This window comes from Bemisia tabaci, chromosome 2 (genome assembly GCF_918797505.1).
Source record: "Bemisia tabaci chromosome 2, PGI_BMITA_v3".
Classification (NCBI taxonomy): Eukaryota; Metazoa; Arthropoda; class Insecta; order Hemiptera; family Aleyrodidae; genus Bemisia; species Bemisia tabaci.
The window spans coordinates 3937366-4009454 of record NC_092794.1 but is presented as its reverse complement, the minus strand read 5'-3'; the positions used below and the strand labels follow the sequence as shown (position 1 = coordinate 4009454).

The 72089-nt window shown below is 41.1% G+C and overlaps 1 non-coding gene across 1 annotated transcript; it reads right to left on the bottom strand.

Annotated features, from left to right (window-relative positions):
- Positions 1–53218: 53218 nt before the first annotated feature.
- TRNAS-UGA (transfer RNA serine (anticodon UGA)) lies at positions 53219–53300 on the bottom strand. The gene has a single exon. It is a non-coding gene; the product is annotated as a tRNA-Ser (tRNA).
- Between the last annotated feature and the right edge of the window lie 18789 nt (positions 53301–72089).

The window sequence follows — 72089 nt, the reverse complement described above, 5'->3', positions numbered from 1 at the left end:
TGGAAACCGTTTTGCTGCCAGTGTTGTCGCCTGTGCGTGCGCGCGTGTGCGTGTAGAACCAGAAACACGGTTCTTACGTCACAGATCTCCAATAATATTTTACCACCTGAAAAAGAATAGACACCAGACAGTCTCAGGCTTACTCTAGCGTGCTATTCGATGGGTAGCGGTCGGTTATTTTGACTGTTAACCATTGCAATGCGAGGTCTATTCTGCCGTGCTAAGGAAAAACGCCGCATGAGCCTTTAGGCGTTGCCAAATTTCCTTTGATAAATCACAACTTTTCGGGAATATTTATAAGCATTTTTCTTTCGATTTTTCAGGGAATTTCGTTTGTAATTTGATCGAAATAGTCCAAAAATTTCAAGGAAAAACATTGATAATTTTTCTCAAAAATAAACATTTTATCGAAGGAAATTTGGCAACTCTCGAATGTTCATACGGCGTTTTGCCTTTGCACGGCAGTATCCATTTCATCCATTCTGTGACAAGAGATCAAAAATTCCCCTCAAAAAGTTAAATACACTCATGCTACCTTATGACGATCGCGCTGGAATCGGCATCTTTCCAAGTTTAAGATACTTAATTATTTTGGGCGACTCCCTTCAACATAGGCGGATTGAGACACTTCGAACGGGGGATGGGAGCGACGTCAGGGGGTCCGGCGGGCTTCCCGCAGAAAATTGTTAAAATTTTAAAAGCATTTTGCACCCTGAGTCAATTTTGGCATGAATAAATACCAAATCTAAGCGTCCTTCCTTCTTCTTTCCTTCGTTCTTTCCTTCTCTCTGCGTTCCCTTTTTCCTCCTACTTTTTCTCGAGCAATGCGCCTATGCCCTTCAATGTGATTTACCTCATTTATAGAGGTGGTAGTTACCCAGTTGCGTATTTCAGTTGATAATTTAAAAATCAAAACCTAACAAATACTAACTGATAACACTACATTGCATCTTCATTCAGGAAGTTCGAATTGATATTAAAATTGTTATGCTGCCTACATTTAAGAAGGCACGTGGAAATGCCTATTAGAGACCGTGCCGTCACAACACTATGATCAATTTTTATATCCCTGAAAAGTAAACGGATGAACGGCTGTTGGTTGTGCAATGGAGTGCGGGGGTATATAGTGACCATTGTATGAAAATGGTAAGATATGACAATGTGCTATCTTTTGCATGTTTGCTGTGTTGCGTTTTTCACGAGTAAGAAAAAAAAAACTCTAGGGTTGGTGGGGAAAACAAATGAATTAATATACACAAGACAGCAGGAAATACTTGCTCTCTTACAGCAAATGAGGATTTAATACCGTTCTTTCCGGGAATGCCGTCAATCTTCACGCAGTCACTGCTCTTTTGTCAACAAAGATGAATTTCGTCGTATTTTTCTAGATATTTTTTGTGTGGTAAACTTAAAAAAAAAATAAAAATAAAAAATATAAATAAATAAAGGGGGGAAAAATATGGACACCTTGTATCAGAAGAGTCGTCGTTTCGCGCACGAAGAAACGAGCGTCCACTCCAAGGTTGCGAAATTGGATCGAATAATTCTATTTTTTAAAAACTTGTACAGAGAAATGTTTGTCCAAAATTCTACAAGAGATCTGAGAACTAATCACGTAAAAATAACAACTTTTTTTTTGTTTTGTGTATATTGGTCGAATTGTTGCTGTTAACTTTTTGGACCTGCATGAAGTCTTGATGAGGTAACTTGTTGTAAAGGTCTAATTCATATCCTTATCCTATCTTCTAATCCATTTAATTGTTAATGTTCGTAGCCGCGGAGGAACAATTCTGCCGTGCTAAGAAAAAAACACCGTATGAACGTTCAAGCGTTGCCAAATTTCCTCCAAAATAACGCCCATTTTCTTGGGAAAGTTACAAATATTTTTCCTCGAAATTTTCAGGAAATTTAGGTGAAATAGCGAACAACGCTATCTAAAAATATGGAAGAAAAATATTCGTAAGTTGACGGAGAAATTCGTATTTTATGGAAGGAAATTTAGCAACGCCTAATGACTCATACGACGTTCTTACGTAGCACGACAAAATTTGGGTGTGGACATATTCATCGGGTGGCAACGTTGATGATGGTGGCGGCAACGCTGGCGTGGTACCGGTACCGCTGCGTGGATCCGTCCTCCTCGGAGAGCCTGTCATATATCACTCGAATAGTTGTAATTACTCAAATATTTTATTCTCACCGCCGCGGCCGCGTAAAAAACTATCGTCCTACAATGACATTTAAAAGAGAAAACGCACGGAATATGCGAAGAATTTTCCATAAATATTGAGCCACGAGAGGTTTTAATACCTAATTATGAACAGCGCTGCGTCGCGCAATGGGTTCGAAAGGAATATTAGAGGAGATCGACGATTTCGCCCTTGAAATGAAATTGAAGAAGTAAAATAAGTTTTGAATATTCGGCAGAGTATTTTTAATTTTTTCACAGAGAAGAATAGAACGTAGGAATTATATTTTTTTATACTCCCTTCGAGTTTACAGAGTTACAGAGATCTCATTTTTTATGTAAAATATATCTATATCATCTTCAGTGTTTACAATTTTGAAAAGTGTTCAGAATTGAAAATTTTTAAATTACAAGAATGCTTAATAGTGGTTATACACTTAAAAACAGTTTGATTAATCACTAAAAATTGAATTTATTAATTGATAACGAAGGAGCGTAACTTCATTAACTTTTTCAAAGTGCTAAAAACTATTCTGGACTTAATTTTCATCTTATGAAAATTTACTTAGTTCCCTTCCACTAAACACCACAGCGATGGTGAAACTGCAAAAATGGGAATTTTAGAAAGCACGACCTTTCAGGAAAATGAAAAAACTGTCCCTATTTTTGTGAAAATAATCCTCTATTGTCAATGAAAGGTAAATTATATGGCAGAATAAGATGCTTTTTCAGACTTCATCAGCTTTTTGAATAATTATCATTCGAACAGTAACAGAGATACCGAGATTCGCGTTGTCGGCATTAAGAGCTGATGTGACTATATCCCAAGATACGCGGATTTAGAACTAGGGCTCTGATTAGGTTTTTCGTCTAATTCGATCGAATCAAACTCGGAAGAACATGTTGCATAAATTTACATAGTAACTGTATCAATTACTCCTTGAAAATCGCTCCTGTCGATGTTAGGCTCTGATTTTCGTGAACTGATCAAGGGACATTCAAACAGCGCACATGTTTTATGTTACTTTTGGTTAATAAAGGAGGTGAAACACAAGCCAACCCAGATTTTGTGTTGATTTTTGTACAGTTTGCGGGAAATTTCGCGGAGAAAACAATAGAGAGACTGGGAAACCCCAGAGCCAACCGAAGGCTTGGGTTAGATTATGTTTTACTCATAAACATAAACACAAAACATGAACATAGAAAACTCAACACAAAAGTTTGGTTAGTATACCGCGGGATCCCGTATACTAACCAAACTTTTGTGTTGAGTTTTCTCTCTGAGTAGAGGTGACCACACTGTATGTTTAATCTCTCTTTATAATCGCAGATTTTCCATGCAGTCGATGGAATCACACAGAAAACGGCACGAGACACGCCTTTTGCGAATTGCGTTGCGCATTTTGAATCCGTTTTTGGGTAACTTCCCGATTTGTTTCGAGTAAAATATTTCTGTCGCACGCAATGACATCTCTTACAGCTGCTTTATACAGCTAACTCAAAACCGCCAAAAATTGAGGTACACAGATATTCTCCGCGTTTGATGTCACTCTGTGGTACTTTATGTTGTGTCAGGTCCACCAAATGGATTCGGTTGCTCAACACAGTTTTGTGTTAAATCGACCCTGAGGTCTCGACTTGCGGGTGGCTAGCGCATCAAACTTCCATACCGATGCGATCCTCGTTCGATCCTGGAGGTTGCAGACCCAGATTTTGTACGGGCGAGATTTTCAACAAAGATTTGGTCACCTCAACCTAAATGATTTGGTCGATTTGACACAGGGGAAACAACAAAAAACATCAATTACAGCTTGTGTTACTTCGAGCATTACTTCCTATATTAACACAAGAGTTTAGTTTCTTTACGTTACTATGTACACGCTCTCGTGGTTTTAATTACAGTATCGGCATAAATTTTTACATGCGGTGGCAATGAACCGTGGAACATTACCCGGATTCGCGGTCAATTATCTGTGGAGCTTTTCCAGCTTCAGAATGAGGTGGACAGGTTGCGTCGGATTAAACGTTTTCAGAAGATGTAGCCTCGTTAACTTGGATCAGGTTTCGAGGTTTGCAGTCGCTGAAATCGTCATTCGAGCAATGTTTTCTCAGGATCAAATGGATGTCATTCGTGCCACGCTGATAATCGCCAATATTACAAACCCAGACAACAAGACAGCCAGTATGCAATCAATCATTTTACCCCTTCCTAATCAAGAAGCCACAAATGTTTTTAGAGCCTCAGATCATGATCGCATCCGCTGCGCCGAGATATGAGGCCCTTATTATTGTAGATTTTATCGATTCACGGAATACCAGTTGTCGGGTAAAATTGGTATTCTCGTCGTAGATATCTGCCCTCACTCATGCCCTCGATGGCGGCTTCCCTCATACTCCTGTACGAGCAGCGACAAAATATCTTTAAGATCTAATCACATACACACTAATGAATCTCCACGGTGCAAAAGTAGCTCGGAAGGATCGATGCAATTCTTTCAAGACTAATTAGTGAAGTATTTAGAAATATTTTTGAAAAAGGAAGACTAAATATGAATACTTTTATAGAAAATGTTTGATATAATCTGATCGAACTCAAAATTGAGTTGCTTGGAGGACAAGGCGCATAAATGCAGATTTTGCTATTCCGAGAAATAAGAGTTTAGAGTAATCCAATTACATGGCTCCTCATGGCGGAAGAAAGCTCAAACTGACTTTTTGCAGATTAAAAGTTGGAATTTCGGAGCGATTTTTTCACAGATTTTGGATTGAGAAGAGTTTTACTGGAAATTAGTGATACTTCAATTTTTTCAAAAACTGCGCTTATGCGCCTTGTCCTCCAGACCCTCAATTTAGATTTACCACATCGCCAGCACAAAAGTCAAACTTCGGTAAAAATACTGTTGATTTACAATTCAGTCATCCTCAGATTTCTCGAATTTGATCCAAACCTTACTCTCCCATAACGTGTGGCATCAGGTTTTTAATATTCAGACAAAACTTACTCAGCTAAGTTTAATTATCTGAGCTCTGTTAGTTTTTGATGGATTTACTTCGAAAAAAGATTCTACGCATCAATGCAACATCAGTTCTCATCTGATGAGGATGAGCGCTGAATGCTACACCATGTGGGAAAATGTTTTCCTTTTTGCTGTATTTTTCTCCAAGTCCAATTTTTGCTGTGTTGATTCATTTGTGGTAGAGGGTTGATGTGAGAATACAGGTGTGTATTGTGTAAAATAAAGTGATTTTTGTTGTGAAATCAACAACTTTGTTTCCGTGTTCAGACGGGTCTAGAACGTAGATAAACATTTTTCCAAAAAGTATTTCACTGCATGAGAATCGATCTTAGACTTTGTCCTTTGGAAAGCAGGAATAATTTTGAAAATATACGGTTTAAATTAATTGGCCTTTTCGATTTCCGTTAACATTTTTGCAGTCATGAATGCGCTTAAGTGCGCTTCAGCTAGAATTGTATTTAGCAAATGGGTGGTTTTTATAGGAGGATTATAATTAAACAAGTGGTTAGAAATGGAAACAAAATAATATAAACTATGCAAAACGATTATTCCGATAACGGAACTTGGCTGTTTTGAAAACGCCTTCAAAGCTGCGTGATACCTCACTCATTCCGGAGAGTTCAAATAGTTGTATCATTGCGCCGTAAGAACGTGACGGAAGATTTAAATGGAAATAGCCTCCATGCTCGCTGGGCGTGTCGATTTCCTTTGACATTTTTGCAGTGGTGAATGCATAGCTGAAGTGCGCTCCAGCTAGAATTGTATTTAGCAAATGGGTGGTTTTTCTGCGAGGATTAAAAATAAACGAGTGGATACACAAAACAACTGAAGTACTGAATATAACAAAATAATATGAACTATGCAAAACGATTATTCCGATAACGGAAATTGGCTGCTTTGAAAACGCCTTCAAATGCGGCGTGATACCTCACGCATTCCGGAGAGTTCAAATAGTTGTATCATTGCGCCGTATGAATGTGACGGAAGATTTAAATGGAGACAGCCTCAATGCACGCTGGGCTTGTCGATTTCCTCTGAAATTTTTGCAGTGGTGAATGCATAGCTGAATTGCGCTTCAGCTAGAATTGTATTTACAAATGGGTGGTTTTTCTACGAGGATTAAAAATAAACAAGTGGCACAGAATATAAAAAAGAATATGAACTATGCAAAACGATAATCCGGGTATCGGAACTTGGCTGATTTGAAAACGCCTTCAAATGCGGCGTAATACCTCACGCATTCCGGAGAGTTCAAATAGTTGTAACATTGCGCCGTATGAATGTGACGGAAGATAGAAATGGAAAAAGCCTTCATGCAGGCTAGCCACATCCCATCTCGGGCCCTGGTACCAGTTTTAGGGTCCGGGCCCCAAGCACGGAGGGGGGGTGGGGTCCGAGGGGCATCCCCCGAGAAATTTTAGAATTTATACGACTAATCGGACGCATTGTGAAGCTTCCATAAACAATTTTTCCATCAATTTCTGCAGAATAATTATGGTTTTTTTTTTTTTTTTTTTTTTTTTTTTTTTTTTTTTTTATACTTTCAGCACAAAATACTTGCGAATTGTTGCATTCAAAACATTTGGAAAATTTTTATTTTTTTTTTTTTTGGGGGGGGGGGGCATATGATACTATTTTCAGTTCTATGAGGGCCAGGCCTCCCTGGACTTCCCCTTCGTTTGTCTATGGCAAGGGAGTTGAGCCATGAGCCATTGAATTCGAGGATGCCCAGGCTGGAGACTCTTAGCATTTGACGACGGAAGAAAATGAAACGCAGTTACTAAAAATATCCCTGTGTACTGAAAATCTTGAAAATAGATAGAAATTTTCTAAGAAGTATACTTCTTTGAAAATTAAAGAAGAATTCTACAATGCCCCAGCGTGTTTCTGAAAATCTATTCACCTTTTGCGAAATTTTTAGGGTAAATTTTTCACTTTTTCTTACGGAACAAGGGTTGCATGTGAATTCGTAGTGGTTTTTCACGGGTAACACGGGCCCCGGTACCAAGGACCCAGTATCCCCCCCCCCCCCCCCCCTTGTGGCGGGCCGGGCGGTGGTTCCTTTTTGCTAAATGTGATCAACATATTATTAAAGTAATTCCTCTCATCTCTCTATATAGTAATGTATATTATTACATAATATAATTACATTTTTTATAAAAGCCTAAATGTATTATTCTCTGAAGCTCTATTCAGTCGTAATCGAGTTAGTAAGTTCCCCGTAGGAAATAAATTATTGAGAATCAGTATAACTCTTTCAAACTGATTGTGAGTTAAGTCTTCCTAGCGGAGAAAATCTATTGTTACATGGCAGGAGCTACTTATGGTGATAATTTGATAGACACAACACATAGAGTTGACATAGTTACACACGAGCCGGCGAATGCCAGCTTTGACGGGGCAAATATGAGCTTATTAAGGTAACATCCAACATCCCTCAAATTAGCGGCTGCGGAACATTTCATTTTTGTTACCTGCGACACGTAGCCATTGTGTTTCCGCGAACCGTTTTTTTTGTCATCATACACATAATGCGCGGATGATGACATATTTGCGGCAGATATTATCGTCGGGGGAGGGGGTAGGCGGGGAGGCGCGACGGCTATAAACTTATAAAGGGCGGTTGACTGGAAGCAGAAAAAGGTAATTTCAGTATTTATTTGTTATTGGTTATTTCTTCTTCCTCTCCTCAACCCAAGTGCACGTATCTTTACCGAGAACCCATTAAATGATGGCGGATTTTGAGAAGGAATCCTGTGGGCTCGAGGAGACCTTATCAGGCAGCGTATCAGCAATTTGCAGGTTGCTAACTCGAAAGGCATTAGGGCTGCCCGAGCCGGACTGGACCTATCCAACTTGAGAGCTCTTCCTGCGACGTGACAGTTGATGGAAGATGTGATTTAGGCCTCCCCCTCGCCCCCTCCCCCCGCTCCGGGGGGCGGGACCGGGGGGAGAGGGCTCCCACTTGGCCATTACCACTCCCACCGCCCGCGATTTAAGGCTATTTAAGTCGTGTCAACTATTTTCTGATCCAAGCTTTTCCGATCACGTCCAAAGCGCAGCTTCAAGAATGCTACACATCTCTCTACGTGCTAAGCCGAGGAGAAGCCCCTACCGCTGTTGCCAAATTCTCTCACTGAAAAAAAATTCTCGACGTTTTTACCAAAGTCCATTGGTACGTTTACCATCTCCCTTTTTTTCACCAATTATTGGTAATTTTACCAAGACAGACTGGTAAGCTTACCTAAAAACCAGTATTTTTACTGTTTTTTCAGGTAAGAATACCACTTTTATTTGTGATCAATTCCCGGTAACTTTGCCACTTTATCTCAGTAATTCTACCACAGTCGATAAAAAATATTGGCGTCTTTACCAAGGTCCAGTAAAATTACCGAGAAAGTTCAATAATTTTACCGAGATTTCTCGGTAAAATTACCAATTCCATAAATAGTAATTTTACCAAGAAAAAACTGGGATCAAACAGAACCCTGAATTCTTGGTAATTTTACCCTTTTCTTAGTAAACACACCGAGATTTTTTTTCAGTGCTTCGCAAATTGCATATAGGGATTTTTTCGAATCCTCCAGATGGAAGATGGATAGGATGATTCCGAAAGCTTACGGAGGAAAAAATTGGGTTACACACAGAGGCTAGGCGTGAATGATCGATTATCGAAATTTTCCCATTTGAAGCCATGGTGAAGAATCGCTTATTAAGGTGTTCGTTGCGAACACACCGTCTATCGATCCTTTTCCATAGGTTTAAATGACAGATCAATCGATATATCGCAGAGCAATTCTAAAGTTTCCGGTTCCTGAGGGTCGTATTTATAGTCGCAATTTAAACGGCTACTTCCATACGAGGCCTCATTTGGTTTACCCTGTCTTTTAAGGGAGGTTTAGGGAGATTCCATAGCATATCATACAAATTATTTTTGCAAATCTTCAGTTCACTTCTGCAGTATACATTTGAAAATGGATCCTTGCAGAAATTAAAATAATTTGCTACTGCAAAAAGTATAGAATATGGCAGAAATAAACTGCGAATTTTGTGAAATTTAAGGTAGGTTTGCACCTACTTTTAAGTTCATCAAAATCATCGAATTTTTCCTATCGTGTTTTGTACTTTTTGCGCTTTTATTAGATCGAGTCTATGAAGTTCTCCCAGGACACTAACTAGCGATTCCTTTATTTGACGAACAGCTTGGTTCCTGTCTGCTATACTCGATCCAGTCAGCATGACACTAGAAAGAAATGGTTTCTGGAGCCGAGAGCACGGTTACGAGAAATGAATTCTACGGCCGATAATTATAGAACAACGTACTTTTAGTTACATTAACCAAATAGTACAGCTAATTTTCAACACGGCATAGGTGCAAAAATGCCTCTTTGGAATTCAAATTTCTTTGAGACAGAAAACTGAATGGAATCAATGTCTCCTATTTTTCTTCCCTGGCGTTTAAGTCTCGCAATTGGACCATTTCCGCCAAACGGAGCTAAGTGCATTCTAACGTGAGCCCTGTTGTGCATATATTCTTATGGATCTCGCGGCTCATGTCTTAATACACATACTTCCGTTTGGCAAAAATACGTCCATTTGAAACTCTCTAAACCTACCGAGTTATCTAAATGATTTTTCCGCGCGATCAGGCAATTGTGGATACGTGACGGAAGATGCTCTTTCATGATCCCTGCAAAGGTATTACAGGGGATCGGGGTCCTCCCCCGCGAGCCATCTCCCCTCCCCTGCAGGTCCCCTCTCGAGGCCGCATTTATGGCGAGGAAGAGTGGTGTCAGCGCTGCAGCAGTTGATCGAGTTATAAATAGTCCGCATGGGCTCGACTTGCGTCGCGAAGGTTAGTTGAGGTCAATCGGGAATATGTATACACCTGCGAATATCACTGTAAGCTTGATCCCTAGGATTTTGGTAACCCAAAAGGCTAATACAATGGCGAGAAATGTTTTTAAGATATTTTTTGTAGACGATAAAACGACAGTGAGGCAGGGCAACAATTTTTTCATCAAATCAGAGTTTGACCGAATTCAGCAGGGAAAAGTCAAGTATGACGATAGAATACATAATACAAAAAATTACTAATTTGTGGAGGGAAATTATTAACAGATAATGTCAATAGCCATTAAAATTAATTATTCTCTGCTGAGCCCGGCTTAGTCGTTGAATCAACTGCAGTCCCGACTTGATTTTATGAATTGTCAAAGATTCGCTTATGATTGCTGTGATTGGCAATTGAAATTACAAGGACAATTTTATTTTATTGATTTTTTGTCAAAAAGGAAAGTAGATGGGTAAAAAATGTCTTGGCTTTTTGATGCCATATTGATCGAAAATTATGTGGTACAACCATATTTTCATTGTATCCTTAAAAAATTGAGAACTCTGCACGAGAGAACTAAAAGTTATATTGAGAAATCCAACATCTTCTCTGTGATAGTGAAAATACCTTCTATTTAAGAGCAGGAGTTGACTAGAGTCCATTTATACTGAGAGTCAAGACAACACCCCCCATGGAGTCACAAACGGGAATAAAGATTACAGAAATTGAACGTTTTTCGTAATCTTTGATCGACCCATTCTCAAATTCCTTTCTCCGTTCCTTCTCTCATTCCGTTTGTTCCTTGCCGAACCCGTAATTCCCTGATCCATTCCAGATTATAATCTTTGCAATCGGTGAAAATGTAATCTTTATTCCCGTTTGGGACACTGTGAAGGCCTAAAATACGGGAACCAATCAGAAATGGATTCACATTGTCTTGACTCTCAGTATAAAGGGACTCTAGAGTTGACGAGTGTCATGTAGAGAAACTTTATTCGAAACTTCATTCTTTCCTCTTAGATTACTCTACTCTCCATTTAGTGAACGTTAATGTTTGTTTCCAAAAAGTATTATTTTTACAATAAATTTTCGTTACCAACACTATCTTAGGATTATTTGTCTCCTTTTTCTCTGATAAGGATGCATTCATATTTATCTTCCTCATATCATTTCCTAGTTTCCTAGTTATGAATATTTTTTCTTGAAATATTCAGGAACATTAGGTGAAATTGCGAAGATAATTATAGCTAAAAAAATTTTATAAAAAATATTGTAAGTTCACCAGAAAATTCGTGTTTTACCGAGTGAAATTTGGCAACGCCTGAAGGTTCATACGGCGTTCTTCCTTAGCCTTCGTACGGCAGCATGCGTGGGTGTCGACCGGACAGGGGCGAGGACGCGGGTGGCAATGACAGAGCCATTTTAGAGGGAGGGTGAGGGGGAAAGAGAGAGAGGGCTGAGGCGTCCTGGCCAGTGGTCAGTCTCACAATCAGTGGTCAGTGGCGCTGTACATTGGGTCGTGTCGCGCAGATTAAAATGAGGAAGCGCATCTTGAGTGGCCGCGGCCGGGGCAGAGTGTCCAACTGTCCACTGCAGTGGCGTGGCGTGAATTGCGATATATCGATTGTTATGCCATTGAAACCTATGAAAAATGATCGATTATCAGGGTGTTCGCAGCGAACACCTTAGTAATCGATTCTTTACCATAGTTTCAAATGGCGATATATCGATAATCGATCCTTCACGCCACGCCACTGGTGGCTCAGCCTCGGCCAGGCACCCGCACCCGCGCTGACAACCCGCCTTATCTTGATGACGTATCCTCCCGCTGATTTCCCTCCACCGCCCGTCGTTGTCGTCTGGTGCACACTCGCCTTTTCCAGCTCAGAATGTACTGAAAACAGAATAGGGCAGATTTTACCATACTCTGACACAGGGATACGAGTATGGTGATAAACACCAGACTCTATGGTAGCATTTACTACATTATGGTAAGAATTATCAGAGTTCTGGTGAATACTACAAAAATTCTGATTATTTTCACCAAATAGTATGACTGTGTAAAAAATCAAGTAGACTAAAAGTAAATGTTACCATACGTGTCTTTCAGTGCGGAAGAACGCTCATTTGGACTGCGTTAAGCAGAAAGGAACCAAGCCACATCAGCTGTTGCCAAATTTAACTGGGCAATTCAATGTTTTACATGAAAACGGTCGTGCGGATTTTTGTGCAAAGTTCAGTGAATTTTCTGCGTAGTGCGAAGCAAATTCCTAAAAATGTTCAAAGGAATCCACACAAACGTTTTCTTGTGAAAAAATGAAATCCCCCGATTAATTTTAGCACGGCTGATGTTGCTTGGTTCTTTCTGCTAAACGCGGTCCATTTACGAACATTCTTGGCCATTTCGGTTTGAAATTGGAATCTGAAGATCAGCAGTGACATTTTCGTTTTCAAAGGTTTCTCACTCTTCTGGACCCTAAGGGCTCCATATTTGAATTTTGACATGTGTGTACTCTCCCTGTATAGGTACTCTAAGATCGGGTATAGATGCGGCTACGCCGCGTGCATTCGCAGTGATGTATGTCGCGGCGGTCACGACCTTTCAAGGTTGTAACAGTTCGTCTGCAGTGCGCGCTGCGCTGCGCTGTGTGCGTGTGCAGTGTGCAGCGCGCTTCGTCCGCGGGACACGTGAGCGAGCCGAGTCCTCTGGCAGCGGTGGCGGTGGCGACCGACTCCGTTTTGCAACTCGCGCTTCATCGGCCTTTGCCTTTGCCTTTGCCTTCGCCCGAGCCCGCTTTTTGCTTTTCATCCACCCGCTCCGCGGCCCGCGCCGATCCCTCGTTTTTCTCCTCGATTCCGATCCCACGCTCCGTCCATTTATCACTCGGAGTCGAGTGCCGTTTTGGGTCCCGTGAAATATCGAGGGAGGTACTCCGGACGCACCGCCACACAGTGGATCCAGTCAATGAGAGAGGTCGATTATGTAATTTTTGACTTAATCTGCAAATTTTGATGTGTATTTCGTCACATGAGTATTATGCTAATGAACTTGCAAGTGGAAGATGGGTGTCTATTGATGAGGCCATAAAAATGATTGGTAGAATCTAAAGCCAGTGACGTCACGCTGAAGTACACGCCGTCCGAGCATTAACTCATGAGCCGTCAAAGGTGCTTGACAGAAGTCCTCGGCTGACACGAGTTAGCCGTCAGCTCCTTTGCATCAGGTCAAATCCATTTCCATTTCTCAAAGGAACTATATCGACTTTGAAAACACGCTGTTTAAAAGGCTACACGAGCACACGCCGAATTGTTTAGCTAAATTCGTACCAATATTAGGGTGCTCTCGTGAGATGAAAATTTCACGAAGAAACCAATGGAAACACTTTCAGAACCTCACAGTTTTGTATAAACGGAGTTATACAATATTAAATGGTCCGTGCTGATGACAGAACCTTCTATTCATAGGGCTCCTGCACTTTTACACTTACAGAACTTTTCTGTTGTGAGAACATAACTTCGGTCGTGAGCACTAAGTGCTCTGTCCTCATAACGGAAACCTCTGTAGCTGTACCAAAGGAAGGGAAGAAGGCCTGTGAATAGAACTATTTTTTTCAGTATAAGCTCTTGAAGTTTCCAAATTTTGTCCGGCCTCTCCTACTGACTTGGTTCCCTGTGCGGCACCGGCACCGGCACTTGCACGCAATCCTCCGTAAACCCTGGGTTTTCAACTTTCGCGGGGCGGATTCGCGTGTTCCCCCACTAGAGGCAAACGAAAAATGAAGCTCTTGCATGTGTTAGGGACTTGGGATTCTAGTATACTCTTGTCCTTGTAGAAAATTTCGCGAGAACCAGGATGGTCCCGCTGGTTTTCTCTGCAACGAACTCATAAGCTCAAAAAAAGCTCCTAAAGTTGAGGGGTAGTTTTCAAGAAATACAGGAATCGAGTAACATTTGAGAGACTTTAACGCTGGGGAAGAAAAGCAGGAGACGTTGATTTCATTCAGTTTATTGCCTCAAATAAATCGGAATGTCTATAAGAGACGCATAAAAGGGCTTCATTTCCCCTTCTTGTCGAGTAGCAGTAGTATCTGGTAACGGCTGTATTCAGAGAAAAAGTTCGATCGTATCGATGGCCAAAGTTTGAAACCACGTATCTCCATTTGCGACGTTACAGATTTCCTGTCATACTTTAATTTTTTTGGGGAAAAAGTCAACGTATTTCTGAAAATCACCTTGATTTCCCCTCTCTAATAGTATATTCTTTTAAATCTCAAGCTATAAAATTGGCTTATTTTCCTTGTACTAAATAGAATAAGAGTGGAAATTATGAAACACGGTGTTGCAAATTGGAAGTGACATTCGGCTCATGTAATCGTATACTCTCGGTTCATGAAATTGGGCGTTTTCTATAGCTCCGTTTGGTTTGAGGGTTGGTTACATGAAGCAAAAAAATTGTCTCTGGAGCCGAGAGCACGGTTCCCAGAAACGAATTCTACTGCCGATAATTATAGAACAACGTACTTTAAGTTACATTATCCGAATAGTACAGCTAATTTGCAACACGACATAGGTGAAAAAATGTCTCTTTGGATATTCCAAATTTCTTTCGAGGCAAAGAACTGAATGGAATCAATGTCTCCTATTTTTCTTCCCTGGCGTTTAAGTCTCTCAATTTGACCATTTCTGCCAAACGGAACTATGCGCATTCTAACGTGATCCCTGTTGTGCATATGTTCTTATGGGTCTCAGGGCTCATGTCTTAATGCACATAGTTCCGTTTGGTAGAATACGTCCAATTGTTGCATGATTCCTGAATTGAGAACAATCTTTATAAGTAGAAAATGTCACCATTAGCAAATTCATGAACAGTTACTCATCACACAACTCGTCGTTTTCTCTACGAAAGAACTTAACTACATTTCAATGATGCCAAATTTCCTCTCGCAAATTGCATTTTTATCAGAGAGAATTTGGGCATTTCAAACTGAAAATTTTACCAATTTTCCATGCAAAAATCAGAAGAATTTTGGATGGAAACTGCACAGGTGCACTCTTGTAAGAAATTGAATCGTTTCAGTCAATTTGGCAACCTTGAAAAGGAATTACTTTCCTTCGCCCAGGAAACGACGAACTCTATGAAATTAATTTATTTTACTTTTCTTCCCTGTCGTTAAAGTCTCTCAAGCGTTCTTTCATCCCCGAAGTAGAAACAACCCACGTAAAAAGCGCAGACACCTCAGTTATTAAATACCTATCATAACATCGCTTCCTCAACCTTACTTTCCATGATCGTCGTCAAAATAGCGGTTGAGTTCGGATCAGGATAGAGATTCACTGTGGAGAGTTCCATGAGTGCATCCATCCTGACTAAAGACTGATTTAGTGACTTCGGCATTCGATATAATATCGAGGTCACGAATCAAACCAAAACAAACTAACATAACCTCATGTACAAATTCTTCGTGAGTTAACCCTTTGACTCCTGAGTGAGATTTTAACAACGCGCTCTCCCCCCCCCCCCCCCACCTAGGTCAGGAATGGGAAATCATCCAAAAATGACTTTCCTTTAGTTTTCTCACCTTTATTTGCTTATTACTCAACCAAACAGTTTGAAATTTTGTGTGCCTTATCCATAACTATGTGAAAGTGAAGATTGGACATCAAAAGTTAATTACCAGCACCCATTTTGTTTGAAAAAGGTAAATAACACCAAAAATGAAGATTTTTGAAGTTCCAAGACGAGAATTCTCGTCCAGGGGGTCTCAATGCGATTACGCGAGGACGAGAATTCTCGTCCGTAGGAGTCAAAGGGTTAATTGTGTTAATTTATAACAATTCAGTCATTGACCGGCCAAAAATCAATTAAGGACTCATTAAACACGAAAAATTTCGATTGTAAGAAACCCTTGAACGCATTTTACCAGCATAGCGTGAAGGGCGCGAATCAGAAACAAGGTTATGTGTTTGTATACATTTGAACCATGACGCAGCCACTAAATCAGTCTATTTCACTCGTTTTTCACTCGTTTGCATGAGCAGCGGAAGGGAGGCGGGGAGGGAAAGATGCACGGTGGCAGTTCGTGCTTCGATGTTCAACATCAATCAACTCGTGTGTGGTCTCTTTTTTTCCGACGCCCGATAGTTATTAGGCCCAAGATTTTTAAAGCTCCCCAATTATGAAGAAGGTGTCGTCAGTGGCGTGGCGTACTTCGAGATAAATCGATGATCTGCCATAAAAACCCATGGAAAAGGATCGATAAACAGGGTGACCGCAACGAACACCTTAATAATCGATTCTTTACAACAGCTCTAAAGGGAAAATATCGATAATCGATCATTCACGCCTCACCACTGGTCGTCATTTCGACGGACGTCCACTCTGCTATGCTAAGGAAAAACGCCGTATGAACCTTCCTCTGTTGCCAAGTTTCTTTTGATCAAATCCGAATTTTCAGGAAAACTTGTGAATATTCTGCGTTCAATTTTTCAGAGAATTTCCTTCGTAATTAGATGTATATCATCTGAAAGTTTCAAGAGAAAATGTTCACAATTCTCCTAAAAAAGAAACATTTTATCTGAGGAAATTTGGCAACTCTCGAATGTTCATACGGCGTTTTTCCTCATCACGGCAGCACTGATATGTTGTTTTTAGTTTTCTCGTCTCACCCAATGTTTTTTTACGTTGTCACCTGATGCAGAAATTAACACCAGAGGCGTAGGTTGTTTCAAGATGAGGATCGATTGATCGTTATCGTGCTCTGCTTGGCAGTGGAGAGAGAGTTAGACAAATTCGGTTCGCTACTGATCTGCGTGTAGGAGCGGATGTATAAATCAGGAAGCCACACCATCAACTTCATGGAAAACAGAGTACGTCGCGAGAGGGGGGAAGCCAACACGAGGCAACTCGGAGGAAACGCTATGGATTTGATCAGTGATTCTTAAACGAATCCTCTTGTCTCTTAAATGCATTCACAACCTCCTGAAATTTCGCTACGCATTACTAAAGCTCTGCCTTCCAAACATCAACAGTCTTAATGGCATTTACTGTATATTTATTGTATGACTTTCCAGAGATGCGTTCTCATGTGACCGCGAAGTAAAAGCCGCACACCAACAACTTAAAAAGTTCTTGTTTTCATAAGTGTTATCGTAAAAGCACCAGAATTTGGTGAATTATTAACAAAATCTCATAAAAGCTAGCATCGTTCTTTCCAAGTCAGGCTAACTGCCAGTTGTTCTAAAACGGCCTGGTCGTGGGTATAAATAAGTTTCCTAACTTCTCTCGGAAAAAATATTTAATCTGGAGAAACGAGGCAACGTTGGAATACTCAGCGCGTCGAACGCAACATAGGCCTTTGAAGCCCTATTATTCGATGCCGCGATTATTCTAACGCGAGTTCGAATAATCGCGCCAAACACAGTGCGGCCCGCTTTAGTATCGTATATTAGCGCCTGTAAGACTTCAGGAATACTTCACGCATTGCGCCAAACAGTGCGGTCGGCGTCAAGCCCATATTAGCGCCTACAAGACTGCATGAATACTTCTCGCATTGCGCAAAACGCACTGCAGTCGCTCAGTTGGCGTAGCACGTACAAGACTCTGAGAATACTGTAGGACTGCGTATCATTATCCTTGACTTTCAGCTCCAGTTTTTATCATAATTAAAGGGAAAATATATATCATCATTGTAACAATTCAGAAACTCTGATGATAATAATTTTTTTTTTTTGGTTACATTAAATGAAAATGGAACGAAGGAAAATATCGCGTTGAAATTTTCGATACTTTTAATTGATGTCCTATAGGTAAATTTGCGGAAACTTTTCAGAAAAAGTGTATGTAGCTTTTTATAACCATTGCGATTATGCAACGTTTTTATAACCTAACCTAACTCGAAGTTAATATTATTCTTGTGATAGGTATAATTAGCATATTTATTTAGCTGCTTATCATCCTTCCTTTGAACGAATGGACTATAAATTTTGTGAAAAGGGCCTATCTGCTCTAACTCATTCATAAAATCACCTATCTACACAGAGATCCTAATGACAAATACGTTGTTTATACAATGAGCCAGAATTAGAAGTTCCTTATTGCAATATGAAGTTCACATATGGGTTTATTCCAATCACATAACTTGCGCGGTTCTCTGAGAACCCCTTGTGGTCCGTTTTCAAATGCGTGATCTCAAGACCTGAAACATCAAGAACAATCCGAAAAAAGGAAACCAAGAAGAGTAACGAGCGGAAAGAAGAGGGAAAGAGACGAAGGATAACGAAAAAAAAAACAAGAGGAAAATTTAAAAATTCGGGTAAACCTGTCAAAGACACTGATACCTACACGTCCCGATTCCGAAATTCCAGAGAACATTGGGAACCGAGGCATTTTCTTCTTCTTTATCGACGTTTACTCGGCTCATTTGTAACTGAAATATCTCGTGGGCATCTCTACAAGTTACGACAGCGATCCACGCTTCGACACCCGCGCAGCCTGTTGCCAAATCGCCCGAAAATGCTTACTCAGCTCTTCTACCAATCTTTTTCCGCAAGATGACTTCATAAGTTGACACTAACTGCAATTTTAACAGTTCATCATCTAACTGAGCTGCTGCAAAATTACTAGGGGATGACGCCCCCTAGAGACGTTACTTCTCAGCTCTCAGGGGATCCTTTGCGCCTCCTCCATAGGCCACTTCCTGCTCTCATTCCAAAAATTTACAAAAAAGTGGGCTCACCTATGAATTATAATCAAAGGATAGCGGCAGAGGTCATAGAAATTGGCCTGTATATTTTTAGAACGAACTAAGACAAAAAAATTAAGATTTAAATTGTTTAATTGGGAAAATACTATCTCATTTCTTTATTACTAAAAAACTTACAAGCGTATTATTCAAACTGATAGACAAAATATTATGCAAAGAGGACGAATGAAAAATGGAGCGATCCTATTGGTGGAAGCGGGTGGTTGCAATGGAGGAATATAGACTGACTAACAAGACTCTATAAATAGTCCATCATTTGCCTCCGACAAACTGCCGGTTTTTGACAACTAGGAAAAACTGATGCTCCAAGACCCTATAAATAGTCCATCATTTTCCCCGACAAACTGCCGGTTTTGACAATAGGAAAATTGATGCTCCAAAAGAACTGTTCTCGAAATTTTAAATTGTTTTGACAGCTTGTTAGATGTTTGTGTGATATTTAAAATGCCAATTCTTAAAATCTTCGATTCATTCCGTTAGCCTCATCCAAAATCGGCGAAAGACACCAATTGAGAAATTTAAATTAGCCTCCTCAGGCGAATTCATAAATTAAATGCTTGAACCCGGTAGCGTCAAACTTAATCATTACTTTGCTGTGCCTGAAATAAATCGTGTTTTTATTGATTGTTTATATGCAATACCCTCGATCAAGATTCCTTAAAATTATTCGCTTCTCTGATCTCCTAAATTTTGTTGAGCCATCCATTAATGCCTTCACTCTCCGCCACACTGGAGATCCAGTGATGGACTTTCCCCCACTATTAAGTATTCTATTATTATTATTCTCTTTTATTCTATTTTTCTTCCGATCCTCTAAATATTACTTTCTTGTTGTTCAAAACTACCTTACAAATTGGTTCCTTTTTTTGTAACACGAACCATGTAACATAACTACAAAGGCGCTGGTGGCCATAGTCGCTAAGAAACCGCTTTGAAATAAACGGATATTACTACTAATACTACATTCTGAACCTTGATTACTTACAACATCCACCAAATATCGACTTCATCCATATCATCAGCGGGCTGATTATTGAAATTGATAGACAAAGTGATAGACAAATAAGACATAGGGAGTGGTTATGGAGCGATCCTATTGGTTGAAATGGTTGGTTCCTATAGACTAATGGATAAAATGATGGACTGACTATAGGGTCTCTCGTGGTATGCCGTTAGTCAGTCCATTACCTACCTTCTTTGTCCTTGCAATCACCCGCTTCCACCAATAGGATTCCTTTATATCGTCTTCTTTGTCCATAGCTTTATCTATCAATTTCAGCAATTATCCTGCAGTTCGTGAGGTTAATCCTTATGGATAATAAAAATGGGTTTTATTAAATGAGGTAAAATAATTTCTAAAAATCGGCTGTTTTATGATCAAAAACAAAATAACTTAAGTTTTGTAAGTTAGTATGGCAACATTGTGGTTACCTTACACGGCATTTTAACCAGCATTTGGCAAGCGTGGAGTGAGGGCGTGGAGGGGGGGGGGGGCTGGCAAGAAGAAAAATCTCACCTCGGACCTAATATCTAAAGTGAAGTCCTTTTCAGGACTCAAATTGGGCGGCAATTTATATTCAAATTCGGATGAAAGGTGTATGCCTAACACGTTGTTGCCACCAGACACCCAGACAATGATTTAAATGACTTGTGCGAAGACCTTATTTTATATATATTCTGCCTTCAAAACGAATAAAAGTAAAATGTTCTCAAACTTCAAAGCTAAGTTCAAAATATTATGTGGACGCTTATGAGAAGAAAATACTCAGATTTAAGATCGTTAATCAGCTTTCTGTAATAAAAAGTATAGAAACGTATTTTTGCTTTCGGAGCTGATGAAAGCCAATCTCACACCATACGATACACCCACGTAGCTAATTCAGCACGAGAAATTCAAAATAAGTGTATCGAAGAAATACAAATAAAATGGGAATCACTAAATTCTAAGAAGTTTACACCATACCTGAGCAATATTTGTAATAGTTTGCTTGATTGTTAATTTATTCAGGCTAGATTTTCCTACATCTTTTTCTTTCTCTCTTCCTCTCGCAGGGCAAACGTTATTGCAGGAAACTGAAATGAAAAAAAAACCTTGGATGCAGTAAATCGCGCGCTCTCTCTGGAGATAATGAGAACCTCGTTTTTTTTCGTAAACGATGTTAAGTTTGAAAACCCTGGTTTTCCACAAGCAAAGTGAAGTTTCCTGTGTAGGTGGAATCATTCGATTCATTAAATTGAATCTTGAAGAAAACTTGATTTCGAAAATTTCTTCGATACTGATCTATTTGATAGGACGGCAAAATAAGTCTTGGTCGTATCTCTTGAGTGCAATAGGCCTTTCCCAAGGAGCGTAGATTGTAATGAACTGCAATGACATGGTGAACTTGTTGCTACTGTATCGGAGGGTTGTGTATGTTGCCTTGCCACCGATCAAAGGAACACTTCTTGTTGCTAATTTACTGCAATCAAATTGAGATATATTGCAGTTTTTCATTGCATCGCAAATTGCCCATCTTTCTGACACATGGAATTTATTTTGGTGTTGCATAACACACTTCGTAACCCTTTATCGGCACTATGAACGTTAATCTTTAAAGCAAGGTTAGACAAATAAAACTTTTTCTAAAACCGATTAAACTACTTACTTGTTACGTTAATACACAATGGCCGTTTTGGACTTGGACGCCCATCGTCAGGTGAATAAAAACAAATCAAATTTTGGAAATTAAGGGATAAATAAATTAAGGGTACCGCGAGGGGAAATATCCGCGTCGAATTTATCCCCTTAACTGCCAAAATTAGATTAGTTTTTACTCACCTGATGATGGGCACCCAAGCCCAATATGACCATTAAGTATTAAGTAACAAGTAGTTAATAAGTGGTTCAATCGGTTTTAGAAAAAGTTTTATATTCATAAGTCTATCCTAGCTTAAAAGGTTTGGAACTTTTTGGTTGATTGTTTAAAATCAAATTCATCGACTAACCAATGTAAAAATATGCAATTTTTGATAAAAAAAGGAAATTATTGCGTTAAACTGCAACTTTATACATATCACACGGAGAAGAAAACTTCGTGCGTGGGACCCGAAGTTGAGGTCATATGGATCTCTGAAGTTTTCGGATCACGTATCTAAAACTTGAGGTCGAGCTGCCGAAGTTCGGGTCAGACATCTGAAGTACTTCGATATATACCGAAGGGTTCGGGTCATACATCTGAAGTACTCCGGTACATACCGAAATGCCTCAGATGTCTGACCCGAACTTCGGCAGCTCGACCTCAAGTTTTCGGATGCGTGATCAGAAAACTTCAGAGATCCACATGACCTCAACTTCGGGTCCCATGCACGAAGTTCTTTTCTCCGTGCAGTATTATCATTGCACCGTGATACTTGAGTTATGGTAGAAATTGGGTGAGATTTTAGGTTACTACGGCAACGAGGAGCCTACTGTTAGAGGTTGAATAAACCAGTTTTGGGATAGTATTAGAGGGACGCTGGATGTTCTCTTGATCTGTGTATTTGAAGTCTTCGATTGAATATTAATTGGGTAAGGAGTTGGATTAAGTAGCAATATTAGGATACTCTAATGAGGAGGGGCTCTGGCCCGGGGCTGCGACTCTCCGAGATGAGGACACTTGTGCTCCTTATTTATTTCCCTGGACAGCCACACTCCCGACTCCGGCGTCCTATCTATTGTTTCAATCAAGACAACTCCTCCTCCTCCTATGGGGAATACATTTTAATCCTACCCAAGTTGCCACATCTCCCCATCACAACCAAAACAAAAACAAAAGCCGCCAATTTCAATTTTTCAAAAATTTCTCTTCTTGACAATTATTCTCCATGAATAATCAATCAAGATCGTCGGACTAATGTCTTGATAAGAATATATGTTGTTAGGGTGCGGGAAAATCACAGGAAAATTACTGCTTAATCACGGTGAGTTTTTTTCTTCCCCCTTGTTCTGTACATAAATAGTGTAGCAACATCGCAAACCGAGTTGACTATTTTTCACACTTAATATTCTGGAGCAAACTCTTATTTATCATTGGTTCGTGTCGAATTTGTCGCTTGTTTACCAGACATCAAACCTTTATCAGATTTTATCCGACTTTAAGCCGCAATTACCGAAGTTTTTCTTCGTCAGAATTTTGCACGAAAAATATGAAACGTTAAAGAGATTCTGAGATACCGCTACCAAGAGATGCTGCCACGCTTTTGGCCTACGAGTAGAGCACCACACTATTGCGTCAGTGGCGAGGTGCGAATGATCGATATTATCGATATTTCCCCATTTGAAACTATGGTAAAGAATCGATTATTAAAGTCGAATGTAAATCGATCCTTTTTCATAGTTTTAAATGGCAGATAGATCGATATATCGCAAATCATCCACGTTACTGGACTGCGTACATTTCGTGCGCTCACTACTACCGTCCAAAGTTAAGAACACCGTATCTCCATTGAACACTTTTTCGATTTTTTCAGACAAAATGTTTTTAACAAAAAACCTAACAAATATGCATCCAACATTTTTTCGATACAACTCCGGTGCGCCATTCAGAACTAAAAATGAGAAAATGAAGCCTTGTGGCAATTGAAATTTCTTGTAATATAGCAGTACGTGCGTTGGGAAAAATTACAAAATTGTGAGTGGAGTTACGGCGTTTTTTCTGTGGACAAGGCGACGGGCGCACGGTGGATCGAGTCAATGAGAGAGGTCGGACATGAAATTTTCGAATGAAACTGCGAATTTTGATGTTTATTTCGTCACTATTAAAATTGTAAGGGGTGTTTCATGAAGGAAATTTCGCGAGAAAACCAATGAAACCACTTTTAGAACCTCAAAGTTTCGTATAATCGGAGTTATAGGCTCTTAAGGTTTCTAAATTTTGTGCGAGCTCTCCAATTGACTCGGTCCACTGTACTGTCGTGCTAAGGAAAACGCCGTATGAACCTTCAGGCGTTGCCAAATTTCCTGTCGTAGATCACGTATTTCCGGGAAAATTTGTAAATATTTTTCTTCCCACTTTTCAGATAATTTTGTTCGCACTTTCATCTAAAGTTCCTGCAAATTTTAAGGAAAAGTATTCATAACACTCCTCAAAAATTAACATTTTATCGGAGAAAATATGGCAACTCTCGAATGTTCATACTGCGTTTTTCCTTAGTACGGCAGTGTGGGGCGTCGCACAGTGGATCCAGTCAATTGGACAGATCGGACATGAAATCTTTGACTAAAACTGCAAATTTTAATGTTTATTTCGTCACATTTTGAATATCAAGGAGTGCTTTCGATGGAAAATTTCACAAGAAAACCAATGGAGCCATTTTTAGAACCTCAAAGTTGTGTATAAACGGAGTAATCAGCGTTTAAAGTTTCCAAATTTTGTCCGACCTCTCTTATTGACTCGATCCACCGTGCGTCGGGTCTGATCTGGCAAGGCGCGCGGGCGCGGGCAACGGCCCCTAAAAATGCGCTTTTACTCCGTATTGGAGGGCGGCGGGGCGAGCGGGGGGGGCGGGGTGGACAATAATGAGTATTATAAATAAATTAAAATCAGGCCCCGATAAGGAGCGGAGCCGGGGCCGGCTCTGGCGAGGCGCATCCGAGCCCGGACCGGAGTCTCCGATATCCCGATCCGGCGGGAACAACGCAACGCCCTGGTCGCCCCGGTCGCCCCACCGTATTTACACACCTCATAGCTCGGCAATCTTATTAACTCATTAGCCGTATCATTTTCCCGCTTAATTATTTTCAATATCTGCCCGGGGCCCCGAACCCCCCCCCCCCCCATCACCTCGCCGCTCCCGCCACTGCGCACCGCCACCGTCCACGCAACGGCGGCTCCATTCTTGAATCCATGTCCAATGACTTCGTTCGATAAAACGCATCGCAAAAATTGGGATTTATTGATCGGGATCATTCGATATAGATTCAACAAGCGACCCGCAGCGGCTCGATTGTTGAGATCGATCCCAATCGACTCGATTGTTGACTCTATATCGAAAGACTTCGATCGATAAAAAGCATAGCAAAGATTGGGATTCATTGATCAGGATCATTCGATGACGATTCACAAAGAACCGCAGCGGCTCGATTGTTGAATCGATCCTAATCGGCTCGATTGTTGGCTCTATATCGAAAGACTTCGATCGATAAAAAACATTGCAAAGATTGGGATTTATTGATCAGGATCATTCGATGACGATTCAACAAGCGTCCTGCAGCGACTCGATTGTTGAATCGATATCCAATGACTTCGATCGATAGAATTCACAATATATTTTTCCGTGTTTTGTACATTTTGCAGTGGCAAGTAATTGTACCTAATCCCTTGCAAGAATCAATTTTCAAAGTTACGCTGCTGAATTTTAGTCGATGGTAGCAAAAACAATTGTACTTTATATGATGCCACGTCAAGATAAGGATCCCTTTGAACCTCACCGTTATAAAAATCAATTATTTGCTCTGAGTGAATGGCCGGCGTGAAAAAAAATCCGGCGAGAATATCGCACCGCACTCGCCGTCAATAGATCAGAGCGTGAATGTCACCGACGACGGACGAATTAGTTGAGCAGTTGAGCTCCCTCAAGTAGCGTGAATTCAGTGCATCCTGATACGAGCGTCCAATGGCAAAGTGGTAGCGCACCCGTCCATCACAGCCGCGACTCGGATTCAAATCCATGCACTGGAAAAAAAAAAAAAAAAAAAAACATTGGATCTAGAGTCCAGACTCTTGGAAATATTGACAAGAAAAATGACTCTTGATTCAATCAGATTTAAGCTTAAATCCAAAGGAAATCCGATCAAATTAAGAGGCTTGGTTCTTGATTTAAGCTTAAATCTGTTTGAATCAAGAGTCCTTTTTCTTGTCAATGTTTCCAAGAGTCTGGACTCTAGATCGAATGTGTTTTTTTCCAGTGTGCTGCGACGGTTCCGTTTTACGCTTTCCTGTTAAATTTTCACTCTCGCCAGAGCGCGAAATTCGCGTAGAACTTATTTCACGCCGGACCCATGCACCCAGAGTCGCCGGTGGTCAAAATAGCAACTGAGTAAGCCGTGAATTGCGCGCCGGAATTTTTAACAGTGCTTCCTCAATCATGATGTATAAACCATATGAGACTTTTTAAGGAGAGGAGCTGTTTAAAAAACGACTATGAGTACAGAAAGCAGGCCCTGGACTTCCTTGTTTATGCATTTCGGGTTATGTGCTTACTTTTGCTACCTAACATAAAACGAGGCCGCACTAGCACTGGATGGATAAAGAGTTCGATGAATAAATCCAAATAAGGCGCTTGAATTGCTTCTATTGGATACGCCTCACGGTTGTGTTAATTTAACTCCGATGTGCAGTGCTATCAAGTGAATTAGTGATTAATATCTCTTTCATTCAATTACTGTCATCATGCAAGCGAAACGTAAACGTATCCCCAGGAACACAAGCGACCTTGAGGACTTTCATTTCATTTCACACATTCGTATGCAATTTGCCGGGAGCCAGGTGGCGTTAGATTTCTAATTTGAGTAATTTCTCCTGGATCGAGTGTTTTCCTACCCAAAGGTAATTCAATCAAAAAGTGGTTACGGAATGAACTGCAAAGCGCAGTGATCATTCATTTGAACGCGCATAGGCAACAGCAGTTGCTGTTCGTCTGAAAAATCGCATCCTCAGAGATTGACAAGCACACTGCCGTGCTAAGGAAAAACGTCGTATGAGCCTTCGGGTGTTGCCAAATTTCCTTTAAAGAAACAAAAATTTATTGGGAGGCTTATGAATATTTTCCGACCAACTTTTCAGATAATACTGTTCCCAATTTCACCTAAAGATTCTGAAAATTTAAAGGAAAAATATTCATAACTTTCCGAAGAAATCAGCATTTATCGAAGGAAATTTAGCAACTCTCGAATGTTCATACGGCGTTCTTCCTTAGCACGGCAGCACTTTTCATTATTCGAAGTCTCTACGCCCTGGCTGAACCTGAGGGGCTCAATTACATTGCAAAGTTTTGGAGGAATGACTTGAAATTTATTTTTCGAAGCACTAATAAGTTCATGTTCTACATTAAAATTTCACAAAATTTTCGTCCAACTCGCGCAGCGTCTGAAAAACATTATGAAACCCTTCTTCAGTAAGTAAGTAAACGGTTGACTTTTTACCTAACGCATGTTGAAGAAAAGATAGGAATCTCTCACCTGTCCTGAAGCAGCGCTACTCAATAAATAAAATCCGCGTATTCTACTGCTGGCATCACTGATGATTGTTGATCAAAACACGATTTGACTTGTGTCCTAAAATCGACATATTTCTGCTAAACGGAACTAGAGACGTGATGGAAAATTGGGGGTGCCTGTGATGAGCTGCACAAGAAAACATGTAAAAGTGGGCGCGATTCCTTTGGAAAAGCTGGATTTTACATTAAATCAGGCGAAACTAAGCGTTAACTGTATACGAACTCATGAGCCGTGGGCGTAAGGCAAGAGCGTTGTGGAAAGGGCTCATGAGTTAAGGACCGCGTAACGCTTCGGGATAGCTCCCTTCTTCGCCGCTGACGTTTCTGGCGCTTTATGATTCCCATTCATCTTTACGGTCTGAGAACTAACAAGTATCACCCCTTCTTTCGCACACGGTAAAAAAAAAAAAAATTGCGGCAGCATCTGCACCCCGAGAATTTTGGTAGCTGAAGCCAAAAATTGCGGTCCCGGCTGCCGAAATTCGGCAGAATTGGCGAAAGTTTGGCATATTCTACCGAGAATTCGGCAACTCTGCCGAATTTCGTCAGCTGGGACCGCAAATTTCGGCTCCAGCTGCCAAAATTCTCGGAGTGCGAATACTACCGCAAAATTTTTCACCGTGTGTACCTACCTTTCTCTGGCTCCATTTAGCAGTAATACGTCTAAATATGACAATTGAGACCTAGTTTTCATACTTTTGACACGGTTATCGGGAGTTCTGACGTTTAGAAACTTATTTTTATTCGTCTAAGTAAAGTATTTATAAATTTGCGTGCGTAGCATCGTGACAGAAAACACTGGACGGAGGCAAGTTTGGTTGGGCCACGGTGCGCGCAGCATCCCAATCGATGTCTGGAAAGAGACACTCACTGGTGCAGCTTTGACGAGACGAGTCAATGGTCAACGTACACAAACACACCACTGCCCACGACAAAAACCGGGGCTTATGTTAACATCGAGAGGTCAGTATCGCAGTGATCTGCCAGCACAGTTGTCCTGTCAAAAATATCAACTTCCGACGACAGACCGTACGACGTGAACCACGCTAGCGATTTTTTTCACCTGGCGAGACATGCGTTTGAGGATACTCAACACGTCAAACCGCAGACAGCCGATATCAATCTCGGATGCGATTTCCACCGTTGAAAACATGAGCACTGTCGAATGTAAAAAAGTCGCACCATGTTTTGGCATGAGACCGTAAGCATATGAATTGTTGCGATTCTTCGTCCCCGAGTTTCGATTATTCGATTGATCGAGTATGTTTACGAAGTCCTCTAATTCTTCTACAATCGTACACGTATGAGGTAATGTTACTGTTGAGCACCAAAATGATAAACTCCTGTTTAAGAGGAGACTCTGTACAGTGACGTCATGAATCAAACAAATAATTCTTGGTGCTTTGTTAACAATTTACACGAAAAAAGGGATGTCGGTGCGGTTATTATATTCCTGATTTTATATATAATTAGCTCTCAAGGGAATCTAGTAGTATTAGTATTAGATTTTTGACAGTGATTTTCTCACGGTCAGTTAAGGTAACGATAAGAATAACTCCAACAGAAATCTACACTGAAAAAAATAAAACGCGGTCCCGAACTTTCGGTATTCCCAGTATCACTCCCAACTATTTGGTCTGTCAAATCGAACTTTCGATTCGCAAACCTAAACGTTCACTTTATATGACCGGATTTCGTTCGTCGGTTCACTTTACACCTGAAGTTTGATTTTACCGAGCTACCGAAATTTTAAACGTAATATTTAAGGTGAACAACGAACGTTCGGTTTATGTGGTCGAACTTTTTGTTCAGTGATATCACTTACACTGGTTCCAAGATTTCCTCAAGATCATTTAAAATCAGTAAATCTAGGAGTCGTCAATGCCCTTTTCAATCGTGTAAATCCGTTACAGTGTTCAGACTCAAGGCCGCGCGAGTAGATGAAAAACATAATTATTGGATGTGTGCAATGTGCTCTAAATAGTGCATTTGATTTACAATAATAGAAAATTGTGAATTTATTCTTCAAGTCACGTGGCTTTTGTGTCAATCATTACCATCGCTATTAGCTTTTTCATTCACTCATTAATCATGTTTACATTTTTTGCTCCATATGATCGTTCATTCTTTTTATTTTCTTTTTATGCAGAAATTAGGTCCATCTGTCTGTCCGATGGTCAAACGATTTTAAATTCCTCTGCCATGTCAGAATGGCAGATTAGCTTTTCTGGCAGAATCAGTGCCTGATGATCAGTAGAAAAATTCCCTCGATAAAACAAAAGAAAAGGTAAATAAAGTGATAAAACAGAAAGAGAGCGCGGAAAAGAGGTCGGGATAAGAAATAAATAAGATAGGAGAGAGAGCTTTCATTGAAGTCTCTAGTTTGATGTAAAGTTAATGCGTATCTCCTTGCATTGAGTGCGTTTTTCAGTGCTCAAATCGGATCTCCGGATAAAGGAAGAAAATAAAAATAATAAGGAAGAAAACACGCATTCAATGTCTCCACAAGGAGTACTTACATTCAAACCTTGGAATATTTAGATACATTTTGCGAACTGATTGTGGGCTTTTTACGGTTCATCTGCATAGCTCTGTTGTCGGATTTATTGTTTGGATGTGGATCTATCATGAACCTCCTTTTTTGTCACATGATATCAGAGTTACCAGATAGTTGAACTTACCGTGCAACACAAACTTTCCGACCGATCAGGAGGCAGAGTTTTGTCACGTGACTTCCGGATTTTCATTGGTAATAAAATAAACTGATATTTTTATTTTTGGTATATGTTCTCAAAATGTTTAGAAGTTCCGCAATAAAAATAAGCATAAATCAAACATATACAATTTACAAGTATATATGATTACAAACATTTAATCTAAAAATTATTAAATATGTAAACCAATATAAATGCATGCCATGCACCCATGCCTAATGTCGTGTTGTAACACGGCAAAGCTGCAAAAATGTATCTTTTGGACGTTCCAATCTCTTTGCGGCATCTGCGCGGCAATTAAACTGAATGGAGTTAGTTTCGCCTACTTTTCTTTCTCGGCGTTGAAGTCTCTCAGTTGTTGCTTGATCCCTGATTTTAAGACAGTCTGAATTAACAGCAAACGTCTTAGCTATCAATTTCAGAAACAGGGGCTGAACTTGATTATAGACCTAATTTTCTCATTATGAAATTTGAAAAATATGAGAATACTTCAATTCTCAATTTCTCTACAGATGAAAGTATACCTACTTAATTTCATACAGCTAACGAGAGAGGGTTTGAGGGTACGGAGAAAACGGGACAACAAACCGTTGGCAGATTCAGACACGTTGAAAGAGGGTGGAAAGGGGGTGGAAAGGGGGTGGAAAGGGGGATCCGGGGGGCGGACTTCCTCTATAAAATTTCAGAAATTTTAAAGCATCTAATACGCAGTTTGATTCACTTTTTTCTCGAATAATTACCAAATATAAGCGTCCTTCCTTCCTTTTCTCTCCGTTCCTTCTTTCTCTTTCTCTCCCTTATTTTTTTGAGGCGAACCGGGGGGGGGGGGGGGCACGCCCTCCTTAGGTCTGCCCATTGAACAAATTTATGTGGAGAGCTATTTCAGTAATTACCGACCTATAACGGGAAGTTTAAGAAAAACAAATATATTTCAACTTGGTCATAAGAATCCCCATGATGAGATTTTTGAATTTACAAACATGAATTAAGAAATTCAAACTGTAAGACTCTGGATAAAAGGTCAGGTATTTTTTTTCTTTCATGGGGAATTTTTGAAATCCACGTACATTTTAACACGACAAAACATTTTCACCTCCATTTTAGTAACTTCTCCGTCGATGGCCTGTGATGTCTTAAATAATGTTAAACTTCGAGGAGCAAAAATATTGATGATCACCTTTTTTTCTAGAGTTTACCTTGCATTCTTCGAATGCCCTCTCTTTCCAGGTAAGCGGTGATATGAATGAAGCGATTCATCTGTAAAATTTACCTCGTAATAGTTATTTAAGCTGGCAACATGGGTTTCATCTGGTAGGAGCAAGCGACAATTCCATTTGCGTCAAACTTTATGTGCAGCGGTGATTTCAAACGGTGCATTGTTTTCACCAACCGCCGCGGACGTGTGTCAACATAGGTTATGGTTGTTTTTCTCGGTTTTCGGTGCAGCTCCGAAACAACGCTTCTCAACATTCAACGCAGCGCGAACGGACGAACAGAACAACCGGGTGACTTTTCATTTGTGAGTATAATGAATTCCGTTTTGAATAGTCCAACGATAGCTAATCCATTATGCCCCCCCCCCCCCTCCGCCGACGGTGGTCAGTTGTGGACTCAGCTCACTTTTGAGCAAAACTGTGTCGAGACTCGCGCCAAAGCAATTCTGCCATTGACCTCTCCGCCCAATCGCATTGCGTCTTCCTCTGACGTCACGAGGCAGAGCGCGCAAAAGCTCGCTCACGGATCTTCGATACCGAGCTCCCTCTTATCTCAGTTTGGTGACGCACTCGACTTCCTCCAACCTCGGAGGAAAGTTCACTTGTCTACCATCGATTCCAGTCTTTCTCTTCGAGTGATTGTTCAAGCTTGCGGACTGTCAGCGAGGCTGTCAACGAGCAACAGTTGACAGTCTCCAATCGGGTGTCACCGCCCGATAAAGAACTGTACAATATTCCCCGGTATATGCATGCGTTGTTCATGCAAAGAAGCCATCCGCGGCGAGACCACCGGGCTCCGAAATTATTTGATGGGGGCATTGTTGTGCCATTCCTAACAATAAATGTATTCGGAAATACATTAAACGACGATTGAATATGATTAAGGCGAGGCTTCCACTCTGGGCTTCCTCCTGCTCGCATACAATTTATTCAGATTTCCGGTGAATCTACCTTCTTATCGGAGAGCAAGACCGAAACATCGCTCTCATGACAGCGAGAATATGTTTAATCTTTGACATCGAAAAAGCTCAGAGTTAAAGCTCTGAGAGAGAGATTTGTGGGAACAAAAGGGGAGAAAAAGGGAAACAATATTAAACGCAAGGAGAGGAATGGGATGAGCCATAGAAAAAAAAGGAGGTGTTTGCATCTTGAGGTTTGTTTACCCTGTGACGTAGGTCGGTACAACCTGGCCAGTGAAATCCGGAATTCGAAGTATGAAAAGCGGACTATAATGTCTCATTTGTTTGCTCAAATCAACTCATGATATAATTTCAAGCACTTTTTATAGAATGACTTTTCTCCATAAATTACACCATTTCCAAGAAAATCGATGATAAAAGTCGCTGTACCGACCTACGTCATCAAAAAAATTCCAAGATGCCCGAAATGCAAACACCTCCTTTTTTTCTCTATGGGGATGAACTGCATTGACTGATTAAGTATAAGAATTGAATGGGGCTCCTCGGGCGGAAATCAAACTAAGTGGAGAGGGGTGGGGAAGCACATCGCGGTTAATAGATAACAAGTGAAGAAAATAAATGTTTTCAGAGGGCAACATTCATAAAAATCCGAGTTAAGACCCTTGAAATTCAATAAAAAGTATCACTTTCATGTATAAAAACCCTCAGGAAGTAACAGGTGCTCTTGATGAGGACTCGCGCCAAGTGTTAAAATATTATGCATTTCGTCAGCTTCCTTGTAAAGCCACTTTAGGTAGCATGAGCTACACTGTATTAAAGTGGAAATTTGATAGATCATAAGAGAAACGTATATCGTTGGTGAACCTACTAGAACACGTATCTCGTTTGTGGTCTTTCAAAATCTCCGCTCCCATTTTATTTTTTGTAGGAGAACAAATCAATATCATTTCTTGACGTTTTCACAGAGTTTTCTTCGCACGGAGAAGAAATATCTCGAAAGTTTTCAAGAATTGACGCTGAGTAGTTTTCCATCTGGACGTATTTCTTAAATTCTCAGCGTTTTTACCAAGGTCCGTTGGTACCTTTACCATCTCACTTTTTTTTTACCAAATATTGGTAATTTTACAAAGACAGACTGGTAAACTTACCTAAAACCGGTATTTTTACTGTTTTTTTCAGGTAAGAATACCACTTTCATTGGTAATCAATTCCCGGTAACTTTGCCATTTTATCTCGGTAATTCTACCACAGTCGATGAAAAATATTGGCGTTTTTACCAAGGCCCAGTAAAATTACCGAGAAAATTCAATAATTTTACCGAGATTTCTCGGTAAAATTACCAATTCCATAAATGGTGATTATACCAAGAAAAAACTGGGATCAAATAGAACCCTGCTTTCTTGGTAATTTTACCCTTTTCTTAGTAAATACACCGAGATTTTTTTTTCAGTGAAACGAGACTAGAGACGAATGGAAACAGTGGGGTGTGCTCGTGGTGAGCTGCACAAGAAATAATGTTAAAGTGGGCGTGATTCCTTTTGGGGAAATGGGAAAGCAGGATTTCACATTAAATCAAATACGAAACTAAGTGCCAACTGTATGCGGCAATCGTGAGCCGTGAGCAAGTGACAAGAGCGTTGTGGACAGGGCTCATGAGTTACAGGGCCCCTTCCCCGATCCCGATCTGAATCCGTTGCCGTGACGTCACTGACGCTTTATAATCCTCATTCATTCTGAAACAGGCCTCGATTAACGAGCACATCCCTTCTTTCCCACCTGTCTCTGGTTCCGTTCAACAGAAATACGTCCATTTAATGGCACGGCAATGCAAATCAATCGGCATTTCCCAGGTACGGGGCTCAGATCCACACCTAGATTCTAGCGCGCTTACTCTCTGGAAACAATGGAGACGGCGCGTAAAAAAAGTTTATTTTTTGCTAATTGGGGGTGGGGGCGACGCATTCTGTGCTCCCAGATTCCCATGCTGCGGGGGTTTGACTCCAGCCGTAGCTTATCAATCAATCAGAGCACCTTCCACCTTGAAGCGCGGCCTGGCCGACTCATGAATTTGAAACTCCACCCGCTACGGCCCTTCGCTCGGCGAGTGAACAATGGAAGCACAAATTTCAATCACCAGAATTAGCCACACCAGAGTTCTGCCGTGCTCAGGCGGGGAGAACGCCGTATAGGTCCCCAGACGTTGCCGATGTTCTACCGACAGAACACGAATTTTTGGGGAATTCAGTAAATATTTTCCTTCGGGGTTTTCAAGGATTTGCGTTCGTAATTTGACTTTAATTCTGAGACATTTGTGGTGGACAATATCCACAGCTTCCTTCAGAGATAAATATTTTCTGAGAGGAAATTTGGCAACATTTGAATGCTCATGCGGCGTTTTTCCGCAGCGCGGCAGAGTTCCTTTGTGCATCAAATGGACCTAATTCAGGAATTCGTCGCATACTTTCCTCTATTCTCACACTCTTCCCGCAACTCGCTTCATCCATTTAAGAGGTTTGAATGGGTCCAAGAAGTTTGATAAAGAGAGGGGAGAGGGACGGGGGGGTGTTATAAGCCGTCCCCCTAAGAAAGTTATCGGTATCCGTCATTTATCAACAAAAAACCCGGTAGTTATTGCAAATAAAAGTCTCCTGCGTTTTATTGCGATTAAGTTGTTTCCATTTTTTTATTTTATTTCCTTATGTTTTGAAATTTAATGCGTTTCAATAATTTTTACATGCTGCAGGCAAATGGTCAAGTCAGGCTATTTTCAAATTTCTAGACAAATAGCCAAATATTCTTACTTAGATTAAAAGTCGATTCTTTTTTTATAACTTTAGGCAGAACAATGATTTTTTCTCGTAGGAAAGATCTCTATGTAGAAATTGGCATCGTACAATGTTAAATAAATTACGTTCAATCCTTCAAACGAAAATTCATCTCAGAATTTGCGGATTATCATAAAATACAGAGTGTTTAAACTGCTGACAGTTTAAATGCATGGAAGCATCTGGAAAGCAAAAAAGTAGAAAAAGTTCGTGGATTTGACGAATTCTCATTTTTTAAAACGTTGAAAACTAAAGAGTTCTTCCCTAAAAACATATAATACTTTTTAAGATTCATAACAATTTGACTATCTGCATAGGTATTTGATACAATGTCTGATTTGACTAATTTGCTTGCGACTTATACGTACAAACTATTCGCTGGGCACCATCCCAGCTCTCGGTCCACTCACTCTGCATTTGTAAATGAAAATTACGTAAAGAAAATATTTTAAAATACTAGACATACATGTGAAGCCTAATCTAATTCATTGAGAAGTATATACGCATGATCATTTTGCAAATTTGCTCTGAATAACAAAAATGATTAATATCAAAAATATATGTATTAATAGAAATGAAAGCAGTACATGAAATTCATTCATTGAATGACTAAATGTTTGTCAGTTACATTTCATACTGAAGTTCGGCAACATAGCACCGATTTGTGAGCAATTCAGCATTGCTTTAATTAGTAGCAGTCCGGACTACTACCCGACTGAAACGAAAACCCGAGCTTCCATCTGGAGGAGGCAAAGAAGATGTGTTCGTATATCTTCTCGAGTAATCTTTGTGAAACGTCGTAAGAGCATACAAACATCGCCAAATTTCCAGCAACAAAATATTAGGTATATATGAAGACATTATAAATATTTCTCTTTGCAATTTTCACGTGCTGGAATTCAAATTGCGAATAAAATTCTGTAAAAAATTGAAGGGGATAAATATTTAAGTTTTTCCGGAAAATTCGTGGTTTATCGCAACAAATTTGGCAGCGTTTGAAGGTTTATACGGCGTTTTTATTTAGCGCGGTATAGTGCTTCCGCGTGTTAGGCGTCGGATGCGCTTCGGTCCATGAGAAAGAATTTGGACGTTGTAAAGTGTCATAAAATAACGCTGCATGCGTAGAAATTCCTTGATGGATGCCCAATGAACTCCGAGCTCAGCGGAGCGTCGGCGAGTGTCTTGCGGGTTGCAGTGAGCTCGAGGAACGGCGCGACGAGCGGTTCTTAATCTCGATGCTGCCGTGCTAAGGAAGAACGCCGTATGAGCCTCCAGACGTTGCCTTATAGACGATTAAATAAAAAATGAATTTATCGGGAAAATTTTAGATGGATTTCTTCAAATTTGTGAGACAATTTTGTTTGGTGTTTTATCTAAAATGTTTTGAAACAAAAAAAAAAAAAAAAAAAAAAAAAAAAAAAAATATGATTAAATCTAATTGGTTTGATATTTTTTATATTTTCCCGACAAAACAACCGTGGAACACTCTAGGTTTTAGGACCTGGTATCAATAATTCAATCTTGTACAATTAACTGAAAGCAAGTCAAGCTGAATGCCTGGATTTTCTTACATAATAATCCATTTGCACATACCTTCGCATTTCTTCCTTTGTTATCATCAGAGCATTACCAATTTTAAAAAATAGATCGTACAGATTTCAGAGGATGGCGCAAGCCAAAATGCATCTAGGTGTGTGTGAATAGTTGTTCAAGTAATAAAACCCATTCATCTAGGTGCACCTGCCTTGACTTTGTTAATTAATTATGACGATCTATCCGCGGCGGAGACCAGATTCACCTTAAATTTTAAGATTTACTTGCCTAAAGAGCTCTAAAATGTCGGAAGTTACTTTTGGATCATCAGAGCTTACAAGATGGATGTTTGGAGGGAGGTAATTTTGAATTTTTTTAGTAAATTTTGTAACTAAAATATATGCAATACACTGGAAAAAAAACACATTGGATCTAGAGTCGAGACTTTTAAAAACATCGACAAGAAATAGTACTCTTGATTCAATCAGATTTAAGCTTAAATCAAGAACCAAGCCTCTTAATTTGAGCAAATTTCTTTTTGATTTAAGCTTAAATCTGATTGAATCAAGAGTATTATTTCTTGTCAATGTTTTCAAGAGTCTGGACTCTAGATCCAATGTGATTTTTTTCCAGTGTATGCCAAATACCACCTAACTCACTCTTCAGTTTTTATCAACCTAAATCCCCCTTCTACGTTGATGGTTACAAATAAAATTCCAATTAATTTTTCAAATCTATGCCGGAGCCGTTGGTATTAATTTAAGATCTCCCAAAATTGCTCCCGTAAAGCGGGATTACCTCTGAGACGGAACCCAGTAGTGGGTTCAGTTTCCGAGCGCTTCACGAATTTCTTTTTGATTTAAGCTTAAATCTGATTGAATCAAGAGTATTATTTCTTGTCAATGTTTTCAAGAGTCTGGACTCTAGATCCAATGTGATTTTTTTCCAGTGTATGCCAAATACCACCTAACTCACTCTTCAGTTTTTATCAACCTAAATCCCCCTTCTACGTTGATGGTTACAAATAAAATTCCAATTAATTTTTCAAATCTATGCCGGAGCCGTTGGTATTAATTTAAGATCTCCCAAAATTGCTCCCGTAAAGCGGGATTACCTCTGAGACGGAACCCAGTAGTGGGTTCAGTTTCCGAGCGCTTCACGAATTTCTTTTTGATTTAAGCTTAAATCTGATTGAATCAAGAGTATTATTTCTTGTCAATGTTTTCAAGAGTCTGGACTCTAGATCCAATGTGATTTTTTTCCAGTGTATGCCAAATACCACCTAACTCACTCTTCAGTTTTTATCAACCTAAATCCCCCTTCTACGTTGATGGTTACAAATAAAATTCCAATTAATTTTTCAAATCTATGCCGGAGCCGTTGGTATTAATTTAAGATCTCCCAAAATTGCTCCCGTAAAGCGGGATTACCTCTGAGACGGAACCCAGTAGTGGGTTCAGTTTCCGAGCGCTTCACGGATCGTCGGACAGAGGGTCCACTCATTAATCGATAATGATAGCCGAGCTCAACGTGGGCTCTGGGCGATCATATTGATTTCGGAGCTGCTGTATCCTTGGCTGATAATTACAGGTATGACCGCCAACTCCGCCGACGCCGCCAGCAGCGGGCCGATTATTGAAATTGATAGTTAAAGCGATAGACAAAGAAAACGTGGGTAACATGGAGCGATCCTATTGGTTGTAGTTGTCGTAGACTAAGGATGAAATGATGGACTAATCGTAGGGTCTCTCGTGGGTTGCCGTTAGTTAGTCTGTTATCTACGTCCTTTGTCCATTGCAACCACCCGCCTACACCAAAAGGATCTTCAAAAGGGTGGTTACCGCCCAAAAGTGAAATTTTTCTTAAGCAGGGCCATGACACAACATTTATATTATTCTAAGTCATATTTCAATTTCAAGTAACACTCTCCATCATGAGGCAGCATTCATGTGCAGCACTGCAGCACAATAAAAGCACAAAATGTAAAAGAAGAAATTAAAGTGCTTTTGGAAATCATTAAATTTGAACGGAACCACCAATATTTAAAAAACGCACCTTATATTATTATTCTCATTTGATAAATTGATACATATTTTTTCCCATTAATTTAAATGAGCACAATCAATGCAGAGTGTGCAAACATTTCAAAATCATGAGTTAAAAAACGCTGACTATGCGAGTATAAATATTAAAGCCTAACAGAGCGGAGCGGCGTGCTGCCAGCGCGAGAGGCTCACTGACGCCTACAAACCTAAGTGGATACGTCACGCATTGCACAATGCTTGAAGTATCCACTTAGGTTTGTAGGCGCCAGTGCGCGTTTTGCGCTGGCCGCTCGCCCGTCGTGCGGTGGCACCTGAAGCAACTATTTCACAACAATTTAGTGAATTTAGTTTTAGTGAATTTTGTCTCATGGAATTGACGCTCCCCCATTTTTACCGAAACTCTCAACTATATATTATTACTTCGTTGGACCAAACAGACAAAACAAAAAAACAAGCAAACCCTCATTCTTCCAAGACACTATACATTTTCATCCAAAAACTTCGTGAGCAATTGTCGTTTGTATTTACATGTGGGCCAATTAACTTTGGGTGTCAACTGGCACGTGGACCAAAACCCCCGTGCCGAAAAAACCCGTGGGTGTAAATTACTGGAAAAAACAGGTGCGCGGACAAAAATTCGTTGACGAAATGTCCTATAACCGTTGAAGGAACGACTTTAAATATGACCCTAAGCCAAATTCTATTTTTACTCAATTGAGGGGCTCGGAGGACAAAGCGCATAAGTGAAGTTTTTTTAAAAAATGGGGATATGAATTGCCCCAAATAGAATGGTCTTAGTGCATATCCGGTGAAAAATTCGCTCCCGAATTCCAAATAGTAAGCATCGAAACATCAGTTTTAACTTTTTTTCCGCCGTACGGATCCATGCACATGTCGTAGACAAACAGTCAAATCAGGCATTTTATCAAATGACTAGGCAGATACTTAAATTTTTGGAGTTTACGAGGTTTTTTATGTTTTCACAAAGACCTCCCAAACATTCAATATTTTGAGACGGAAAATCCGTCAAAGTACGAATTGTCATTGTTTTTCTCAATCAAAAATGCTCTTCATATTTCTTAAACCGTCCAAATTGTGAAGACTCTTTATTTAATAAAATTCTACATATTTTGAGATAAATTTGAATTCAAGGACCAGAAAAAAACGTATTTATGATCGTATGAAACAATTTTTTATACAGCATTTTTTTCCGTGTGATCAAAGAATTATTTTGTCTACAGTCAGCAAAAAAAAATCAGATTTTCAGTCTCAGTTAGAATATTTGATTATTTACCTAGGCGTTTAACAAAATGCCTAATTTGACTGTTTGCCTGCGGCATGCATATATAATTCCAAAAGTTCAAACACGTATTTCTGGAAATAGGAAAAACTGCATTGTCCTCCAAGCCTCTCAATTGAATCAGTGAGTTCGAAAATACACCAACTCGGGTTTTTTTCGATTTTCACTTTTTACGGTTTAGTAACACTTATGGATAGAAGCATCTGCGCGCAAAAGGAAATTTCGAAATTGCAATCGGAAGTGCTCGAAACAGCGACGGGAAAAGGGAAGAATCGAAGTATTTCATTGGAAATACCAATTTTTGGCCATTTCAAGGGAAAACGGGTGACCATCCGATTTTGCGGTTTAGTTTTTTCGGTTCAGTATACCTTGTATCAACAAGTTATATTCAAGCGTTATTTAAGTCTAAAAATATAAATTTTACAGGGCAGACTATGAAAAATCAGTATCTGAAAGTCCGTGAGAACGAAAACACACCAACTCGGAAATGTTTAAACGCTTTATGCTCTGTCATCAAACATGGTGTATCGATTTCAACTTGGTGCTTTACAAAGTTTCTAAGTAGTTGTCCTTTGGCACCAAAAAGGTTTTTCTTAAACTAACTTCTTCGCCCGTTTGCGCAGTTTTAGGTGTTTCCTGAACAATTTTTTCTTCTGAGTTGGTGTGTTTTCGAACTCACCGATTCAATTCTCAATGGATATTATCATTGATGGAATGGAGTGTTTTGGGGAGAGCTGGCAACTACGCAATTAATTGCGAGCCGATCGAAAGTTCGAAGTGCAGTCGATGCCGGAGAGGGAGTTGCGACCGCTACCGCATTGCCCTTATTCCCGGAGCTCCGGAGCCGCGCTAGAGCCCAGAGCCGCGTCTAATTAAAATTTTGAAGCAACTCCGCCGGAATTTCGTCTATCAAAAATTGGATGAGGGGGAGGAGCCATCCAGCTAGCGGATTCTTACAAAATCCTCCACGCGCTTGAGCTTGCAGTTGACCCAGCGTTGCAGGCTGGACCTCAGACTCCACCTCGCAGGTGTATACTAGAGCAACTACACCGAGAAAAAGGATTGGTAGAATTTACCATTCCTTCATACGCTGTATTTTACACAGCGTTAATTCAGAGACAATTCTGCCAGAGGAAAGGTAAACGCGTTACTATACATATACTGGTACACGGAGAGAAAAACTTCATACGTGGGACCCGAAGTTGACGTCATATGGATATCTGAAGTTTTCGAATCACATATCTAAAAACTTGAGGTCCAGCTGCCAAATTTCAGTTCAGACATCTGAAGTACATCGATATATACCGAAGGGTTCGGGTCATACATCTGAAGTACTCCGGTACATACCGAGGTGCGTCGATGTCTGAGCCGAACTTCGGCGGCTGGACCTCAAGTTTTTAGATACGTGATCCGAAAACTTCAGAGATCCATATGACCTCAACTTCGGGTCCCATGCACGAAGTTTTTTTCTCCGTGTACTCCTGTGGCAGAATCGACTTGAAGATTGGTAGAATTTACCATTCCTTCACGCTATGTGAAACGCAGCGTAAAGGAATGGTAAATGGGTCACTAAACCTTGCTTATTTTATTGAATATTCTGAAAGTACAATGTGAGTAGATAACTTGGTGATTTTTCCGCATTTTTATGGAGCCGAAATCACGGAGAAACCCGCTTTTGAAAAATCTAAAAACTGCAAGACATTTTAACCGCACCCGAATGGCGGGAAACTGACGGTGTTGACGCACTGCGGTAGTCATATCGCAATCTTCTCTCATTTTCCTCTGATGTTTGTTAAAATAAAACGTGCTTCAAAGTGGAATCGTTGCTCGTTTGTTACAGCTAACATATGAATGAGATTCAAGTCTTGAATTCAAAAGATATAATTTCGACTTTAGTATTGTTTTCATATACGGAGAGTAGATAGACATTTGACGGAAGTCGTGGAAACCCGTGTCCGCTACTGATTGGTGCCGGATGACATCATTCGGCGCGGCGCGAAACCGGGACGTTTTAAATTTGCGTATAAGTTGAGCGATTTGAACTGCGCATTTCTCGGTTATTGAGTTACTTGTTCGCGTTTTTAATGTGCGTGTTCTACGCGTCATTTCCCTTCAGAAAACTATATTCGCAAGTCAAAATTCGTTCATGGTTTAGTGACCCGTTATACCAATGGTTTTTTTTCAGTGGTACCATTACGACTATGAATACGACCCTCATTCTTTTAATTTGTCGCGGGTTGCATACTCAGCCCCCGGGATGCTCAACTTCAAGATTGGAAAGTTTCTAAAGAGATGAAATTCGATTGCGTGTTTAATTTTGCATCTCGGAGGCAGCTCCGGTGGTTTCTCTCGGCGGAGCCGCGGTGACAGACGCAGAGGCGAGGCAGCGACCAATGGCGTGGCGTGAATTGCGATATATCGATTGTTACGGCATTTAAACCTATGAAAAAAGATCGATTATCAGGGTGTTCGCAGCGAACACCTTAGTAATCGATTCTTTAGCATAGCTTCAAATGGCGAGATATCGATAATCGATTATTCTCGCCGCGCCACTGGCAGCGACGTGGCGTCGGCTCATCTCCCGCGGCCAGGAATGCCTTCCCTGATTTCATTCCTAGACGAGTGAGAAATTTAAAATACTGTGCCTCCCACTCTCTCCTGGCGGCGCGGGCGCGGGCGGGGGGAGGGGGTGGGGGCGCATTTTTCTCGGAGGCGGTGGCGGGATTCTCCGGCCTGTCGAGAGGTAAACGTTCCGACGGAATCTAGGATCCAGCTTCCGTGCGTAACAGCGACAGCGGCCGGCCGCGCTAGCTCCGGGTAGCTTTCGCACATAACCATCCCTGTTGCCTTGGCCGGGGGAATCGCCGCCGAGCCACCGCGCCGTCCGGGGGTTCGCCGCGACGCCGCGGCAACGTCGCGGCGTCGGTGTCGTCTCCGGCCAATGCAAGTGGATCCTCGCCTCCCCGCGTTGCCGCCTCGTCCCGCCGATTATATCTGGGTCACCTCTTTGACCCCCTCTCCCGTCCTAAGGAAAAACGCCGTATGAGCCTTCGGGCCTTGCCAAATTTCCTTTGATAAAACGCGAATTTCCTCGTAAACTTATGAATATTTTTCTTCCAATTTTTCAGAGAATTTTGCTCGCAATTTCACTTAAAGTCCCTGAAAATTTCAAGGAAAACTAATTTCATCGTTCCTCAAAAATAAACATTTAATTGAAGGAAATTTGGCAACTCTCGAATGTTCATACGGCGTTCTTCCTTAGCGCGGCAGCCCTGGTCTCCCGGACTCGGATCCGAGAATGGGCCTGTTGCAAACTTTTGCTAGAGCAAAAATAAGAGTTGTTACTCATGGAGAGTGTCTCAAAAATCACGATGAGCACATCGGCAAAGTCTGAAATGCACTCCTTACTTCCAAAATTGCATAAGAAATTTTCGTTTTTTCGAGCTTCCCGCTTCAAAAACGATACCACGGCACAGGTGAACACTTCGTTGGAGGAGTCATTCCATCCAACCCCTGCTCACAAGGATACCACGCAATATTCAACATAGCCGACGCCAATCCGCCAAAACATATGTGACGGGACGATGATTCTAACCACCTGATAACAATCGGCGTGAATACATTCACATTTTCCCCGCTTTGACAGATATCCGTCTTGATTGACCTCGTGCTCTGCTCAACTTGTGCGCGAAAGCGTCGGCCATGTTGAGCAGGGATTGAATGGAACGACCCTTCAAACGAAATGTTCACCTGTGCCGTAGTATCCTTTTTGAAGCGGGAGTCTTAAAAAAACGCAAATTTCTTACGCAGATTGTGAAGTTAGGAATGCATTTCAGAGTTTGCCGATGCGCTCATGGTGAGTTTTGAGACATTATCCATAAGAAACAACTCTTATTTATGCTCTAGCAAAAGTTTGCAACAGGCCCATACTGGCACATGTCAGAGGGGAATGCATCGGAGTTTGGAGAAAGTAGGAGGCATGGAAAGGAAACAGGGAAGTAGAAGACAAGAAGGAAAATTAAAAGAAGAAGCAGGATGAATGGAGGAGAATCAGAAAACACGAGAAGAACTAAAGAGAAACAGGAGGAGAAATGAATAATAAACAAGACGAATATCTTTTTTTCCTACTTCTTCTTCTGTGCCTTCTCTCTTTCTTTTCTCCTGTCCTTCTTTCTCATTCCGAACGCGTCTCCTTCTGATGTGACGTAATGTGTCGGTTGTAAAAGCGTGATAATTCAAAATTATCGTTCCGCAAAAAAGGAGGAAAAATATAAATATATAAATTAATAGATTAAAGTAAAAAATCTGAATTGACAGTTAATTCCCAGGGCATGATATGGCTTAACCGCATAATTTGAATAAATCAGAAATGAGTCTTGGAGGACAAGGACATAAATGCAGTTGTTGCAATTTCGGGAAATGCGTGTCCATTTGAAATCATTAATAGCTCAATTTTTTTCAAAAACTGCATTAATGCGCTTTGTCTTCCAAGCCCCTCAATAGACGTATTTATGCTAAAAGGAACTATGTTACACGTAAATCCTCTGCACTCAGTTCCTTTTAGCATAAATACGTTCAAATGTGGTTGTGAAAATTGTGGAATGTCCCATGATAGGGAAATCCAGGGATCAGCGTCAATGTATAGCTCATGCTATTTTCTCTAGGTATTGGGCTGACACAGTGTTCGCATGGCCGTCAGAATGAAGCTAGGAGGTGTTATGAAGTTTGACCCCCTGCATGACAAGAATGCTGGCGGATAGATGCAACATATGACGTGATGGAGGAATTCGATATGTGCAACTCTTTCCAGAAAAATGTCACCGGTTTTGTGCTTGTGTGAACGTCCGATAAAATGCCTCACATGGCAGTGGTAAAGGAGTGAGGAGAGATTGACCGGATTTTTGAAAATCATCACAGCTACTTTGTACGCTATAGCAACCGAGAGATGGAAAAACTTCACTCGCACAATTTTTTAAACATTTCAGGTTGATAGTAGTTTTTAAAGTCACATCATGACATTTTGGCTGTCTCAGAAAAGTGATAGAGATAATAACTTTCACGCTCAAAAAAGAGAATACGAGGACCATAAGAACGGATGAATGGACCACTAGACGAGACACGAATTCAAGCATTCTGATACATGTTTCTTAATCAGAATTTCACGTAGAACACAATTCGCGCAACGAAAATTACTGAAACTAACTCCTGACGAGGATATTAACCTTTTTATTTCACATTGGTTACGAGGAATTTGAACTGCCCACTGACAAGAAACTCAAAGCTCTACGTGAGTCAAATCGCGCACTACAATGGTTTCAACAAGCTTCTCAATCGAGTAATATTAATTTCCCACCATGTGTTGCTCAAACTATAAGCAATTTGCTACAGCTGAGCCAAAGCGTCAAGATTGAGGTTGCCAGATTTTTATATCGTAGAGACTGTCATGATAACGTTTAGCGCACGATGTGAATCACGCAGAGCATTGAGTTTTCATGAGCGGGTGGTTTGAATTCACGCATCAAGAATCATGAAATATCTTTGAAAGGAGTTGATTTCGGTAATTTTCGTTGTGCGCGTCGTGTTCTATGTGAAATTTTAGTTAAAAAACATGTATCAGAATGTTGAAATTAGTACCTTGTCTAGTGGTCCATTGCAACTGCAGTTAAGTAGCACTAGCACCACGTCCAAGATATTTGGACGTATTTATGCTAAAAGGAACTATGTCTTACGCGAACCCTATGCACACAGTTCTTTTTAGTGTAGTTATACCATTTGACTCTATACGCACTCGTAGTATGAATGCTACGTCTAAGATCTTGCACTTTTTTATATGGAACAGTTTTTTTGAAAAATTAATTCGAGTTAGGTAACCAGGCACTGCCGACGCTATAGCTGAAAGATAGTCGAAGAAATCTAGTTTGTCCAAGTCGTAAGTGCAAGGATGAAGTTTTTAAAAAATGGGATCAGTGCATCAGAGCGGAAAATTTTATTGAAAGAAGCTTCGGTTCTTTATCAAAATGCTACCAATCATCCGAAAGACTCTCACAAATCATGTGGATAAGAAATCGACGAATTTTGTCTGCGATTAGGGCCGTTTACATTTTCACGTTAGGCAGGAGTTAGACAAGACAGCTGTAAGTGATATCTTCTGCATGATTTCGTGCTTTCGTTTCGGACAAACAACAACAAAATTTTAAGTTCAGAAGTTGGCAGAAAAGGTTGCCATTTTACTTAAAAGTACCACTCTATTGCTCGCTGGTAATACTTAATAATACCCCTTGCAGCTGTTTTGTCTAAGTACCAAATAAAAAGGAACTATGTTATACACGCAAACCCTTTGCACATAGTTCTTTTTAGCATAAATACATGCAAATATATAGCGTCCTACCTTCTTCTCTCCTCCGTTTCCACATTTTTTCTTTCTTCTCTTTTCCTTACTCCTTTTTTCGGGCGAACGGGGAAGTGTACGCCCTCAACACCTCCCCTCCACCTGGGATCAGCCTATGCGTCAGTTTTTGCGCCCCTACGACTTTCTTGTAGGTCTCGATTTCATACGAATCACACAAATTTTGGTGTTTCAATTGTATACATGATTTCATCTGTTTTAGATTTTGAAGGAGACTCGATTTCGAATGAGAGTTCCAACTCTTTCCACTATCGCGGCAGAGTTAGCGAGTATCCTTTGATCCTATGTTACCATGCATTATGCAATGAGAGTATGCAGGAGTCGGAAGAATTGAGGGAGCAAGATCATAATGAGGAGGGGAGGGGGAGGTTAGAGGTGACTGTGCTCTCGCTCATAGAGAGTCATAGCCGCGGGGTCAAAGAGAGACTTGTGCGCATACTCCCCCACTCGTATGCCGGGGGGCTCCCGCACGGGACGAGGGGGTGGGGAGGGAGGGGCGCAGGGGAGGGGGGTGGAGAAGTCGAAGCAAATAAGGCGGCGATGGCGGGCGCTACACTGCTATCATTAGTGTGTGATTAAGATTGATCATTGGGAGGCCTCGGGGACAAATTCAATGGATCCGCCCCGACTGCGGCTCGGGAACTCGTCCGGGGGGACCGGGCCCCCTCCGAGGGTACTCCGAGCTCCCCTCGTTGCCAAGTAGCTCCGAGTTGTTTTTATGGACGTCCCTTGGAAGGCTCAGCGGGAAGGAGTAGAGTACCTGTATAGGGAGAGTATACCGACAGATCGGTTCATGGAGGGCTTAGGGCCCAAAAGTGCAGCCACCCTTCTAACCAACTTCTAACGCACAAAATTTCACTGCCAGTCTGCAGATTCCAATTCTAACCAAGATGGCCAAGAATGTACAGAAATGAGCGTTCTTCCGCGAAATTGAGTAAATTTGTGCAAAAACTGAGTCAAACGCGTGCTTAATAAAGGACGGTTCGTAACAATAGTATCAGTAAATCGCTCTTGATAATTGAAATTCATAGGTTGGCTGCCCTTTGGGGCCCTAACTTTATTCGCGGAGGCATCGGTGAAGGCCTGATGGACTTTCGGAGTTTCAGATCTGTCGGTAGAGGAATGGTGGTGGGTACTAAACTTTCTCGACGGAAAGGAAGAGATAGTGATTCGAGTCTAACTGCAGGCTGATATTTGAAATCGATAGATACAGCGATAGATAAAGGAGGACATCGTATTCAGTGTTCGAAACTAACTTTTGAGTTTCAAGAGACATGTGGCCCATGAAGCTCAATTTGTAGGGGCCATTGAAGATTTTTTAAGGGCCAAATTGACTTTTTGCCCATATATCACGGCGCATTTAGTGAAAAGATAGAATCCAGTGCCGTGCGTCGAAATTTCAAAAAGTCACCAACGGAAAAATCAGTTTTTTTTTTCCAGGGGGAGGGGGCAGTTTTTAGGGGCCAAATTGGCGCAGATCCTTCATTTTTTAGGCGCCATGACCGATTGATGTCATGACCAAACAGCTTGTCTGGTACGGTCATGTTAACAGGATGACGGAGGAGAGGCTGCCAAAGAAGATGCTTGATTGGTGATTGGGTCTCTCCGGGAGGAGACGTAGGGAACGTCTAGTGAAAGGGTAGCGACAGGGGGTTTCAAATGAAATGAGGGAGTGCCAACAACCTGAGAAGTTGTGAGAGGACCGAGCATTGTGGCGGTTAGGGGTCGCAGAGCGCCAAAGAGCGCTATCAAAGCGACTAACATAATATACATATGTAAAGGAGATTGAGGGAATTTGGGGGTCTTTTGTCGGTTCCTTTTAGTTCATATATTAATGAGCCCGCTGTTGAATGAAATGACCATTTCTAATCTGGAGTCGGAAAGCACTTTGATGAGATTTGGACACAACGAGTTGCGGCTCAGTTAAATTTAAAGTTGAGATCTAGTCAAACTTGTGTTGAATTCTAGCCCCAATAAGTTAGGAATCGTTATTTCATTCCATAATCCACGAGAATACAAATATTATGGTGCAATCCTATCAAGCCAAATTTTATTTTTTTTTCCTATCCGCATGGGTAATCCTCAAGAAATCCAAAAGCCGGTCCTAGATTTCCAGTAGTATTAACCAGACGTCTTGCAAATTTACTATAATGGTCTCGATGAAACTACCAAATGGCGAATATTATGCAAAAAAGGGATCATTCAAATATACTTGAATGGATCCAAATTATGCCAGGAAATCTAGTAGCCAGTATTAGATTCTTAGGTATGTATAGTGGCCAGATAGTAGATTCTTGGTCGTTTTATTTAGACGGTATCTACTGGAAATCTGGTCAAAACTCTAGCTGTGCTCTTTCCAATGTCATTCAGGAAAGCACCAAGAAATATAGAGGCTACTACTAAACTTCTGGCAGTGTAAATTAAACGCAGCATAGTGGATCTATTGCAGGTCTGGATAGAAATGCCAGTTGTCTAGTACTGGCTATTAGATATCGGAGTGACAGAGTCTGAGAGGTAACCTAAAACTAGACTGTGGAACCGAGGTGACTAACCTGTGTCAAATGAGGGACTTGGAGAACAAGGCGCGTAAGTGTAGTCCTGCTATTTCGAGATATACGTGTTTGAATATTCGAAATTAAATGGATCCTTATGGTGGAAAGAAAGTTCAAACTGACTTCTTGATGCGTAAGCATTGAAATTTAGGAGCGATTTTTTCACAAAATATGCATTAAGACTAGTTTTACCTGAAATCATCAATGTCTCATTTTTTTTTCAAAAACTGCACTTATGCACCTTGTCCTCTAAGCCCCTGAAATTATGTCTTTGTCGCCGCCGCATACGTTTTGCAGTGGAGGCTCAAAAATCGCAAATTCCTTACGCAGACCGTAAAGATGAGAGTTTCCAGATCTTCCTGGTGATGATTTTGGAGTCTTTTCGATGAGAAACAACCCCTTTTTCGATCGGGGAGGAATGAGAAATTGTGAATGAGCGATTGAGCTGAAAATTGGATCGCGAAGAAATTGGCAACCGTGGGAGGACGGCTCAGATCTCAAGAACTGTTTTTCTGCTCGGCTACCACACAGTGCAAAGGTATAACGTACTGTCATTAATATGCTAATACCATCGAGGGCCTCTATCTCGTGTACCTAATCATGCATGGCGCGGACACTTGGGCTCAAATTCGCATCCCTCGTTCCAATCCCGGCTCGAAATTATACTATTTTCCTGTGCGGAGACTTCCTCACCTTAAGCAGTTATTCTCACTCCTTGTCTCGCCTTTGCCTTCTCCCGCTCTTCCGCAAATTTACCGCCTTTTTTTCTCATTTTCTCTCGCACGCTCTTCATCCTTCATTCAGAGCTCAATTCAGACTCATTCTCCGAGAGGTCTTGGCGATTCTACGAGAAAGTGTCCAATTTCAGTCATGAACATTCTATTTGTAAAATGTGTCATTACATTTCTTACATTTTGCCTATTTCAATGGGAAAAAAGTGTTTAAAACTAATGGAGAACTGGCATGCAAATTTTTTATTGGTTTATATGAAAGAGCTTAAAGAGCTGATTTCACAATATTTTTTGTAATTTTTTTCTGATATGGGAAATAGTATGAAAATAGATTTAATAGTGAGAAAATACACCGCCTAGTGATATCATCTTGTGGCATTTCACATTAAAACACGTGTATCTTAGCAGATCTTGTTTGTCTTGATCGTCTTTGTTTATCTTTGTCACGACCGTCACAACACATATGATATTTTGTGTGCGAAAAGAAGGGGAAGAAAGTGTCTGATAAAAAAAGGTACCCTTATGAAATTTTTAGGCCTCACAGTTTACTTGACCAGGAAATAAAACTCTCGATCCAAAATAATCTACATGAATTTTGGGTTATTTGGAAGTCAAATTAGACAGTTTTCGTAGAATTGTCCTTATGCATTTCTTCACGCCGACCAGCGACCGCACTGTGATAGGCGCAATGCGTGAAGTATTCTTACAGTCTTGTAGGCGCTACTATGCGTGTCGCGCCGACCAGCGACTGAAATGTGTTTGGCGCAATGCGTGAAGTATTCCTGCAGTCTTGTAGGCGCTACTATGGGTGCCGCGCCGACCAGCGACTGCAATGTGTTTTGCGCAATGCATTAAGTATTCCTGCAGTTGCAAAGGCGTTGATAAGCGTTTCGCGCAAATTGGACAGTTTCCGTAGAAATTTCCCCTAAATAACACATAAAGGAAGACAATCATGATAAAATGGACCATTGGACAGAGTGAAAAAATGGAGCAAAAGCAAGGAACTTCTGTAGTAGGTATCTTGTGTCTTGTGTAACATGTGAAAAAACTAAAAAATCCTTTGAACAGTTCAAAATGGCATTTCTAAAGGGAGAAATATTCAAAATCCAACAACCAAGTTGACGTAGCAAGGTGATGCCTGAGGCTGATTTTAACCAATCTGCAAACGTCTTTTCCTTTCCTTCGCCTGGGTACGTCACGAGAACGCGCTAAAAATATATTTTGAAATAGGCCCCATTTTTGGAATCCCAAAAGTGTTAAAAAATCTAGAAAAATGAACCTTAGTTCAATCCTCTCTTTAATGGTCTATTTCAATCAGAGTTGGTTTGGAATTTAATTGTATATCGAGGTTTAAAAATTATACCGCACTCAACTTTGCTGACGGACGGACCCGGGTCAATCAACCTTGGTTATGGTGCTATTGAGATAATTATCGCTGATATCAGAGCTAAGCAAATTTCAGTGCCGGGAAGTGGTGGCTTTTTCCGGCGAATCGACTGCGGATATTCGCCATTTCCATTTTCTGAACTGCCCAACCGCTTAAGCACTTGATCTAGTTTCTTCTCTTTGCAACGAGGTTCTGCAGACCTCAACTCATCGTCCAACTTATCCACGTACCCAAGGGGCAGGGCATGGGATGTGTTGGACACCTAACTCTGAGGCGTAAATGATCGATTATCGATATTTCCGTATTTGAAGCTATCTTAAAGAATCGATTCTTAAGGAGTTCGTCGCAAACACCCTACTTATCGATCCTTATTCATAGGTATAAATGGCAGATCCATCGACGTATCGAAACCTAACCAGGGAATGTTTGCGAAGCGTCGCATCGCAATCCTGCCGAGTTCCAGCCAGGATTAAAACTGGGCTGACCCGATGCCATTACCCCGACTAGCAAGCCACTGCTGGGAATCTGACGGAAAGTAGCCTGCTCTAGCATACCGAAGCCATTCATTGCGCAATCTCGAGTTTTGCCTGAAAAAGCTTGCGCAATACGCCTAAAAACGTTCTTTTTGGTAGTGTTCAGTCATTGGGACCTAATGCTTTGAGGAACATGCAGGTCAGCTCGCCAGTTGAGGGCTGAACTCTAGGTTCACTGCAAAAAATGAGAAGCAAGTTGCACCCATTTTCATGAATTGGACAGTGTTCAGTGAAAAATACAAATCAATACTCACTTTTGATATGAGGGATAATCGTTTAATAAATGAGACAAAATGTGGACAAATGGGGCCAGGAGAAACAAAACTTTTTTCGGGGACTAAACACACAACGACCTTTACTTTTTTTTTTACTCTAACCATGGCAAACCCTCACAACTGCAACCTAGCCCGTCTCAGCTGATGGTAACTTTTTTGGCGGGAACATTCGGCGAGCAAGAACCCCGTCCATTGCGGTGTTTCCAAAATTGTGCGCCACATTTCACATCAACACTTAAAAAAAAAAGAAAACATTTCCTTTGCCGTAATTAAAACTGAGCGCGTCGACATAAATGAAACTTACAGATTTTTTAAACTTAAAATTAAAGTACAGTTGTTTTACAATTTTTTGGTAGAAGAGTGATAACGATTTTAACTGTGGAGCATTTTCAAAAACAGAAAGGTTCGTCGCCCTCCTGACATGAGAACGTGACCACACCTCGAGATGAAAACCGGTGTAGACATCGTACAGCTTAAATGTCAATACAAATGTCATAGCTGAGCAAGTGTCCGTAGAACCTAATGGGTAGATTCCGAATGCACAAATGTCCAAAAGCGCGAATCTGCGCTGAGCATTTGCGAGAGCAAGGAGTCGTCTGCGCATAAAAGATTGCCCTTGAAGTTTGAGAAAAAGAGATTCGAGAACTTCATGTTAAAAATCTGATTCCAACAAGGGTACTTTTCAATCATGTGATATCAAATAGACTCCGTCCAAAAGACAAACTAGCACTAAAATTTAGAGAATATATTTGTGACGGTTCTTTGACAGTGCAAATCTTATACTGAAATATAAAATCACAATAGTGACGCGTTGCAGCCCATATTTTCAAGTGGCAACGTTGTAATACGCTTGAAAACTCAAAGCATTACTCGGAAAATTGGCAATTTTACAATAAAAATCAGAATTAGTTTAGCACCGGCGCAATGAGCGACGCAGGAATTACGTTGTGGTTCAAGAGAAATATCAAAGCACCCTCAGTTAGGTATCACATGCGATCACTAAGCGAATTTCATTACAACGCTTGGATGCAACTATTCGAACTCCACGGATGTCCATGTTGCATACGCACAGAATTGAAGGCGTTTTGATTCTTCGGGCACACACCACTCACCACTTTATACCTGCTACTCAGCAAAGGCGGGTCGCACTAGGATATTTGAATATTCGACTAGACTAGGCATTTAACCAAATGCCTGATTTGACCATTTGCCTTCGACATATCCACACGAACTTCCAACTTGATGTTTTCGTGCTTAGTAAATTGAAATTTTCTTCGCACATTTTTTTGACACAATGCTCATTCGGTAATAGAGAATATCCATGGGGCCCACAGTCTTGGATGCTAGGCTCAAATTTCTGTCTCATGGTTAAGTTATAAGGGTGTCCGATATCTTGGACGTAATGGTCGTAATACTCATTACCTTTATGAATCATTATATTATGTCTAATTCTCATTTTGTCGATGAGAAATTATCGAGTACACACCATTACCCAGAGAGCAAAAAGTTACCGAACTCAAGATGTTTAGAAAAAGCAAGCACATATGTGGCGTTGCTGAATTTTCCAAATCCGATCGCATGATTGAAACATTATTGTAACGGGATTGCAAAACGCGTATTTAAATTTAAAACAATGAAGTTGACGTGATTGACCGTTATTTTCAAGGACTAAGATGGACTCAGGTATATTTTAAGAGCTGGGGCACTGATATTTTGAAGCAATGAATTATTACTGTAAAACGAATATCGCTGCGGACAGGATTCGAACCTGTGCGGGTAGAACCCATTGGATTTCAAGTCCAACTCCTTAACCACTCGGACACCGCAGCAGATACAAATTAAGTTCCGAACGTAGCTTTCTTTTATGAAGGTGTATTTCGTGATGCCGGAATCTATATCTTGCTCCGGAGTCCCGCGTAATGGGTCAGTTGCGCTGGTCACAGAAGCGTGTTTTGATGTTTGACTCTTGTAGATCAGCTAAAAATAATAAAATATGTCCGAACAGCAACCTTACTCCGTTCAATATCAACTTAGATATCGTGCTTTGTAAAGTTCGTTTTATGACGTCATCCACGGCGGTGGTAGTGACACCCTCGGTTTTCTCGACCTCCCTTTCCTCCGTGTTTCACGCTGAATGACCAGTGCAAATGTGCGTCACACCGACTATTGAAAGCAAGGCGGAAGAAACCAAGGGTGTCTCTACCGCGGTGGATGACGTCAAAAACTCGACTTTTCAAAGGGCGATATCTCGGATAATATTGAACGTAGAAAGTTGTTACTTGTACGGATCTCATTATTTTTAGCTTATCTACGAGAATTAATAATCAAAACAAAATTCTGTGACCAGCGCAACTGATCCATTGTCCACTAAAAATGTCATTGTTACATGCACTCCCTCGAATGAAGCATAATCGTATGTATTCGAATCATTTAAGAGAAAAATGGGTGAAAATCCTTGATCCTAAATCCTTCCTAAAGCGTGAAAGAAAGGTTAAATAAATTATATAAAAAGAAATAAAGATAGCCGTATAGTGTCTTGACCGTCCACCGTAAAATGAACCCTAGTCTTCGGTGACAAATGTTTAAGACAGCAAATTCTCCATCTGATCTAAAATTGCGTCATGGACAAAGTACTTTTTTACATTCCAAAAACTACGAGATTGGTTTGGTTCATTATTTTGTCCGTGGGAGAGTAACATAAATTTTAATCCAACTATTTTACGTCCCAATTACGTCATATATCAAAACCTTGCGATTATTGTTTCTGGAAGCCTAGTTTTTTAAATTACCACCCTTAAATCACTGAGGCCTAGACTTTTTCGTTATTTTTCTGTTGAAATCGTGGACAGTTTCCCCGAGCCTAACTCGATTTTGGATTTTTTGGGACACGAGAATTATTTTCTTTGATCATTCACGTCCGAGTTTACCCGTGGCAGTCTTGCGCTTCTTTCACAGTCAAAGATCCTTTTTTTTCCTTCCTCTTTTTGCGAAAAGGGAGAGGGAGAAATAGGGCAAAGCGAGGCTCCACGAGGCAAGCAGTGGAGTGCGACTTACAATTAGAATATAGATTCACGGTGTGTTGCAAGTAATTATAGAGAACAACCAGCATCATTTCCATACACAAGTGCGGAAGCATTCCTGATTTGTGCATACTGCTGTTCTAAGGAAAAACCCCGTAAGTGCCTTCAGGCATTGCTAAATTTCCTTTGATAAAATACACATTTATTTGGAGGATATGGAACATTTCTCTTCCAATTTTTTCGTCAATGCTATTCCCCACTTAATTTAAAATATTTGAACATTTCAAGGAAAAATATGCATAACTTTCCTCAAAAATGAATATTTTTGCTCGGGAAATTTGGCAACATTTGAATGCTCATGCGGGGTTTTTCCTGACCACGGCAGTATATATGCTCACGTATTCAGGCAACGCATGTTTCCATACATTCTTGTTACGATGATGGGTAACTGAGACGTTTCGCTTGCGTCCTATCGCCTCCCGCTCCTGATCTCCTCTTTTCTTCTTCTTTTCCCTCCTATTCTTCTTCTTCTCCTTATGCTTAATTCATCAATCAAGTGTAGTTGAAAGACTCTGTCGAACTCTGGCGGAGCCCGCGAGTGTTCATACTCTGAAATTGGCTTCAAATTAATCTTTTCCCGTGAATAGAACGCAAAGCAGTCCACGCGATCTCTGAGGGGGCGGGGTCAGGGGGTCAGAGCATCTCTTTTCTCACTCTCAATAAGCCCATTTCATAAGCGCCATCATGCTTCGCAACGTTGTCATATCAGTTAGGTAGAAAACTCTTTTTTAGAGATATAGGTAAATGTCGACGGCTCTATGTCCATTAAATGTGTATCGTGGATTGCGACTTTGTAAGTCTCCACTCATGTTTTGTTTTTATACTGGAAAAACGACCGCCAGCCGGCCGATTATTGAAATTGATAGACAAAGCTATAGATGAAGAAGACAAAAGGAATATGGAGGTATCCTACCGGTGGAGGCGGGTGGTTACGATGGACAAAGGAGGTAGGTAATAGACTAACTAACGGCAACCGACAAGAGACCCGACAGTTAGTCTATCAGTTTCCCTCTTAGCCTGTAAAGACCACCAGTTTCGTCCAATGGGATCGCTCCATACTCCCTACGTCTTCTTTGTCTAAACCTTTTCTATCAATTTCAATAATCGGCCCGCAGTTCCCATCAGTTTTTAAGAATTTTCACTCAAATCTAAAATTGATCGTGCGAACTTGCGCAGAATATATACTGCGCACAGGGCCGGATTGGGGGTGGCCACATGGGCCGCGGCGCATGGCGGCAAAATTTAGGGGGCGGCAAATTTTGCAATCTTTTTGAATGTAGGTATCAAAAAAAGAGAGAGAAAAATCGGATTCAGAAAATAAATTACAAACGAGAAAAGGCGACAAAATCTCTCATTTCCTGAGAGTAAAAGAATAGTAATTTCTAATTTCGTCGTCTTTCGGTGATACAAAAGACAACGCCTTTAGGGTCATTTGTAAGATCTCTTGTCAACCTCTAGTCACCAAACCTGTGGTCAGATTCTGACCAGCAGTCAATCTGCTGATCAGCCTATCTACTGGTTTGCGAGAGAGAACAAAGGCTGACCGGGACTTGACCCGACGAAAACCGGGAGTCATACACACCTATACCTCTGGTCAGCTCAAACCACCAGTTTGACAAGCACCTGACCAGTGTAGTGACCAGATATCTTACAATCGGCCCTTAATTAGTTGAGCTAAGAGAGAAACCAAACACGCAATTCGACCTGGAACGGAGAGGCGCGGCGGTCGGCATGAAACACATAGCGCTTACAAGACTGCATGAATACTTCACGCATTGCGTCAAACACACTGCGGTCAGCAGCAGTCGGCTTGAAACGCATAGCGCCTACAAGACTACATGAATACCTTACGCATTGCGCCAACACAGTGCGGTCGGCGCAGCGGTGGAAGTTAAAATTTTTAACCACATTTATGTTTGTTCTTTCATAATTTTTTCGTTCTTTTTCATAAATGGATAACCTTTTCCAAACAAGGATGGGTTTACGGAACTGAACTTTTGTCAGTGTTGAAAGGGCTTTTACAAAAACTGTGCCCAACATGAGGAAACGCGTCTTATACACCCCTCTCCCACCGGTACGTTCACTTGATGGTTTTTATAGATCGTATTCAACAGATCACACAGGTGAGATTATATTGATATCGATTGGTTCAATATGTAATCAAAGCTTCAAAAGTCAATTTAGAAATCTGAGGTAACGGGTCTTATGTGATCGAATTTTTATTCTCTCGAGTACCAAATGGCAATGAAAAGTGAAATTGTTAGGAGTTTTTTCATACACCGGAAAAAAATTCACCTAGATGTAGAGTCCAGACTCTTAAAAACATCGATAAGAAAAAATACTCTTGATTAAATCGAGCTTTTTGCTTGAATCAGAAGGAAATCCACCTAAATCAAGAGACTCGGCTCTTCGATTCAAGGGAAAATCGGATCGAATCAAGAGTAGTTTTTCTTGTCAGTGTTAATAAGAGTCTGGATTCTAGATCTAACGTCTTTCTTTCCAGTGTAGCACTGGCTACCAAACAAACCAAAAATTACACAAAGTGCTACTACCATAATTTTGTATATCAACACTTTCAATAAGCAATATTGTGTTGAGCAACCAAGTCCTTTGGGTTGACCTGACACAAAAAAGTAACACAAAGTAACACAGAGTGACATCAAACACGGACATTTTTAACTGTTGTGGATCTGGCAACAGAGGCATTTTCGTGAAGAAGACACTCCAAGCCGCGAGCCTCCGTGTCAAGAGCGCGGAGAAACAGGGCACGGGAGGGTGCCCCCTGCCCCCCTCCTCGGAGAAGCGCCCCCCGAGGAAGTTTCATCGAAAGCGCGTGCTGACTCCCGGTACCGTATCAACATGGGGGTTGCCCATGGCCAAAGCAAGTTCGTCGCTCAGTTGCCGATTGGACTGGAAAACACTCACGAAATGGGTCTCTTGCACACGAGAAATAACAACCGATCGAGCATAGAGCACTTTAATAGGAATGGTATGGCCACCGGAGGATGCACTCCTAATTGGTTCGGTCATGTTCAGCTTCATGAAGCTCTTCCGATAAAAGAAATGGCAGACGTTGCATGCAGCTAATTCAAAAGTTGAGATAATACGGTTTTCCGTACGGTTTCCGTGTTTCCGATGGTGTTTTTCTGCACGACACGATTAAGTGTTGCTTCCTCTAAATTTTCTGCCGGTAGTAAACGCTGTATATCCATAGCCGATTGCGAAATTATGATCCCTAAATACGCCTTAAATTATAGGTTGGTGGGTCGTCCAAATATTCCGGCATTTCGGTTGTCATTTCAACCTCTTTCATCTGTCCTCTGCAAGGCACCCGGAGCACCCAAAAGACAACTCTACCTCCCCTCCCATTACAATAAGCAAGGCTAGCTTGATCGCTCCCCCTTCATTTTTTAGATAATATCAAAGAGGGCCTGAAAAATAGCTTAAAACAATCGTTTTTCAATTGAAAAATATACCCACATTTTTTAAGCACATGGCTTTTGTAAGAATGAGGTTTTCCATCCTTTCACACGATATCTAATGGCAAGTCCAGACCACATCCACCCTTAAGTAGCTTGGAAAATGCTTGTAATCCTGGCCCCCTGAGGTGAAATCCGTCGAAATCATCACTGATATGTAAGTTCCACGGTTCAGCAAATTTTCAGCGATGTAGATGGATTCCATCTGCAGTACCTACACCTGACTCTACACTTTTCGCCTTAATTCCAACCGTTGGATAAGTAAACGTATTTATGTTGGAAAAAAAAAAAAAAAAAAAAAAAAAAAAACTTTCCACAACGCAGTTGTCACATGCTCACGGCTCATCATATATACTTTGTCGCTTATTGTTAGTTTCTTTCGATTGTAAAATCCCACTTTTCCATTTTGCCGAAAGGAATGACGCTCACTTGCACATTGCTTCTTATGCAGCCTCTTGGGGCAGAAACCATCTTTCTCACCCGTCTCTAGAGCACTCACTCAGGAGGAGTACGGACATGTCGAAACATGGAGCTCCTAAGACTCAAAAGATCAGAAAACCTTTGAAAACGAAAATTGTCTCTGTCAAGATTCCAATATCGGCCGAGAATATTCATAAATGTGCGTTCTTCCGCAAAATGAGTAAAATGCAAAAACTAAGTCAAATACGTGCTTTAAGAACGACGGATCGTGACGATTGTGATAGTAAATCACCGTGAATAATTTGAATTCATAGATTGGCTACCTTTTTGGTCTCTAAGAGCTCCATCACCTAACCTCAAAATTACCGACGTGTTCGAACTCTCCCTACATAGGTACCCTACCTGTCTCCAGCTCATTTTAGCAGAAATACGTCCACGTATGCATCGTTTCCAATGCAGATTGAGGAGGGATCTGAGGAGGAAACAAATCCTTGCTCGACTAACAATAAGCGTGTGGAGTGTGCACTCAGAGCGATTGAGTTGCCATTAGCTGCTTCTCCTCTTGTTTACACTGAGGTCGGTGCGCGGCGTAGATCGGGGACGGGGGCAATTTAACAGGGGCTAATCAGAAAATGAGCTGTACGAGCCGGTCGAGCACGGTGTTGGTGTTGTGTTACGCGCGGACCGCGGTTGCAGATAGGGATATCCAACACGGAGCACCTTAATCACTTAGATGGACCACTTTAGATGAGCGCCGTGTGCCGTGCCGTGCGCGGACGTGGGTTCGATTGCGCGGGTGCGAGCATCGAGGCGCGCTCGCGCTTGACGCCGCGCGCGCCGCCCCGCCGCCCCGCCGCCGTCGTCTACGTGAATGGGGTAACATCCGTTTGTTCTGCTCCGTGCCCGCTCCCGCCGCTCATCTCGTCTTCGCCATCGACGACGGGTAAACGGTCCGAGGCAACGTCCATCCACGGCCAGTCGGCTCATTATTGAAATTCATAGACAGAGCTATGGACTAAGGGAAAATAGAGTCATCTTATTGGTGCACTGGAAAAAAGTTCGGTTATATGAACCGAACGTCCGGTGTCCAACATCTTCGGTTTGTCAAAGTGAACTTTCGGTTTGTCAAACTGAACTTTCGGTTCGTGTAAGCGAACATTTGATTCGTATGACCGAACTTAGTTCGTCTTAAGAGTGTAATCGAAAGTGATCTCATTGGTGCACTGAAAAAAAAGTTTGGCCATATGAGCCGAATGTCCGGTGTCCAACATCATCTCAACTATTCGATTTGGCAAGGTGAACTTTCGGTTTGTCAAACTTAACTTTCGGTTTGTCAAACTGAACTCACGGTTTGTCAAACTGAACTTTCGGTTCGTGTAACCGAACATTTGATTCGTATGAACATTCGTGCAGTCTTGACTCGTCCTAAGTACAGGGTGTCTCATCACCCGTACTAGGCTTTTTTCTTCGTTGATTCCATTTGGATAAAGTGAGAATCGACCCGAAGGAATCTAAATCTCGCAGCCCTGAAGCTCCAGGGATTGCTAAATCGGGCACTCACGATCGATCAATTTAAAAGATTGTAAAAGCTGTAACTTAATTTTGAAAACTTAAATTGAAAAACTCACGCTTCTACTATTGATAGTAGAAGCGTGAGTTTTTCAATACAAATTTTCAAAATTAAAAAAAGGGGGGGGGGTCATTTAACATTTAGGGTTTCCTTCAAACTGTTGAAATGATTCCATCAGTGGCAAGACGTAAAATATGATTGCTTACCGATATTTCCCCATTTGAAGCTAATGGAAAATAATCGATTTTTAAGGTGTCCGTTGCGAACACCCTGTGTATCGATCCTTTTCCATAGGTTTAAATGGCAGATCAATCGATCTCGAAGCACTGCTCGCGCCACTGCATTCCATCAAATTCAGGAAGTGCGGACTAAGCTTGAAAAATTTACAAAACCCCCCCGTATCACTTCCGAAAACTACCTTTTTCAACCGCTGGGATTGCTCCACTTTCCCGTCGTCTTTTATGTCTATCACCCTGTCTATCAGTTTCAATGATCAGCCCGACGCCTTACGTAAAAAAAACATGAGAGGAGCGCAAGCCAATTGAGCACGGATAAAACGGTGGACTTGGAAAGCGCGGTAAATCTATGGGGCATTAGCGCCGCTCGGTCGGGTTTAGATAACATAAATAAATTTATTGTGGCCGAAGACGGAGATATTGTCATAAATAATTAAACGCGACCACGTTTGGTGAAGGCGTGGAGCGCAGGCGGGGGTGAAACTATGGGTGGATCTGATTGTAATTAGCGTTGTTGTTGTTGATTATGACGGCGCGGAGTAATTAACAGTTCATTATCGATGTATAGAACTCATCACTTCATCGACTAACAAGGCGAGCTAAGTTCTTGCGTCCGCCATCCGTCGTCTCTGGTCGTCGTTCAGCGTCGTGGCGCACTTTGCGATATATCGATTGATCCGTCATTTAAACTTATGGAAAAGGATCGATCAGGGTGTTTGCAACGAACACTTAAATAATCGATTCTTTACCACTCCTTCAAATGGGGAAAAATCGATACTCGATCATTCACGCCGCGCCACTAGCGTCTTTGCTGTAATCGCAAATCAGTTACGCTGGACCTAACCCATTTAAATGTATAGGAGAAAATCGATATATCTCGAAACGGGCTGCTTCACCGAGAATCGATTCTTTACCATGGATTAAATGGAGGAAAACGAAGGTTATCAACTTTCGAGTATTATCACGATTGTCGTCGTCTCATGCTCAAGATATTAAGTTAGAAAGTTCAAAATTCGTAGCAGTAAAACTGCGGGCTGATTATTGTGATTGTTAGACAAAACGATGGACAAAGAAGGCAAACCGAAAATAGAGCGATCCTATTGAAGGAAGTAGAGTGTTGCAATGGACAAAGGAGGTAAGTAATGTAGACTAACTAGAGACCCTTTAGTTACCTAGTTGATTATTTTTGCCCTTTCTATAAAAAACACCCGTTTCAACCCATAGGATCTTCCATGTCTCCTATGTATTCTCTGTCTATCGCTTTGTCTCTTTTACAGGGCCGGATTTTCCTTCTTGCCGCCCATGGGCCGCCTGTATTTTGCCGCCCCCTTCTCATTCGTTTTGAACCATCAATAAGAACCATCAAGTGAACGTGCCAGCGGGAAAGGGGTGCATAAGACGCGTTTACTCGTGTTGAACACATTTTTTGGGAAAGCCCTGTCAACACTACTAGCAAAAGGTCACGGAACTTTGCGCGAAAGTCAAGTTTCGTAAACCTATCTCTAATGGACAAGGCCTTCCATTCATAAGAAATGAACGAAAAAATTATGAAAGAACAAACACAAAATTAGGTTTAATGTTCCGCCGCCGAGCCGCGCCGACGCAAGAAGTATTCACGCAGTCTTGTAGGCGCTATGCGTTTCACGCTGACCGCACTGTGTTTGGCGCAACGCGTGAAGTATTCATGCATTCTTGTAGGCGCTATCCGTTTCACGCTGACCACAATAACCGCACTGTGTTTGATGCAATGCGTGAAGTATTCGTGCAGTCTTGTAGGCGCTAATAAGTGTTACATGCCGAGTGCCGCGCCGAGGGCTTCTCCTTTTCATCTCAAGTCCTCGTCATCATTTCTCCCTAAGTCGCGCCGTTCCAGGCCAAATTGTGTGTTTGGTTTCTCTCTTAACTCGACTAATTAAAGGTGCTGTCTCTTCTATCACTGAAAGACGACTTTAGAAATTTCTATACTCTCAGGAAATGAGAGATTTTGTAGCCTTTTCTCGTTTGTAATTTTTTTTTCTAAATCCGATTTTTTTTTATACCTACATTTAAAAAAATTGCAAATTTGCCGCCCCTAGATTTGCCGCCATGGGTCGCGGCCCATGTGGCCACCCCCTTAATCCGGCCCTGCTCTTTGAGGCCATTTTTTCGGCTATATCGGGTATTATCGTTAATGACGGAAGCGTCATAAAAGCGATAATTGATTATTTGTGTAGATAAATATTTATAGGAATCATTGTGCATTACCAATGATTCCCATCCACTGCGTTTGAACTTGGCATTCCTGAAAATTGTCAGTAAGGAGAGGCGTCTTGAGCCGGCAGCGAGGAGAGGAGTAGGCAACAAGTCTTCGCTCGACAGACAAAAGAGCGTAACTTCACATTGAGATGAGCCGGGAAAAGCATTGAGTTGCGTATGGACAACAAGGCTTTATCTCAAATCGTACTTACGCTCTTCTGTGTCCCGAGCGACAAAGTGGTAGCGATGGCGGAACCCAGTTACCGGTTCCCGGTTCCACGGAGGAAGCTGGAAAGAGGGAACCCGCCTGCGATGAGTAACTGTTGACTGTGACGTACTGTACGACGCCGACTTGGTCGACGATAAATAATTATGATGGATTTTCGTCGAGGCTTCATTTCCGTGATTTGTGGCCGTTTAGAGGACGTTTTTATCGTGTCGTTGAGGGTGGCGGCCGCGCAAGGCTCTCGCTCTTGCACAAAGGCTCCATGTGACCCAACGCCACTCGCAGATAAGCATCTCTGTTTTTCGGCCGGTCTCCGCCGACGCCGCGCCGCTGTGACGTATCGACGGTGAAACTACCAAACCACGTATCTCGGTTTGCGACGTCGCAGACTTCCTGTCATACTTTATTTTTTAAATGAAAAACTACTTAACGTCTAGTCTTGAAAATTTCTGTGATTTTTCCTCTTTGTGCGGAGAAAATTCTGTGAAAATTTCAAGGAATGATATTGATTTGGTCGACTTTAAAAAAGTAAAATGCGAGCGTAGATTTTTAAACACCGCAAACGAGATACGTGGTTTGGTAGTTTCACCGTCGGTATGCTGCCGTGCTAAGGAAAAATGCCGTATGAACCTTCAGGCGTTGCCAAATTTCCTATGATAAAACACGACTTTCCCGGTAAACTTGTGAATATTTTTCTTCCAAATTTTCAGATAATTTAATTCGCAATTTCACCCTAAATTCCTGAAGATTTCAGCGGAAAATATTCATAAATTTCCTCAAAAATAAACATTTCAGTGAAGGAAATTTGGCAACTCTCGAATGTTCATACGGCGTTTTTCCTTAGGGCAGTATGCGAACCGGGGCGACGTCATCGAGGATCTTGGAGGTAGCAATGTGTGCTTCGTATCAAAACGGATCTTTAATCTGAGGCGCCGTGGGAATCCACTTCGTTCGGAGGCTTTCTGCCGCGCTGAGTGAAAACACCGTAAGTGCATTCGAATGTTGCCAGATCTCCTGTCGGAAAATATTTATTTTTAGGAGAAAGTATTGGGTATTTCGCCTTGAAATTTTCAGAATTTTTAGATCAAATTACGAACGAGATCTTGTGATAAATTAAAGGAGAAATATTCATACATTTTCCTGAAAATTCGTGATTTATTGAAGGAAATTTTGCAATTCCTGATGGCTCATACTGCGTTCTTACTTAGCAGCAGATGAAAGCTCCTGCAAGCCAAACAAATTCTTCAAGGGTCAAAATTCTAGAGGATCAAAGTTTGATAAGTATAGTCCTCTAGTTCTTTGGTTTACGGTTTTTTATTTTCGTTAACCATAGGTGGTTGACTGAATTATTTTGGTTACTTCTTCTGTTGATGATTTTTTACATGACACTTATTTTGTTGTTGCTCACTTTCAGTAAGTCCTGTCAATAGGAATTATTTTTGATATTATAGGTGGGTTTATCTGTGGGTTCCTTTGGTTCTTGGTGCAAATTTAAATAATTGTAAGTTAATCTCTCAATTCACCATCTTACATTATTTATTACCAGCTTTCCGGGCTTGTGAACAATCCGACAATTTATTATTTTACTCATCATTTTTTTCCCTCAATGAAGTGCTCGATAGAGTAACATGTGTAGTCATTGATAGAAACTCTCATAAATAGAGGTGCTACAAAGTTTTCCTGATTTCGACCATCTTGTGTTAAAATGAAGAAATTTGATAACAGAAATGAACAATAAATCGATGGTGAAACTGCAAAAATGCGAATCTCTGTTTGCGGCGTTGCAGACATATTGTCATATTTTATTTTCTACGTGGAACAATACTAATCACCATTTATATGAATACTGGTGATTTTTTTCTCTATATGTTGAGAATATTCTGTAAAAGCTTCAAGTCATTATATTGGTTCGGTCTCCTTTTCAAAATAAAATAGGGGTGGAGATTTTGAAACACCACAACCGAGATATGCATGTTTGCAGTTTCACCGTCAAAATGCAAATACCGAGGCGCAACGAAGATTTCCTGTGTTCGAGCATTGCTTAAAGTATTCCATGTGGTTTCAGGATATTTTGTCAACGATTTTTTGTCCACGCACCTTTTTTGTCCAGTAGTTAACGCCCACATGTAAAATAAGCAAAGGTGACTTGGTCGAAGCGTTATATTTTAGTCGGTATGTAAAATTATATTGACAACATAGAAATGAGAAATTGAGAGAGAATGAGGTGTTGTTATGGTTGCTCATTTTCTAAATGAAATGTTATTACTTTCTCCTTTTGAATCATCTTTTTAAATTGTCATTGGTGAATATTTGGTTTTATTTCTGTCCTTAAAATATTCGATGTACAATGTACCCTAGATATGTATAGGTCCTTTTTTTAATTTTTTCTTTACGAAATTATTACTTCATTTTGAAAAAATTTATATTTTTAAAACGTGACAAATATTTTTAAAACCTTTTCCAAGCGACATTAATCTCAATAAGCCGCAGTTGTGCCGACAGAAACTTCAAAAATTAACAAAAGAGGAGAAAAAACCAAGAAGCACGCAATCTTTAGTTTCAACCCATTTGTACATCGATCCTATAGAGTCAAATACGTCAAATTTTGAGCGTTTGGTTGCGCGTACACCTCGCTGCAGCACAATAAAAGCACAAAATGTAAAAGAAAAATTAAATTGCTTTGGAAATCATTTTTGACACGGAACCACCAATATTTAAAAAACACACATTATATTATTATTCTCCTTTGATAAATTGATACATATTTTTCCCCACCAATTTAAATGAGAATAATCAATGCTGAGTGTGTTAACATTTCAAAATCATGAGTTAAAAAACGCTGACTATGCGAGTATAAATATTAAAACCTAACAGAGCGGAGCGGCGTGCTGCCAGCGCGAGAGGCTCACTAGCGCCTACAAACCTAAGTGGATACTTCGCGCATTGCACAATGCTTGAAGTATCCACTTAGGTTTGTAGGCGCCAATACGCGTTTCGCGCTGGCCGCCCGCCCGACCAAAACTCCCTCACCGAAAAAACGCGTGGACGTAAATTACTAGAAAAAACAGGTGCGCGGACAAAAAATCGTAGACGAAATGTCCTATAACCTTCCATGTAGCCTACACCAACTTAGGTATTCAATGTAAGTAGTTCGGAAGCGGCAATATTCGCTTTCAGCGGTAGGGTCAAATTCATTCGTGCTATGATTACAGCATTATCAGAGTGATGTTAATACTAAGTATAGTTTTTGACGTTTATTGTGCCTAGTTCACCTCCAGTGACATTAAGAGATCGTGTTAGCGACTTGAGAGCAGTAATAGTTTCTTGATAAGTCTGGTCGTGTTTATTCGCGTTTTTAAAAATTGCACTGGACCAACTTCAGTCCCTCACTTTACGAAGTATCTTGCTCACTCCGACCAGATTATTTTAAAATATTTGTCCAGGCAATACGGAAGATTAATATTAAAGTAGCTTGCAACGTTTCAGTTAGATTTATATCCACGTGTGCTGCCAGTTCCCGATATTATCTAGAGGTATCTTTGCTTCATACCATTCACTCACCTGTGAAAAACCTCTAAACTTTTCAAAAAAAAAAAACAAAAAAAAAATAGATTTTACATGAAGTCAGTTGTGCTATGTATAGTATTTGTTCCATTTTTAATGAGACCCATGTTCAATTAAAAGTTCTTCGATGTCTTCATGTTTGTTCACTTCCACCTCAATTTGGAACAAAATTCGTGAAATTTGGCGACGAGGGCTGTATCCAACTGAGTCTGACTTTGTGCCTAGGCGGTGTGACCATGTGGGTATATTAATAAAGCAGAAATAAGAGGCTAATAGAATGTATTTTTATTTCTGTTGACGGCTCCGCTGGTCTAGGCGAAGGATGCGGGGGTGCAGGATTGCGGGTGGAGGCAGGTGAGGGCCATGAGGGGGTGTCGGGGGACAAGTGGCGCAATTTCCCACGCTGCAGCTAAACCACTGCTTGCCAGCATCTTAAGGTAGGCTTAGCTCTACCGTGATGACCAGAGATCTAGCCGCAGTGACATTGTTGCCACATGCATGTTTCAACAGGCAATTTTAAAAGGCAGCCTCAATGCAAAAACTTCGATGGATAAAGACAACGATCTAAAATGGAAATGAAAATATATTTCGACAAAATTTGTAGAAGTCTCTGCAACGGGCTGATTATTGAAATCAATTCACCATGCGATAGATCCAGCGGGCTGATTATTGAAATTGATAGACAAAGAGGACATGGGGAACATGGAGCGATCTTATTGGTTGCGACGGGTAGTTCATTTTCTCTTTGTCTCCTTTTCTATCGCTGTGTCCACCGATTTCAATGATCAGCCCGTTGGGAATCAAAGTTTCCGATCAAAGTTTTTTCGGGTCTTCCTAATTTTGTCTGGAGAGTTGTTCATCAGCGACGGTATAGATGGCGTGAGGATTGAACTTTTGTATCAAGCCTTGCGTCATACTCATGACGGCGTTTCGATGCCGTCTTGGATTTTCTTGGATTCATGGATGGTTGTGTGATCTACTAATGAGGTCTAAAAAGACACAACACATTACAGATCTCTCGGCATAACCTCATCATAGTACCTATTCCAATGTAAACTGCCTGAGCTGAACACTCTCCCCTTTAACCTTGTGCAGGTTTGCATTTAAGCCCAACATTTTTGAACTTTTTTAGCCCTGTTTTACCGTCATAGGCAGAATAATGTGGACCAACCACTACTTAGCCACCATGTTATACATACAGTACGGGCCACGTTTTTTAGTGTTTTTTTTTTCATTTAACTCCTTCATTTACTAACATTCACAGGTGTTTATTGATTAAAAAGCTACTATACATATTGTTTAATCATTCTAATTACCTTAGTTATTTTCACAAATTACTTAGTAGGATTAATACTTCCAAATTTTGGGTTTAAACAATGTAAGCATTCTATATTGCGTAAGGTGAGCTCCATAAACGCATTGTCACTTGCTCCATTTATTTGCGGGGATAGGAAGAGAGAAGATGGAGAGGTGCGTGAACGATCGATTATCAATATTTCCCCATTTGAAGCTACGGTAAATAATCGATCATTACGTCGTTCGCTGCGAACACCCATTTATCAATTATTTTCCAAAGGTTTAAAAGGAGAATCAATCGATTTATCGCAAAGCACGCCACGTAATTGAGGAGGTGATAATGCCAACAAAGCTTGACGCTGACAGCGGGGGAGGAACAGGACGGCTGAGCGCAAACCAGTTTCCAGTTTTAGACCTTCCGAGCTACAAGGGATCGACGATTCACAGGTACGAAAACTTTAAACACATGAGTTCTGGATTTTGTTGCCATGTTTCTGAGATTTGTGGTCGCTCACCAAAAAAAGGACCAGAGTCAACAGCGGAAAATTTTTCAGGAGACAGATATTCCCTAAGTGTATTGAACAATTGGAATTGGAATTTCAACGGCTAACACTTAAAAATATAAAAAAAGCACATGTGCATATAAATAGTCTAAATAATACATTTGCGTAAAGTTATCATTGTGATATGCGAGTAAAACTACATTCCGACTCATTTTGTGTTTACTTTTTTTACAGCGTCTGCCATTTTTGGGCCCTAGAGGGCCCATTCAGCCTTAGATGCCTGAGACAATTAGAGGTTAGGGCCGGATTAAGGGGATGGCCATATGGGCCGCGGCCCATGACGGCAAATTTAGGGGGCGTCAAATTTTGCAATTTTTTTAATGTAGGTATCAAAAAAAGAGAGAAAACAATTGGATTCAGAAAATAAATTACAAACGAGAAAAGGCGACAGAATCTCTCATTTCCTGAGGGTAAAAGTATACTAATTTCTAATTTTGTCGTATTTCGGTGATACAAGAGACAACACCTTTAATTAGCCGAGTTAAGAGAGAAACCAAACACGCAATTTAACCTGCATGGAACGGAGCGGCGCGGCGGTCGGCATGAAACGCATAGCGCCTACAAGACCTCATGAATACTTCACGCATTGCGTCAAACACAGTGCGTTCAGAAGCGGTCGGTGTGAAACGCAAAGCGCCTACATGACTGTAGAAATGCTTCACGTATCGCGCCAAACACAGTGCAGTCAGTTTGTTCTTTCATAATTTTTTCGTTCATTTCTTATAAATGGAAGGCCTTGTTCACACAGATAAAGGTTTACGGAGCTTCACTTTCGCGCAAAGTTCCGTGAACTTTTGCTGGTAATGTTGACAGGGCTTCGCAAAAAATGTGTCCAACACGAGTAAACGCGTCTTATGCACTCCTCCCAGCTGCACGTTCACTTGATGGTTTTTATTGATGTTTCGAAACGAATGAGAAGAGGGCAGCAAAATACAGGTGGCCTACGGGCGCAAGTAGGTGAATCCGGCCCTGTTAGAGGTGGTAACTAGAGTGCCTTTATTGGGAGAGTATGGACAGCTCGATTTATGTAGCTCTTAGGCCCAAAAAGGGCGATAACGTGAAAAACGAAAATCATTAGAAAAGTGCCGCTGCCAACCTGTGCATTTGAAAGATTAATCAATAGGGCCAATAGCGCATTGTAAAAAAGCGTTTTAAATGATTAAGACTTTGAAACTGAGAAAATTTATGCAAAATCAAAGATTTTATGATTTCTGATCAGTGTACCTACTCTCGAGTTTGAATTAGTACCACTGATAATTCGAGTTCATAGGTTGGCTGGTCATTTGGGCCCTAAGAGCTACATGACCTGATCAAACCTAACCTCTAAATTTTCGAGTTGTCCATACTCTCCCTATAAAGATACTCTAGTGTTAACCGAAGTGGCCATACTCTCCCTATTAAAGTATTCTAGAACGTATTAGAGCTTTTCCGCTTGTTTTTTTCCTGGACTAAGATCTCTTCCCTCGCGGGCGGTGACGTCATGGCCGCGGAGCGAGATTAAGTCGTCCCTTATTTTACATCACGCGCGTAGGCGCAGAGGGGTCTCTCATTATCGGAGCTCGGGGTACTTTTCATTGCATTTATAATTCGCAGCGCGCCGGCGGAATCCGGGATTTTTCGCGCAAAGTTGGCAGGACGTTAAGTAGCGCCCGCGGCGGCGGCGCGGCGGCCGGGAAGATGCGGGACTGCGGGGGCTTCGGCGTCCCCGTCAGTCAGTTATCGCGTAATGCCTTTCCTGTAAAGTCCTGATTTTATTGAGACCCTTAAAAGAGGCGAAAGAGCCAAGCACACAACCGCCGTCCTAAGGAACAACGCCGTACGAACACCCGAGAGTTGCCAAATTCCCTTCAATAAAATGTTTATTTTTCAGGAGGATTATGAATATTCGTCCTCGAATTTTCGAGACACTTTAGATCAAACTACAAACAAAATTATCTGAGAAATTGGCAGAAAAATATTTAAAACTTTTCCTGAAAATTAGTGATTTGCCAGAGGAAATTTGGCAACGCCTGACGGCTCATACGGCGTTTTTCCTTAGCACGGGAGACAAGATGTCGCTCCTCTCGCGTATTTCCATCTCCACGTGAGACTTGTCCTCCGTATGAGCCTGCGCTTTCCAGGGCTCATGTTGGGAGCGAGATCGGCTCTTTCTACGGAGGAGCGACGGCGGACGTCTTCGGATTACCCGCCTCCCCCACGTTCCAGGGCCCCCACCCCCAACGCCCCAACCTCTGCGCTGCGCCGCTTGGCAGCAGTAAATAGAGTTGCGTCAGGTGATAATCTGTCTGATTTGTGTGGAGTTCTCGCCGTGGCTGCCGGCTTGTTTGCCGGGCTTTTCCAGAAAAAGAACTAGATTGCCTTAATACCACCAGTAGGAGGCTGCGCCCCCTGGCCGCTACGCGGCCCAACCCAAGGCCCTGCAGTTCGCTTCGTGGTGAACGAAATCTCAACCAAAAAAAATTATTAAGAATTAAAAGAAAGAAACCTCAATCAACCCACTTACGGACGGACTCCACTTACGAGAATTTCCCACTTACGGACTTGAGCTGACCACCCTCACCCCAGCCCATCGACCGTCTTACTTCCTTCCTCACCCCGTGCATCGAGCGTCTTAAAAATGATTTATTAGAATTAGCTGGAAACAACGTAAAAGTGTGTTGATTCCAGTGGCGAGGCGTGAATAATTGATTATCGATATTTCCCCACTTGAAGCGGTGGTAAAGAATCGAATATTAAGGTGCTCGTTGCGAAGATCCTGTTTATAGGTCCTTTTCCATAAGTTTAAATGGACTACATTTTGCAATTTAGAACCATAAATTCTAGCCCGGTTTAAAAACAACGTATGTGCCATTAGTTTCCCTATGCACATAAGTGTTTTTCCAGAAGAGCCAGAATGTATAGTTCCAAATTGCAAAATGCAGTCCAAATGGCAGATTAGTCGATATATCGCAAAGCACGTTACGTCACTGGTGAAAGATACAATAAAATACAAAAGAAAATGTTTTGCGAGTTTTGTAAATTTCAAGGTTATATGATGTGATATAGCCGAACATTGGCAATCTTGCTCTGATCTTTTCAGCCGATTTTTGTTGTTTTTGGTGTCTCTATGCCTGCTGTTGTAGCTATAAGGAGCTGTTTAAAGAATGACTATGAATACGACCCTGAGCGCTGGATAAAAGGCCTAAAAGAGGTGAGCCAATAAGCGAGCGGCAGAGACAAGGCATTACTCCCCCTATTACAGGTGCTCTATTCCGAACGGGAGCGGCGGGCTGGATGTATCGCTGCGGGTCACCCGGAGCCGCGGTCGTAACGAACTGACGCGCGTTGGACGTTGAACGTCGGGTCGGATGGAAGTGGCCGGCTCTAAAATCGAGTACCTATTGTTTTGATGCGGACGTCTCCGTCTCGCGTCCCGGGCGCGGTGTAAATGAAACCCCATAAAAAAACGGCGCGCTACACCCGGCCCCGACATCCACCGTCCAACAACCAATACTCGACGCCAACAACTCGCTCTACTAATTACCACGTGTGAACACAGCCCCGGGGCTCCCGGCTATTGGCTCCCATGATAAGTGGCCCCGTGTGTAGTGGGTGCGAGACCTCGTTGTCGGACCTGCAGACTTAGGGTCCTATTTACAGTCCTTCTTTAACGGCTCCTTTCCCTACGCACCCCTCTCCACTCTCTTTCTTTTGTGGTGATTAAGGGAGGTGTAAGAACCTCTCAAAATAGCATGATAAAGGCAATATCTTGCCAATGGGAGTAAATTCAGGACTCATAACTTTGAAAATGCCCCTTGCAAGGCAGTACGATGATTAACACTGCAAGAAGTACATATCACGAGAAGAGCAAATGGCACAAGTATGACAAACTTTCAAGGTAGAAGCGAAGTTATCTTGAAATTTACAAGACTCGCCAAATATTTTCTTCTGTATTTTGTATTTTTTAGAG